Source organism: Spermophilus citellus (genome assembly GCF_964194105.1).
Source record: "Spermophilus citellus genome assembly, chromosome: 2".
Taxonomy (NCBI): Eukaryota; Metazoa; Chordata; class Mammalia; order Rodentia; family Sciuridae; genus Spermophilus; species Spermophilus citellus.
The window spans coordinates 164,868,089-164,940,177 of NC_138183.1; the positions used below are offsets into that span (position 1 = coordinate 164,868,089).

General features: G+C 36.0%; 1 protein-coding gene across 1 annotated transcript; it reads left to right on the top strand.

The window, feature by feature from the left end:
• Positions 1-32,090: 32,090 nt before the first annotated feature.
• Positions 32,091-56,963, top strand: LOC308641671 (caspase-1-like; the record flags this gene model as incomplete). The annotated part of the gene is made up of 7 exons (XM_081280303.1): positions 32,091-32,097; positions 32,749-33,015; positions 35,824-35,930; positions 36,889-37,062; positions 43,306-43,540; positions 48,454-48,608; positions 56,865-56,963. 7 exons carry the CDS (start codon positions 32,091-32,093, stop codon positions 56,961-56,963), a joined length of 1,044 nt encoding a protein of 347 aa, XP_081136429.1.
• Positions 56,964-72,089: the final 15,126 nt, after the last annotated feature.

The window sequence follows — 72,089 nt, forward strand, 5'->3', positions numbered from 1 at the left end:
ATTGATGGAACTATCAGGCTCATCTCAAAATGTAACCAGCCTCTTGGAAGTTGAACAACCATCTCTTCTACTCCTTTCACCTAAAACGAATCATTACAGATTATTTGGTCATATATTTAATGGTAAGAAAGAATGAGTTAAAGTTCCCATTCACATAAGGATTATAGATAGGCCCAAGAGTTCTTCTGAAGGCAGAAGGACTTCAGCACCCAGACCTCAGAATATAGCCCTATCCTCTGCTCCTTGCTTTAGTCTCAGCCCATGGTTTGCCAACCTTACAACACATTGAGAATCATGAGGAAAATACACCGCTATTCCATACATTCTTAACTTACACACAATTTTACAGGGTATTCAAATATAATTATGACTAGCAATATGTTTTTTGCCTTTTCAAGGAAAACTTAGCTTCTAATCTCCACAGAATTGTGACTCCTTTCTAATCGCTGCATGACATAGAAACATTTATTATACCATCTTCATGGTGGATTCCAGTTGCAGCTATTCAGTGCAATCTGTTCATGTAACTGAAAGTAATTAAAAAGTATTATATGTGATATCTACAGCCACTATAAGTCACTAAGTCCTCAAGAAAAATAAAGTTTATATCTCTGTTTAGGTTTTCAGCTTTAAGATTTAGTTTACCAAAATGATCTTTGCTCCTGTACAAATGAAACTTAGTTATTTAAAAGACAATATAAATGAGACTCTGCCAGGAAACTATTCCTCAAAAGAGACTAAGGCAAAAAAAAAAAATCATATCAAATTTCTAGAAATAATTCCCACAAACTACTTAATATAACAGTAAAAACTTGTCCAGATAGCTATGTCTGGTTGATATGGTAACTATTCCAATAAATATAGATAATAGATGTTGATTCAGTACAATAGTACTTAGTAGATTTTATCTTCTTAAAATGGAATCCCATTTTAAAATGAATTAAACCAACTGTGTGTCTTATTCTGTCAAATCCAGAACTACTCAAAGGACTTGAAGAAGAGGAGCTAAAGTTTTGTAGTTTCCTTATAATGGAATGTCAGCTTGCATAATAAGCTCCTACAAGACTTTTTTCTGCTAACATTCACGTTTTCTGAAGTAGTCACAAATTTATTTCTTTTTCAATGAGTATCATTATAAAGAGAAATATCTGCTTTCAAGCTTTCTTTCTCTATCTCTGTCTGTCTCTCTCTGTGTGTGTATACACACACACACACACACACACAAATACACACACACACACAAAAAAAAAAAAAAAAAAAAAAAAAAAACAGGCTGGGTTTGGGAGAAGATGGTAACCTGGAAACACCAATGGTCACACACAAAATCTCTCCAAAACTTGTTCTCTCTAACCAAAAATCAGAAAAAAGTAAAGCAGGACAAAACAGAAAACTTTAAACAACAGTCACTCTACTTCAGCCAAGCACTACAGAAAACATACTATGTCTCTCTCGAACATCAAATAGAGAGGGCTAGACTTTTTTCTCTCACCAGGCTGCCATAGAAATTGCCAGCCCATGCATGGGGTAATGTAGGGAAAGGGGGATGAAGGGCCAGAACTGTCACCCTGCTAGTCCCGAGATGGTGTCAGTAGAGGTCATGTGAGAAGTCTGGACTTTCTCCTCACCTGACTGTGACCAGGTGCCCCTGACACGCTTTTTGGGTTGATTTCTGAGAAAACTAAGTAGAAAGTTGAACCTTTCATCACCTATGAACAGTAAGACATCTGCCTTCCCAGTGCAGTGTCATTAAGGCCCTGTTCCCCTCCCAGCCAGGTTGGTATCCTGAGACCTATCCTTACTCCCACCCAGCGGCAATGTTAAGTACCTTCACCCCTACTGCTCACAAAAGCAGACTTGAGAACCTGGAATTCAACTACCATCTGGCAAAAACAGTGCTCCTTCTCAGTTGGGCAATATCAGAAGAAGCTTCCAAAATGCACAATATAAATAAGATCCATAATGTCACAATCTAGTTCTCTCAGATCTTCATGTTTTACTTAAAAACAAAACAAAACAAAACTCACTAATCATACCATGGACCAGAAACAGTTTTCTAAAATGTCAAAAGCCAACCAACAGATGCCAATGTGGAGGTCACACAAATGTTAGAATTACTTAAAAAGGATCTTAAGGCATCCATCATAAAAATGCTTCAATAAGCAACTAGGAACATGATTGAAGCAAGTGAAAAGATAAATATGAAATTTATAAAATGTGAAAAATAAAATTAAAAGTAAAATGCAATTTGAATTTACTCGGAAAAAATGAAATAGCTATAAATCTGTCAAAACATGCGCTGGATTTTGGATGCTAATACATAAATTACAACACACTGATGGAAGAAACAAAAGAAGGTCTAAATGAATGAAAATATAACACTTGATTATTGATTGGAAGATTCAAGTAAAAAGGTATTAAATCTCTCCAAATCTTTATATTTACATATAAGAATATGTACAAATACCTACATATTGATACAGATATAGTTTTATGCTATTCCAATGAAACCCCCAGAAATATTATGTGATAAATATTGACAAAAGTAATTCTTAAATTTATTGGGAAGATAAGTGAACTAAAATAGCTAAAACAATTTTGAAAATGAATGAAAATTGGGGTAGGAATAGCTACCAAGTTTCAAGGTTTATTACATAGTTGTAGTAATCAAAATTGTGTAATAATGACAAAGAGATAGAAACAAGAAGAAAACAAAAATGAAAAAAAAAAGCACTTGGTCTCATACAAGTAGAAGCATCAGATTTATTTAATGGAAGGACAGTGTTTTCATTAAAGGATACGAAATATTTGACATTCATAGACAAAATAAGTAAATAATAAACTTTTACCAAGCTTTAAGACTTATAAAAATTATTGTAATTGGATCCCATTATTAACTCTTAAGTATGAAATTATAAAACTTTTTGAAGATAATAGGAGAAAAATTGGGAAATATAGGTTTTTGTGAAGATTTATTAGTCATAAATTCAAAAGCATGATCCAAAAGAGAAAAAAAAATTGATCAAATAGATTCACAAAATTTAAGAAAGCAATTTACTATGCAAGACTCTAGTCAAGAACAAAAAAAAAAAAAAACAAGTTACAGACCATGTAAAAATATTTGCAAAACACACATTTGTCAAAGTACTTAGAATATAAAAATAACTCTCAAATTTATATGGTAAAACCAAACATTCCAATTTAAAAAATGAGCAACAATTATGAAAACATATTTCCACAAAGAGTCTATTTAAATAGAAAATAAGAACATAAAAAGATATTTCACATTAATGCTCATTACAGGATATGTAAATTAAGATCATCTTGAGATATAATTATGCACCTAGCAAAATAGCTGAAATAAAAAACATGGACAACACAATTATTGGCAAATATATGACATACCTGTATCTCTCATATGTTGCTGATGATAACATAGAATGGAACAACTAGCCTAGAAAATATTTGAGAGCTTCTTAAAAATTGAACTTAAACTTATCATAGAATTCAATAATAGCACTATTGGACTTTTATTCCAGAAAATTGAAAACTATGTCTATGCAGAAACATGTATATGAATGTTCACAGAAACTATTTGTAACAGCTCCAAACTAGAAATTAAAATGTCACTCAAAATATAAATGAACAAAACATTTCATTATATGATCTTAACATGGAATACAAAGGAATAAACTATTGATAAATATAACTTAGATTCATCTCAAGGGTATTGAACTGTGTGAACAAATTTTTCAAGAGTAGAAAAAGACAGAGGAGAGTGAAGGGAGGCCACGGGGTATGGGCATAAGAATGATAGCAGAATAAATTAGACATTATTACCTACTCTATGTGCATATGTGATTCCATGACCTGTGTAACTCTACATCATGTACAACCAGAAGACTGAGAATTATGTATGCTGGGTTAGAATGCATTCTACTGTCACGTATAACTAATAGGAACAAATAAAAAATTAAATAAAAATAAGAAAAATATAGAGCCTTTTTAAAATCCACATTAGTGATATTTAATTCTTCTTTTATAACTATAATTTATCTTCTAGAGCAGTTTTAAGTCATAGCAAAATGGAGCACCTGATGCACTACATGCCCAGCTTCCCCCTTTATCAGCAATCCCCACCAGAGTGATATATCTATGGAAACTGATGAACCTACATTGACACTTCATGGCCATCCAAAGTTACTAGTTTACATTAGAGTTTCCTCTTGGTATTGTTCATGCAATAGGTCTTGACAAGTGTATGAGGATATTTATCTATCCTTATATTATTATGTGGAATGGTTTCACAGCCATAAAAATCTGTATTGTATATATTTATTCCTTTTCCCTCTGCCCTGTCCCCAATCCCTGGAAATCACTGACTTAATTTTTCCTGTCTCCAAAGTTTTACTTTATCCAGAATGGCATAGAAGTGGAATCATATATTATTTATTCTTTTTAATGTGGCTTCTTCCACTTAGAAGTAGAGATTTATGTTTCCTCCATGTTTATTATGGCTTAATAGACCATTTCTTCTTACTGCTAAAGAGAATTTCATTAAACATACGACTGCTTATTATTAATGCTTAATTCACCTAATGATGGATGTCTTGGTTACTTCTGCATTTGGGAAATTATGATTAAAGCTGCTATAAATAACTGCACAGAACTTCATATTGACATAAATTTCTAACTCCTTTAACTGTACACCAAGGTATGTGATTGTGACACTGTATGGTAAGACTGTATTTAGTTCTGCAAGAAATCATCAAAATGTCTTCCCAAGTAGCTGCACTGTTTTGCATCCATACTGGTAATGAATGAATGCTCATGTCTTTATCAGCATTTAGTATTGCTAGAGTTTTAAATTTTAGACATTCTAAAATGTATGTAATAGTATTCTATTTTTTTTCAATTTGTAATTTCCAAATAACATATGATGTGAAGCATCTTTTCATATGCTTATTTGTAACATATTTGCCTTCTATGGTGAGCTGTTTCTAAGGTTTTTGCCTATTTTTTAGTTGTATTGCTCATTTTCTTATTCTTGAGCATGAATAGGTATTTTTGAGAACAGTCCTTTAGCAGATTTGCTTTTCACAAATAATTTCTGACAGTCTGTAGCTTCTGATTTTCTTGACCACTATTTTAGAAACATTTAGTGATAGAAATATTTTCTTCATATTTCTTTAAAAATTGGAATATTAATCATAACATCTGAAACTACTTAAAAAGCTCTTAAAATACCATGTTATAACATATAACATTTTAATACATGAGTTTTCTACAAAATTGTTCATTAAAAAAAAGGAAAATCCTTGGTGTTTTATTATGTCCAAAACATTCAATTTGCTCTTTCTTTTTCCATCCTTCCTTCCTTTCTTCCCTCCTTTCTTCCTTTTTTACTCTTATTCTAAAAAATGTACTTTAATTATTTCTGTTGTAATTTTCATAATTTGACTTTAAATCTTCAAAATATTAAGCCAATAATCTCAGAACTTTTCCCATAATTTTTATCAACCAGAGAAATTTACTTATAAGAAGTTATTTATTCTAATTTATTTGCCATTGATTTTTATGATAGTATGAAAACTTTTTATTCTTATAAGTGTGCTAACATTTTAATAGTTAATTTAAATATTCGCCATCCTTTTATTTTCAATTTTTAAATTATTTTTTTCTTCTTGATAAATTATAGTAATCACTTTTGATTACTCTAAACTTCTCCTGGTGTATTGTAAGAATTGCAGTAGTTCTGCACTTTAATTTGGGAAGAATTAACAGCCCTCTGTAATTACTTTTTAAATCTTTATAGATAAATATAGCCAATTAAAAAATAATGAATATTATGTAAACAAACTGGCCTTAAAATCTACAATAAATATTATTTAATACAATAAGACAAGAAAAAGAAGTAAAAGTTACAAAGATTGGACAGGAAGAATGAAATTGTGTCTGTTAAAAGATAATGATCTTCCATGTAGGAAATTCATATAAAACAATTAAAAAACATAAATAAATAAACAACAACCATGACAACAAAAACAAAAGAAACATTCTGAAACAAAAAAATCAAACAGAAAGTTTGCAAGATACAAATTAATAATATATAAAATTAATTTGATTTCCTGTATAAAAACAAAACCAACAATGAAGAGGAAATTTTTAATAAATGCAATACTACTATATCGGTACCACTCAAATGAAATTCTTTTCTTTAAATTTAATATAATATGTACAGCATGTTTACCTGTAGAAAAATTATAACACTCATATGAATGAAATCAAGGAATAACACAAATAGAGAGATATCTGTGCTCACTGATGAAGATTCAGTATTGTCAAGATGTCAATTATTTCCCAAGAGATATATAGATTCAATGAAATCCCTATAAAAAAATCCAGATAATTAGTTAATGAATTTTTTTTTTAAAAACTCTGTAAAGCATATTGAAGGACAAAGTTAAGGAACATAACTACTGACTTCAAGACTGACTACAGAACTACAGTAATCAAGACAGTGTGGTATTTGTAAGACATGGGACAGAAAAATGGAACAGAATAGAAAGCCCCAAAATAGACCACATTTACAGAGCCAACTTATCTTTGATGAAGTGATAAAAGCAATACAATGGAAAAAAAGGCAGTCTGTTCAACAATTGTTGCTGGAACAATTGGTTATGCACTGGCAAACAAAAGAATTTAGAACCAGACCCTAAGCCCTAAATAAAAATTAACTCATAATGGATATAGAACTAAACATAAAATGCAAAACCATAAAATTGCATAGGAAAATCCTACAAACACTTGAGTATTAAGATGACATTTTAGATATAACCAAAGGTACAATCAATGAAAGGAATAAAATTGTTTCACTAAAATTAAAACATCAGTGAAGATGTGGGAGAAAAGGTACTTTCATATATTGCCGGTGGCAATGCAAATGGTGCAACCACTACAGAAAGCAGTATGGAGATTCCTTAGAAAACTTGGAATGGAACCACCATTTGACCCAGTTATCCCACTCCTCAGTTTATACACAAAGGACTTAAAATCAGCATAATATAGTAACGCAATAACATTAATGTTCATAGCAGCTCAATTCACAAGAGTTAAACTGTGGCACCAACCTAGACGCCCTTCAATGGATGAGAGGACAAAGAAACTGTAGTATATATATACACAATGGAATATTACTCAGCAGTAAAAGAGAATAAAATTATGGCATTTTCAGGTAAATAGATGGATGTGGAGAATATCATGCTAAGTGAAGTAAGCCAATCTCCCCCCAAAAAAGGCCAAGTGTTCTCTCTGATAAGTGGATGCTGATCCATAATGAAGGGAGGGAGATAAAAGAATTTTGATTGGGCAAAGGGAGGGAGGGGAGAGGATGGGAGCAGGAAATATGGAGGAATGAGATGAACATCATTACTCTGGGTACATGTATGACTGCATTTGTGGTGCAACTCTACATCATATACAACCAGTGAAATGAAAAGTTGTGCTCCAACTGTGTACAATGAATTGAAATGCATTCTGCTGTCATGTATAAATAATAAAAACAAATTTTAAAAAATTAAAACTTCAGCTCTACCAAAGATAATGACAAAAGAATAAGAACACATGCAAAAGACTGGAACAAAATATGGGCAAAATACATCTGATCTCTGTTATGGTTTAGTTGTGAGGTGCCCCCCAAATGTTCATGTGTGAGACAAGGCAAGAAAGTTTGGAGTACAGGTGATTGGGTTATGAGAGCCTTAACCTAATCAGTGAATGAATCCACTGGTGGAATTAACAGAGTATTAGCTGAAAGGGGATAGGGTGTGGCCGGAGGAAGTAGGTAATTAGGGGCATGCCTTTGTGGTATATATTTGAAATCTGTAGAGTAGCCTCTCTCTTTGCTTCCTGATCATCATGTGAGCCACTTCTCTCTGCCACACTCTTCCACTCTGATATTCAGTCTCACCTTGAGCCTGGAGAGATGGAGCTAGCTATTTATGGACAGAGACCTCCAAAACCTTGAGCCCCCAAACAAACTTTTCCTCCTCTAAAATTGCTCTTGTCAGGTCTTTTAGTCTCAGAAGTGAAAACACTGACTAAAACAATCTTTTCAAACTCAATCTCTTCAAACAATAAAAAAAAAGACCTAACCATGCTGTTATATCTTAGAGTACCCTCTTATCAAAGAGGAACAAAACACAGCAGAGGCAATTTTTTTTAATGTTTCAACATATTTTTTATTTGTTTTAATTAGTTCCACATGACAGTACAATGACCTTGACATATCATACATTTGAATCAGATGGGATATAATTTCTCATTTTTCTGAGTGTACAGGTTGCAGAATCACATTGGTCATGCAGTCACATATATGCACACAGCAATAATAATGTCTGTTTCATTCTACTATCCTTCCTATCTCCCCATCCCCTCCCAGCAGAGGCAATTTTTAAAAAGGTTTAAATGAAATCTCAAGATGAATGTACTCTGTTTATAAAAATTATAAAAATATAGTAATACACCACTTCTGAAAATGTCTAATTATCTTTCTCCATATGCACCCGCACCCATAAGTAATGTTGAAGAAAGGACAGAGCTTTAAGAGAATGACCCTACATTCCCATAAGATGCTGATTACTTTCTCATAACAATGTTAAAAAATACAAAAGTCAGAAAGAAAATATCTTTTCTCTGTTTCATCACAAATTTAAATTCACAATGATATTCAGTACCACTGAGGGGCCCTGAACTATGAATTCCTTCCTGGAAACAACTTTTATATTAATAAGAACAAACAAGATCCACTCCCATCGGCCTCTGTGGGGCCCAAGCGCACAGCAGGCCTGGTCCACCCCTTTCCAGGTGGAGCAGACACTGCCAGAGCCTAGCCTTTGGAGCAGAACCACCCCTTCTTACTAGCAAACTACTGAGGAAGGTCAAGAACAGCAACCCATATCCACCCACACCAGCCCGCATGGGATCCAGGTTCTCAGTAGGCCCGGTTCACTCCTCTCCCCATGGGGCAGACACCACCAGAGCCTAGCCTTTGGTGCAGGACCACCCCCTTCCAACCAGCAGACTATCAGGGGATGTCAAGTTCAGCATCCCAGATCCACCCACTCCAACTCACACAGGACCCAGACCCAGGATGCAGTAGCATTCATTGAGGGATACCAGCAGGGACTAGAAGCCCAACATCAAGGTGAGGTACAGACAATATGCATGGATACTACAAGAATATAGGGAAGAAACTGTAATATCTCAGATCCACACTGCAAGAAAGGAAGATACATGGACAACATAAAAAAAACGAGGGAGGAAAGTGCCCCAAACAAACCAGGACACTGTAATAACAGAACCCATGGACAGCGAAGTTGATGAAATGTCAGAGAAGGAGTTCAGAAGGTTACCACTGAGGGGCCCTGACCTATGAATTCTTTCCCTGAAACAACTTTTATATTAATAAGAACAATACAAGATCCACCCACGGGTGAATTAAAATAATCTATGAATTAAAGAATGAACTAAATGAGCAAATACAGGCAAAAATTATCACTCCAACAATGAGATAAGAGAGCAAATACAGGTAGCAAAAGATTACTTCAAGAAAGAGATAGAGACCCTGAAAAAAAATAGTCAGAAATCCTTAAAATGAAGGATACAATAAATCAAATAAAAAATTCAATAGAAAGCATAACCAACAGACTAGATCACTTGGAAGAAAGAACGTCAGATATTGAAGACAAAGTATAAAATCTGGAAAATAAAGTTGATCACACAGTGAAGAAAGTTAGAAACCATGAACAGAACATCCAAGAATTATGAGACAGCATCAAAAGACCAAATGTAAGAGTCATTGGGATATAGGAAGGCACAGAGTTTTAAACCAAAGGAATGCACAATCTCTTCAATGAGATAATATCAGAAAAGTTCCCAAGCATGAAGAACAAATTAGAAAACCAAATACAAGAGGCTAACAGGACATCAAATGTACAAAAGTAAACCAGATCTACACCAAGGCACATTATAATGAAAATGCCTAGCATACAGAATAAGGATAGAATCTTAAAAGCCACAAGAGAGCAGATCACATGTAGGGGGAGACAAATTTGTATCTCAGCAGATTTTTCAACCAAGATCCTCAAAGCCAGGAGATCCTGGAACAACATATACCAAACTCTGAAAGAAAATGGATGCCAACCAAGAATTTTATATCCTGCAAATCTAAGCTTTAGATTTGATTATGAAATAAAAAACTTCCATGACAAACAAAAATTGAAAGAATTTACAACAAGAAAGTCTGCACTACAGAACATACTCAGCAAAATATTCCAAGAAGAGAAAATGAAAAACAATGATGAAAATCAGCAGTGGGAGGGATTACACTAAAATAAAATCTAATCAGAGGAGAAACCAAGTCAGATTAAATACCAAAAATAAACAAAAAATGGCTGGGAATACAAATCATGTCTTAATAATAACCCTGAATGTTAATGGCCTAAACTCACCAATCAAAAGACATAGAATAGCAGATTGGATCAAAAAAAAAAAAGAAAAGAAAAGAAAAGAAAAGAAAGAAAAGAAAAGAAAAAAGAAAGAAAGAAAAAGAAAAAAGACCCAACAACATACTGCCTCCAAGAGACTCAGCTCATAGAAAAAGACATTCACAGACTGAAGGTGAAGGGGTGGGAAAAATCATACCACTCACATGGACAGTGGAAGCAAGTAGAGGTTTCCATCCTTATATCAAATAAAGTAGACTTCAAAGTAAAGTCAATCAAAAAGGATAAAAAAGGACACTACATACTGCTCAAGGGAACCACATACCAACAAGACCTAACAATATATATGCACCCAACAATGGAGCAGCTATCTTTATCACACAAATTCTTCTCAAGTTCAAGAGTCAAATATACCACAACACAATAATTTTGGGTGACTTTAACACAACTCTTTCATATCTAGATAGATCTTCCAAGCAAAATCTGAACAATGAAACTATAGAACTCAATAACATGATCAATAACTTAGACTTAACTGACATATATTGAATATTCCATCCTTCAACAAGAGAAAATGCTTTTTTCTCAGCAGCACATGGATCCTTCTATAAAATAGACCATATAATATGCCACAAAGTATCTCTTAGCAAATATGAAAAGTAGAGATACTACCCTGCATTCTATCAGATCATAATGGTATGAAATTAGAAATCAATGGTAAAATAAGAAATAAAATCCACTTCACCTGGAGACTAAATTATATGCTACTGAATGAACAATGTGTTATAGAAGATATCAAGGAGGATATTAAAAAGTTTTTAGAGGTGAATGAGAACACAGATACAACTTATGAAAATCTCTGGGACTCTCTGAAAGCAATTCTAAGAGAAAAGTTTGTTGCATGGAGTTCATTCCTTAGAAGAAGAAAAAGTCAACAAATAAATGACTTAACACTACATCTCAAAGACCTAGAAAAAGAACAAATCAACACCAAAAGCAGCAGAATATAGGAAACAATTAAAATCAGAGCTGAAATCAATGAATTTGAAACAAAAGAAACAAAAGAATTGACAGAAAAAAAGTTTTCTTTGAAAAAATAAATAAAATTGACAAACCATTAGCCATGCTAATTAAGAGAAGGAGAGACAAAACTCAAATAACTTACATACATGATAAAAAAGGAAATATCACAACAGACACTACAGAAATTCAGAAGATAATTAGAAATTATTTTTAGAACTTGTACTCTAATAAAATAGAAAATATCAAAGGCATCAAAAAATTTCTAGAGTCATATAATTTGCACAAATTGAATCAGGATGATATACACAATTTAAACAGATCAATCTCAAGTGACAAAATAGCAGATGCCATCAAAAGTCTACCAACTAAGAAAAGCCCAGGACCAGACAGATACACATCCAAGTTCTACAAGACATTTAAAGAAGAACTAATACCAATACTCTTCAACTTATTTCAGAAAGTAGAAAAAGAGGCAGCACTTCCAAACTCATTCTATGAGGCCAATATCACTCTGATTCCAAAACTAGGCAAAGATACATCAAAAAAAGAATAGTTCAGACCGGTATCTCTAATGAACATAGATGCAAAAATTTTCAATAAAATTCTGGCAAATTGAATGTAAAAACATTTCAAAAAGATAGTGAACAAGGGTCAAGTGAGATTTATCCCAAGGATGCAAGGTTGGTTTAACATACAGAAATCAATAAATGTAATTCATCACATCAATAGACTTAAAGATAAAAATCTTTTGATCTCAATGATGCAGAAAAAGCATTTGCCAAAATACAGCACCCTTTTATGTTCAAAATTCTAGAAAAACTAGAGATAACAGGAACATATTTCAACATCGTAAAGGCTATCTATGCTAAGCCTTTCCATCTTCTAAGGTCTTCTTTGATTTCTTTCTTTAGGGTTCTGTAATTTTCATTATATAGATCTTTCACCTCTTTTGTTAAGTTGATTACCAAGTATTTTATTTTATTTGAGGCTATTGAAAATGGGGTAGTTTTCCTCATTTCCCTTTCTGAGAATTTGTCACTGATATACAGAAATGCCTTCGATTTATGGGTGTTGATTTTATATCCTGCTACTTTGCTGAATTTATTTACTAATGCTAGAAGTTTTCTGGTGGAACTTTTTGGGTCTTCTAGGTGTAGAATTGTGCCAATTTAAGTTCTCCTTTTCCTATGTGTATCCCTTTTATTTCTTTCCTCTAATTGCTCTGGCCAGTTTTTCAAGAACTATGTTAAATCGAAGTGATTAAAGAGGCTATCCCTGTCTTGTTCTACTTTTTAGAGTGAATGCCTTCAATTTTTCTCTATTTAGAATGATGTTGGCCTGGGGCTTAGCATAGGCAGAATTAATATTATCAAAATGACTAGGGCATATAAAGAACTCAAAAAGCAAAACACCAAAAAAATAAAAATAAAAATAACCCAATCAATAAATGGGCCAAGGACCCAAAGAGACTCTTCAGAAGATGATATACAATCAATTTAACAAATACATGAAAAAAAATGTTCATCATCTCTAGCAATTAGAGAAATGCAAATCAAAACTACTCTAAGATTTCATCTCAGTCCAATCAGAATGGCAGCTATTATGAAGACAAACAACAAGTGTTGGAGAGGATGTGAGGAAAAAGGTACACTCATACACTGCTGGTGGGACTGCAAATTGGTGCAGCCAATATGGAAAGCAGTATGGAGGATTATTGGAAATCTGGGAATGGAACCACCATTTGACCCAGCTACCCCACTCCTTGGTCTATACTCAAAATACTTAAAAACAGTATACTCCAGGTACACAGCCTCATCAATGTTTATAGCAGCACAATTCACAATAGCTAAACTGTGGAACCATCCTAGGTGCCCTTCAATAGATGAATGGATAAAAAATGTGCCATATATACACAATGGAATATTACTCAGCAATAAGAATAAAGTCAAGGCATTTGAAGGTAAATGGATGCATTGGAGAAGATAATGCTAAGTGAAGTTAGCCAATCCCCCAAAAGAAATGCCAAATGTTTTCTGTGGTATAAGGAGGCTGGTTCATAGTAGGATAGGGAGAGGGAGCATGGGAGGAATAGATGAACTATAGATAGGGCAGAGGGCTTGGAGGGGAAGGAAGGGGGCATGGGGTTATTAATGATGGTGGAATGTGATAATCATTATTATCCAAAGTACAGATACAAAGACACTAATTGATGTGAATATACTGTGTATACAACCAGAGATATGAAAAATTGTGCTTTATATGTGTAATAAGAACTGTAATGCATTCTGTTGTCATATATAAATAAAAAAATAAATTTAAAAAAAGAACAATACAGAAAGACATTTCAGGACAATAAGATATATATATATATATACATATATATATACACACACACACATATGCATATACACACATATATTTTATGATATAAAATTACATTCATGACAATATGTATATAATATATGTATCTCATCACAATTGAAATTGTTTAAACCATATTTATATCTAAAAATATCAAAGAGTTCTTTCTGATATTTTATTTTACTTTTAAGGAGAAGAGAAAAATAGGCTCCATATTCTTCTTTAAGTATAATTACAGTTACTTTAAGGAATTGTTTAAATTTTATATCTTTTTCAAAATATTGCCTCTGATCCAAGCTTCCTTTCTGCATCATTGAAGTGAACATTGAAACCTGGGGGCCATTAACTTTAGGCCCAAGACGGATTTTAATGATGGAAATTGCTGGTCATCTAGTCTGGCCAGCCACCTTTTGGGTCAATAACATGACTCCTTTACTTCCAGTAATAGTTAGCGTTCACTCACAGAGCTGCAGCTTGCATTTATTTTTATTTTTTTCCCATGAAAGAGAATCAGGAGAGGGAATGCATTAAGTGCTGCTCAAAACTGCCTACAGTCCGGCTGTCCTTTTCTGGCTAAGAAATATGAGTTACTTCGTCTGCTTCTTAGAGAAACCCAACAGGTTAAGATTAAATATCAAAAAAGTGTCCTTTTCAGTTTTCAAATTGGGAACTATCACTTATGTTTTAATTCTTTTAATGAGCATTACCTATTTATTAAAATTAATAACTTTAGAAAAGTGGTTGTTTATTATGGGGATGTGGATGCTCTATTACTGAGTGAAAGCAGAGTTGAAATTTTAACACAACTATAGGAATAAACAATGAGTCTGTTTAAAATGAGCTGGGAAGGCCAGCAGAAAAAAAAAATTTTCTCCCCCATATTAGTCAAATAATCAGGTAATGAGTTAATGTCATTCATTTGTTTAAAGAGTCATTTGTTCAACAAATATGCATGGGTGCTAATTATATGACAGCATCAAACTTTCTGTCAAGATTAAAATCTAGTGAATAGTCCATTGAACTGTGATATGTATTCTTTTTTTCTTTTTGTTTGTCTTTCTTTCTTAACCTTGATGGAAAAAGTGGACAGAGGTCAGAAAGGATGGGAATGGAAGGAGGATGTATCTGTGTTCTGTGGAGGGTATTCTCACCCACCTTCTATCTTATCCCCCTCCTTCCTCTATATACAGAATAGGATTGTGATCCTAAACAAATCTGGATGCACAGTAACCTTTCACTTACCTGGAGATTAGAATCCCAGCAACTTTACACATAGTCAGTAGTAATCAACAAAGAACAAGAATTCTTATAGTTCACTACTAATAATCCCCCCCACATCTCTGTTAAACCAAGATTGAGGGTAAAGTAATTTGAGCATCTGAAGTTTTTATTCAACTGAAAGGAAGGAAAAGAAATTGTTTTCACATCCACTCTAGTCTAGATGTTCATTTAGTGAGTTTGATTACATGATTAGAGGTATTCAATACTTCAGCAGGGCCAAGTATTGTCACTGTGTTTATATAGGAAATTTAAAGCCTCAGAGACGGTAAGGTGAAACTGAATTTGAACCCATGTGTGAGCTCAGAGCTCAGGAAACTACAACACCATGAAGATTATTTTTAGATGATTGCACTATGATATTTCTGTTCATATGTATGCAATTGATTACAGGAACCCAGTTCTATATAACTTGAATATAGAATCAAATTATGGAAAAAAGCAAACAATACTGAGGAGGAAATTAAAGATTTAAAAACATAATTTGAGAAAGATAAATAAAAGTGAGTTTAACAATTCAGCTGTTCAAATTTGCTTTCAAGACGCCACAATTTTTGTTTTAGTATGGAGCAAACTTTTTCAAAGAATATAGGGCTACTTACTTACCCAGAGCTTCTGTCTTGCACAGCCTTGTTCTTTTCACTTTATTTGTGATGTCTTTTGGATGCTGGAGTGAGTGCCTTGTTTCTGAAAAGGACTGGAAAGTGTCAGTTCTAAAGCTAATCCCTGTGTGTGGCCCACACATATTTCTTAGCCTCCAGAAATGGGAACCCAGAATGGTTTAGAGAACATCTTGGTATCTTTCCCTATTACTTAATTTTAACTACATGTTTTTCCTATTATAGCATTATCATTTTATGATATGCTTATAGAATTCTCATTTGTATAAAAACAATAATAGGAACAGGAAAATATAAATCATTGTGTTAATTTTTCTCTCACATGCCAAACTCTACTTGGGGTATTAACAACAAGAATATGCTCCTTGGGTCCTTGATAATTTTTTCTTCCTGCTCTCTGCAATTATGAGCTTCTCTTATATCTTTCTTCCTCTTCCTTAGTGGTAGTTTTACAATGTGCCTATTGATTTCTCTGTCTAGCAAGGTATGCTTTATCATATTAATTTGAAATCTCTTTTCATTTCTGTAGAGTTAATATTGTCTCTTTGATCTATTTCATTATTTTAGATTTTGCCCAAGGTCACACTGCAAATCTAGAGGCCACAGACATGTAAAATATTGTTTCCATATTATTGTTATGTCATGTAAATAAATATATTTTTCTTATGTGTTGTGAAGATAAAATTGAAATGACAAAGTGAGAGAGAGATGGCAATGTTCAACTTGGTCTGGATTACAGGAATGTCAACTTTGTTTTCCTTTTTGTTGGCTCATTCAACTTAAGTTATTCCTTCTGTTTGTTTCATTCATTCACTTAAAAAAGAAAATTAATTTTAGTATTTTCATAAAATAATAAAACACAATGCTCTAAACATATTAGAAACTAGGCAAAGGAGAAAAGAAAATCTAGCTCACTAATTTCAGCTCAAATCAAATTAACATGGCTATGAGGAATCAAATGTCATTTAATATTCTGTCTTTATCACGTCAAAAATCATTACAATTTCTAGGTGATTGTTGCATAAAATATCTGTGGTAGACAAATATTTAGTTCAACTTTATGGAAGGAAAGCAAAAAAAAAAGAAAAGAAAAGAAAAAAGAAAAGATCAGCCTGAAAAAAAACAAAAAACAAATGTGATTATATTTCTTTTATGTTTATTTATTTTTAATTCTGTAACATTGAATTTCTACCACATATCTTTTTTTCTGACTACTCTGTTCCTATGTTTTCACTTTTTCAACCTTGGAGAGGTGTCTACAGAGTATGAAGAGAAAGGATGGTATGAGTGTGTGGGTAAGTTTCTAATTTTGGAACTGCTGCATAACATGCTTAAAACTAATTTATCATTAGTATAACAGTCCTTACAATAAAAATTAAAAGCAGCTTTATTATGATGTGCAGAGAAAAATAAAAATACAACAAACATATATGTGCACATTTTGGAAATGCAGGTGGTCCTTCTTTTCTATTTAAAACTTCTCCTGCTTGGGGGTAATAAAAGTTATATAATCATAGTATCATGACTCTTGTTAAAATTCTTGCTAGATATTATCTATTATAATCAAAATAACTAATGATAAATAAATATATGGATCATATTAAATTTTTAAAAGAATTTTGTAACTATTTCTAAAATTTTAATTTGAAATTATATCCAAAATCTTTGTATCATTCACTATAAAAGGGTTTTTAATTTAAAAAAGCACAAAAGCACATAGTAAAAGGCTAAGGCACATTCTGCTGAGAAATTCAGGCAGCTAAAAGAACATTAAGAGTCAAGTCACTAGAGAAGACCAGGATGAGGTGTTTGTCACCCAAAGGGTTTAATTTCCTGACCTCTGAATATATCATTGAGAAACAAAAAGGAACAAAATTGTGCTGCCAGACATGCTGCTTAAGTTGCCATCCAGAGCCTTGAGACCCACAATCTCAATTGGTTTTTAAGGGAACATCCTGTTCAAATAATGATTATGTGCTTCACATCCATCCTCATTCAGGAAAAGGTTTATTATGACTCATTTATTTTCTTAGGAAAAAAAAGTGTATCAACATCTCAACTTATATTATACTTAAATGAATAATAATAATAATAATAATAATAATAATAATAATAAAAGTCTGTAACACAAAAGGACCTGCAGCAGTATAGTGTTTTCAATCAAACCAATTAACCAATTTTTCCTCAATTGGGTTTTCAGACCAATTCTGCTCCAACACCCATAGCATGAATCTTTATGCTTTCAATTAGTTAAAATTGAGTAAATATGTTGGCTGGGGCCACTGAAACACATGGACAACATTCAAATCTTTGCTTTCTAATTAGCGTTAAATTCTAAAACACCTTAGCCACCTGTGCAAAGATGGAATACTTACCTAATTCCTGGCCTTCTTAATCTATGTGGTATTCACACAATAACTGAAATGATTTTCAGATTTGCTACTTAAATTTTCTTTCTAGCTCTATACCTCCTGAGATAAATTCAACCTATAGGTCTACCATGATGTACTGATCAATCATCTTTTATCAAACACGATTTTCTTTATACGCATAAAAGCTGAAGTCAGGTGCTGTTTTCTTATCTCTTTTAATTCCCAATTCAGCTCTCTCTCATGTGTTGGGTTAATTAATTAGGTTCTAACCACAATCTCCTGGCCCTGTGCCTTCTCTCTCATTGGAACTCAGGGAGTGGTTTCCTTCTACCACTTATATTTATCAGGGAAAACGATTCTGAAAAACTGCATCTAAGACAGTTTCTGGTATGCAAGTTTGCAGAACCGGTTCGTCCTTTCCAAAGGACAATGTTATCCTACATAAGATTGAGCCTGGGGAAAGAGAAGGAGCATGCTGAATGTAATTAGAAAGTAGGTATGAATTTGCTTAATTTTCTATTCCACAGGAGGCCTAGAGTAAAAGGGCAAGAATATATAAACATCCTGATCAAAAAGAAAGGGAAAAAACTCTTTTCCTTAATTTCCTTTACTTTTTAAAGAGCTGTGAGCAGAGTCATGAATGTGAGTCTTTTCTTTCTAAAAGGGCTGGTATTCAAGAATATCTTTGAGAAAGTTAATGTCTAGTTTCAAAATCACTACTTCGGGTAAGCTGCTGAGAGCTAGGAAGAGGGAGTGAAGTTGAGAGTAACTAAGATATGGAGGTAGGAATGCCTTCACCAGAAGAAGCTTATCAGACCAGCTTTGCTTTTGCTCTTGAGGTTCTGTATACCCTGGCTACTGAAGGAAGCCTGGGTGATGAACCAAGTTTCCTACTGTGCTTTTGAAGAGCATGACAATGTCTGGAAGGATCTGGGTCTTTATTAATATATTTCACTTTCTCTGTAGTTCTTTGCGTTCTTGAATGGTTCATTGACTGAAGTCATTTCTTCCGCATGGAAAGAACACCATGGATGGCAAACCTCATATGGAAGTCCTTGGGGATTTATTCCTCTTCTGTAGGAGATCAGAAATATGTCTTATGAACCCAAGGGCTCTATGAGGTAGACAGTTGGTGTGGCATCCTTAAATATGAATCAGATGAGGAGGAGGACCAAGGAGTTAAACGCATTTGTGCACAGTTCTGACATTATTAAAATTCAAGGAATGAATCTGCAAGAAAAAAAATAAATGAGAAAGGAGAGAGTCCAATTGCAAGTGGATTATTCTTGTTTCCCCTGAAGTATGATTAGAAGGGACTAGACAATGTCTGTCATCATGTACATGACTTATGGCAATTTATTACTTTCAGCAATAGTTTCTTTTATTGTTAATAGGTAAGAATATAATCCATACCTGTTAGAGGTCACAGCACTAAATCAGCAGGAGATATAAAAAGGTGGAAATAAAATTACTGCAATGGACCTAATTGACCTTTACCTCTAATTGACACTATTTTGGAAAGGGTACCAGGTCAGCCAAATTTTTATCAACTAAGGTATTTCAGGAAATGTCAATGTCTTGCTAATAACCTGGAATTCTTTATATCACTATATTCTTCTAAAAGTGGGAGGAAGTAGTCACAGTTCCATAGAGCCCAATATCCAGTTACTAAATTATCTTGGTGAGCTTAGAGGCCACTCAGCTGCCTGGTTCACCCACTACCCCTTACTGCAGACTCCAGTTTCTACACCTAACACTGTGCTGTGCTCCTCTCTCTGGTCACATGCCTTCTAGGCCCCTTTCTTCTTCTTGAAGCTCAAGATCTATATTCAGTCTGGTATATCTTCATTTTTTGAATTTTAGAAATATTCCAAAAGGTTCATCTTGGAGTCCTCAATAGCCCAGGAAAAAAAGAAACATGACAACTGTTTTCATTGGTCACTTTAAGGGCAGAGTTGAGGACAGAGAGGCTGAATAGGCTTTGCCTTTTAATTCTTCATATATATATATATATATATATATATATATATATATATATAAAATTTATAAAATTTTAATGCTAACACATTATCACTGGAAGTTCAAAGAAAGACTGTGGTGGTAATGGAAAAATTATAGTGGGAGAAATAAACATCCAATAATAGAGGGTATTTAGAACCTTGGGATTCTTGTGTAATTGAAAGCATGTTACATCAAGTGGGTAACAGTTTCCAGGTTTAATATGGAATGTAGATGTGAAAAAGAAGTGAATCATACTTTAGTTATGTGACATGAATAAAGAGATACCACCAACAAACACTGAGGCAGGTGGGGACCTATTGGGGGCTACAGTGTACTTCTGCCAATCAGTCTGACTTAGGGAAAAACTTGGAGGACTCTGTATTTCATTACCTCTCACATTTGCTTAGCTACTGTGGGTCATGTTCATTTCTCTAGGTACTTACCTTTTTCTTAGGGTTCATACTTAGGGGTCTGAAATCTCAGTTAACTCTTCCTCAAAGTAATTACTTCCTCCAAAGAGTGGCTATGTAAATTCCATTGGTGTTCCAAGCACACACCTTTGAATTCCCTACTTGAAGGCCATTGCCTTCCATCTGAGTCCTGCTGTGTGCAAAGTGTTCATACAGAGTAAAAGGCATATTCTTGTCTGATCTGATACAATTAGCTTCCTCTGTGCTCATCTCACTGAAATATAGCTCTTCTTTCCACTTAATCTGTTTCTTATTCCCTTTAAAGATTTAAAGAATGAGCACTGCCCTCTCTATACTTCCAAGAACACAGAGTATTATTACAAAGCAGATATCCTTAAGATTCTATTTTCTCTCCGGCCTGAATTTGTTCAGTCACTTTTTATATATGTTACTTACACTCTTAAATTATGGTCTTTTATCCATTGTGTGGGGATAATAGAAGTATTTACATTATAGGAATGCTGTGAAGATTACATAAAATAATGCTTGTAAAATCTTAGTTTAGTGTATGGTGTATAATAGGTGCTTAAACATTATTAGCCTGCAATCCCCATAGAGAATAACTTTGAAGTGCTCTACCCTCCCTCACGCCTTTGTGGTAAATGGCTTGCTGTTTGGCCATGACTCTTTACAGTATGTTGTATATCCAGGTCCTGTTGAACTCAGGAGGATTCATGCTTCTACCAATAAAAAGTGATTATGAATGATAGGTGTCTCTGAAGAAGCTTCTGGGGTCAGAACACAGCTGGTCAAAGAATATTGTGTAAAAAAAAGATACTCCTTCAGTCTAGGTTTCAGAGTAAGGTTAAGATGAGGAGCTATAGCCATGTCAAACAACAATGGACACAGACGATGAGTGAAATGTAAACCATTGTGAGATTTGGAAAGTAATTGTTTGCTGCAGAGTTATCCAGCCCATCTTCACTTGGAGAAAATTCAACTTTCCAAATTCTCTCCTTTGACCTCTAATTTTTTTTCTGAAAGTTATTTCTGTATCATCTTATCCAATCCATCTCACTATATAAAAATATGCCTGCTGTCCCTGGTCCTATACTATACATCTTCAGATACGGCAAGTAGATCGCATGATAAGCTAACTTTAAGGTAAAAGAGTTGGAGGAAGCCTCATAATGTATACTTTCCCTCCAGGAAAAAAAAAAAAAAACTTTTTCCAGACAATAATAATTGCTTAATTGGTGGAAATTCCTTACCAAGACCCACCAGAATCCTGCTAATGGGATGCAGGGAATCTGATTTTGATTTTATGACAACACCGCCAAGGCTTGCATAAGTCCTTACACCCTGGTAGGCAAGTGATATTACCTTTCTAACATGTAATAATTTTACCTCCTGGTAAGAAGCCTTTCTGTGTGATAAAGAAGCACTAATGTGCAGATCAAATCTCAAAACTTCTGCTTTAAGGAAAATGGAAGGTAGGTTTTAGCTAGGGAAGCAATGCCAAAATACATAGTGTTCATTCTGTGACTTATGCATGCTTAATGATGATCAACATTTTATTAAAATAACTAAACTTTAATCTTTTTAAAACTCACTAATATTTATAACTGAAGGAAACATTAATTGTGGGAATCTTATGAGACCTACTACAGTGTACAGAAATTTTTATTCCTTCTGGCTGGAAGTTGAGTTAAACTGAAACAGTTGTTTTGAATGGTGACAAAATAGCATAAGTTTGATCCTTGACACCCTGATGAATTAGCCCTGGAACACTTAGGCTCAGATTGATAATTCAGAGAAAAGTGAAATGATATCTTGTTCTAGCTGCTGAAATGTGGCCTCGGTCTAACAGCTGAATGTGTACCCTAACCAAGTCAGGTTGCCTTTGCCTTGGTCCTCTCTCCAAAGAGAGCAAAAACTCTGCTCTAGCTCCTTATCTTTGGCACTTATTGGGCTGAAGTAGTCAACTAGACCCAGCTCATGGGACAGACAATGTGAAGCACACTTCTGTAGAGGCTGCTGTTTTCTGAATTGTACCTTAGGTTCTTAAAAACTAAACAAATAAATGAAAGGTCACTTCTGGTCATTCATAATTTAACTTCAATTTATTTAATTATTGACCATGGAATTTAATCTGTTTCTCAAAGTTGAGTTTGAGATGCACACTGAACACTATCATCAAGAATTGATATTCCACCACATGAGGGCCAATTTCTCCAGTATTTCCCTTATCTGCAAGATCCTAAGCAGGGAAGGAATCATAATGAACTAGTTCCAAATGTGATTATTCCCTTTGCAAATTATGGATACTCTAACAATAGAATCTTTAAACCTTACCCACTATATTAGATAAATAAATCCATGAGGTAAATGAGAATCAGAATGTTGTTAGGTTATTTCAGAGAAGCCACATGACCATGGAAAGAGCACTAGGTTAGGAGTCAGATGACCATTGTGTCTGCCTTGGTGACCCTGTCTTACATACCATGTGACCCTGAGCATACTAGGAAGGTTGAGGGAGGTTAAGGGAGAGGAAGTTGCTTAGCCCAGAGAATACCCAAGGATGATTTAGATTTCTGAAATATTTGAAGAGCTCTTGAATATAAAATACATTATGCTGTGAATTTGTATAGCAGAAGTTGTAAAACATGGAGGACAGTTTTGTATATTTATAAAGAGTCTTTCTCACAGTTAGTCTAGTTTAGCAATGGATTATTCTGCTTCTGAAGTTTGAAGTTTTCTGACACAGGAAGTGTCTAAAACAATGTGCTGTATCAGGATCACCCTGGTATTCTCTGCACTTACTTATCTGAAAAGAAGATTAATAATAAAGAATGCTTAGCTTATTTATGAAATGAACTTTTTGAATATCTAATATTCAGCAGGCATTGTAATGCACCTTGCCGCTCTAAGATGATAACATCAATAGACAAGGAAAAAAAAAAGCCAAATGTCTGAATGCTGCCAAAGACATTGACACGCCTTCTTCCTGTGAAGTTGCCAAAGGAGATGAACATGTAGCAAAGGCAAGAAAGGCACTTGCTGGTTCTTGAATTTAACTTGCATCTGGAGGAGAAAGCAGAGCCCAAAGCAGGTGGCCCTGAACAATAGCTCTGTCTCCAGTAAAGCTTGTCTCCCTCCTCAGGCAGGCATTATTCCCTGAAACAGAAGCATCTATTTATCATTTTAAAGTCTTCCTACTTGTGATGTAAACTTGAGTAGAAAAAGGCAGTGGTGTAACAAGATTTCAGTTTCCTTCTGATCTCTTGACAGGACACCTGGAGGAGACTATCCTGGGGCACTCCACAAGATAGGAGTCCAGGACCAAAGCTTCACATCAATGAACTAACTACCTCTGACCTTCCTCTGGGGAGTCTCCTTACTTCCATTGAGTTCTGACACAGTTTGTGTTCCTCTTTTATGTAATTTAGACACTGATGAGTTGGATGATGTGGATTTACTTGAAACTTTTAGTAAATTTTGAAAAGACTTGGATAATTCTTACTATTAGTTTGATTGTATATTACACCATTTGTAATTAGATTTTTTTAAATGAGGAATTATTACACTGCTAAAGTAATAAATATCGGCATTTACTCAATTAGTTAGAGTAGAATGAAATGTTCAGGTTAACTAGCTAAAAAGATAGTGCTGCCCATGCCTATGAAAATATTTAAAGGAATGTTTTCTACAAAATCTCAAAGGCTTTTATTTGATTATTTATTTAAGTTTGTTGCTTTGGCCTAACCGTGTGATATTTGATGGGATATTTCAAGTGGTTTCTGTTTGTGAATGATTTTTTTGTAAATCTTGAAGGGAGATTAAATTTTCCTTTTATTTTAAGCAGTTGAAATTTAAGTAATGACAAAGGGGAAACATCCTACACATTTGTAATTGGGGTCCATTTCTGAGATGCTTGAGTCATAAAACAACAAGTAGACAAGTAAATGAATAAGTACACAAATAAATAACCATTCCTCATCCTGAGGGATATAAATATAAATATATGGCTCGATATGATCATATAAACTTGATAAATCAAATACAGCAGAAAAAAAAAGACGAAATTTAAGAACAAGTCCTCATATTAGAACAAGGTCAAAAGAGATAGAATTAAGTTGGAGACATAAACTTAATCTTCTGGCCTTTTTGGAGGAAAAAAATAATTTGTCTTAGAAATAGATATTACACTCTACTTCACTGTATTTTCCCCTGAATACTCATAAAAAATTTATAACATACATCTGTACAGGAGTCTGAACAGACTTGTAACTCCAAATTTTCTGTCTCTAACATGTTTCCCCACTAAACATAATCAGAACTCATTGCAAAGTGACCACTCCTGTGTTTGGAACAAGAGAAAATTACAATAACTCATGGGTATTTTTTTCCTCAAAAAATAGAGGATATTTTTCAGAGATATTTAGCTAAACTATTTTTTAGAATATAAATATCAGATTCTTAATTGCTTGAGCATGTTACTAGCATATACATGTACATACAAAAAACATAAACAAACAATAACAATAATTATTATTATGCAAATTTAAATTCTCAAGGTATATAGAGGTCTGAAAGTCCATAGAAATTTTTCAAAGCAGATAGATGTAAAGCAAGCTAATAAATATCTCTGCCTCCCAGGGTGAAGAAGTGGATAGTTGTTTCTAATTCCATGGTCCATTTAGGGCAAGAAATGACAGGGAACAAATTTTAATTGTGTTTCTTTAACCAAACTTGGTCTGAGAACCTCCTAAATAAAAAGCTTTAAAGTGAAATTTGCTTAGAGAGAAGAGATTGTTGAAAGTGGCCAGTTCTCTGACACAATGAAAACTCTCCTTATTATTTCAAACACTCAGTAAGAAGCCTCTCACAAGGAAAAGGTAAAATAATATTGAATTTGGGTGATGGAATGTAAGACAAAGTTCTTATTCTGGGGTATGAGTACTTTAAAAGCTTATTTTTGATTCAAGAAACAGAAAAAGGTGATGTTCCTAAACGTGTCTAATGAACTTTATAGAGTTTTAGTGTAAATCTTTAAAATAGTAACCTAGGGCTGTGGTTGTGGCTCAGCAGTAAAGTGCTCGCCTAGCAAGTGTGAGACCCTGGGTTCGAACCTCAGCACCACATAAAAATAAATAAATAGAATAAAGGTATTGTGTCCAACTACAACTAAAAAATAAATATAAAAAAATAGTAACCTAAATCTACATTTTTAAGGGAGACATTGGCTGCTTCTTCAGATTTGGTAGGCCCCTACCTTTGAGGGGCAAGACAGAAGTACCACAGAGGTTCACGATGTCTCCTCTTTGTGTAGTAGTTGCCTGTGTGCATAACATTCAATATCCTTGTTCAAATAAACTTCTACCTTATAAAGAGTAGAGTTGTAAGTTTTTTTGGATGATTTATTTCTGCCCATCTCTATATCAGCTCATTTGTGATTCAGAGCTTTCATGTATAGTGAACTGAAATATAGGACTAAGACCTAAGGCAAACAAATATTTCACTTTTCCTAAGCCAACAACTGGCTCTAGAGGAAAAAGGAATGAGCATGCTCAGCACAGGGTGTCACAATGGAGAATTCATGAGCCGTTTTGGCTGCCTTCCAACAAATGATGAACACCCACTCCATTTCCCACTGCAGAAACATGGGAACAGAAAGTTAGAAACAGTTACACAAAGAGAAGCTAAGTTGGTTGTGTCCCTTGACCTGGCGTGCCTTCTTTTTCCCTCTAACCTCACTGAAGGAGAAGCCAAGAGGGAGCTCCACCCTCAGGACAAAATCACTTCCCCAAATCAATGTATACCTGTGGTCACACTGATATCCTGGAACCCTGCATCAGGTTAGTAGGAGAGGGGAAGGAAAAGGCGGAGGAGGAAGGAGAAAAGCAGAAGAGAGAGAGGGGAAGAAGGAGGAAGAGGAAGAAGAAGAAGGAGAGGAAAAGAAAAGGCCTAGGAAAGATTCATCTGAGCTAGAAATAAAGGGGAATCTCCAACTTCCTCTCTCACATACACATGCACCCAGATAACCATCTTAGTTGTGCATGTTTCTTCTTGGCCTTAGTAGCTTACAGGAGGCATCATGGACATAGGAGGTCAGCAGCATTGCCAAGCCCTCTGTCATTCCTGTAAGGTGACTTTCCTTGTCTGTGCTGTTTCTACCTACCACTTACAACTTTCAGTAAGATTCTGAAGTTACCAGGATTTTACAGTGTTGATGTTTAATTAAGTGGGGTTGAGTTTTCCCCCTAAACGAGTATTTGCCTTATCTATTTTACATCTTGGCACGTGTCTTACTCTAAAAGGCCAAATAAAAGGCATGATTGTATAATATCAGTCACAATAAAGTGTCTGAAATTTGGAGGATATTGACCACTAATGCCCATATTTCTTTGGATAAAGTTAACATATTAATATCCCCTTATCATTAGAAGAGTAAAATATAAAACATATATTTTAACATTCACAGCCTCTAGCTCTAGCCATGAAATCATCCCAAGCCAGTCTAAAATCACTGACCTAAGTCAGGGTCTTTCATTAGCAGCTTCATTCAGAGCCATTCTCCACTGCAATTTTTGTAGGTTTTTCATTAACTCCGTACTTGAGATCAAGCCAATCCTAAAATTCTCATGATATTCACTTACCTAAAATTATGAATAAATATTACAATAGTACTTTCTCTCTCCTCCCCAATTTAGAAAAAAATAATATCCAGCCAGTATAATAGATTGTGATTTAAGATTTGAGTCCTGAGTAGGAATAACCCTAAACTCCATTACATATTTTGCTATAGATCTGAAAGTATGGAAAGGAGAATGGCAATATCAGCAAGTACAACAGGAAATTAGGAAATCTTGGTTTCTAGTTCACAGGAATGCCAGGGGAGGTTTTGTGGTATATGTTATCTACAACCCATGAAATTAAATTCAAGGAGATGACAGTTCCATCAAAGAGTTCATTGCACTTGGACATCCTCCCTTCTCTCTCAGAGAGTGGCTGATTAATGAACAGTCTTTTCCATTGAATTGCAACTCTTTTAGTGAATACACAGCTTCACCTACTCAGTGCAACTTATCCATGTCTCAACCAGTTACGTGTTACCTTACATAACAAAAGGAGCTTTGTGGTTAAGTATATTGAAATGGGCAGTGACCCCACATTGTCCAGGGAGGGCAACTTAATCACAATATATTAGAAGACTTTAGACCAAAAAAGAAAAAAGACTTTAGAAGGAAAGAAGCAGAATAGTCAGAGAAGAAAATGGGAATAGGAGCAGAGGTCACAGTGACACAGAGCCATGTGCCAATGAAGTGGGCAGCCTCCAGAAGGGAAAAGGTGGGAAGAATGATTCTCCCCTAGAGCCTCCAGAAGTGGGGACCTGCCCACACCTTGATCATTAAGCTCCATGAAACCCACTTTAGACTATGACCTCCAGAAATGGAAGACATTAAATTTGCATGATGATCAGCAATTGAATTGTGGTAATTTGTTGGAAAAGCAATAGGAAATTAATCCATCTCCTACATGTGCTCCCTTCATGGTAGATACTCTAATTAACAATTATTTTATTTATTGGCCCATGGACTTACTGTCTCTTTCCTAATAGCAAATAAGCTTTATGAAGTCTGGACTCTATGTACTAATTAATTTATTTCATTCTCATTGAGCACAAAGTATGATATTTAATAGGGTCAAAAGAAATATTTTTGAGTGAGTTTAGATGAATACAGGCTAAGATTATATTTCATTGTCCTAATCCACGTTAAAATATGAGCCAACAAAATAGCCCTTTTATTTCCCATGAAAGCTATTGCCAAACCTGTTCATCTAGCAGTGGAACAATGAATTACAAGCATTACCTGCCTACACTGTGCAGATTTCAATTATGAAACCTCAATTGTGCTTCAATTATTAACTCACATGTCTGCATTCTTTAGTAGCCAGCAACAATCCTTAAGAACAAAACAATGCTGTATTTTTGTTTTGAATTCCTAGATTCTTATTCATGCCTGCTGTTTATTAGACATGCTATCAATATATATATATATATATATATATATAAAATGAATGAAAATAAATGAGGAAATGTATTATGATTAAATTAATTAATTCATATTTACCCTGATTACAATTGTGTGCATGTCTTAATTTTGAATTTTAAACTGATTACCCTAATTATAATATATTTGTCTAAATCATTTTTATTCACAAATTTGCTATGTTTGACATTTATTCTTCCTTTCTAACATTCACATTTTACAATGTATACTGGATTGTTCTCAACACAGCAATCATTACTGTGTGTGATATGGTGTATAAAAGCAAAGGAGATGGACAAGGACATTCTTGGGGACTCATTTTAAAGTAGAGAAATACAGAGAGGAAATAAGTAATTGAAAATATCAGTTAGTGATAAGTGCTTTGTAAAGGAACCAACTTACCTCAATAATCTTGTTTTTATTTTGCTGTATTACAGGCATTGTCTGCTTAAAAGAAACAGCTCTATTTCCTTGTCCTTGTTTTCATTTATGGCATTCTGATTTGCATGCTTCCGATTTTATGCTGTTCTGCAGGCATGGGATGCTCTTCCCTGCCTTGCATTTGCATGTGAAATAGCTTGGCTTTTGAATTGAAGGAGTGAGTTTAAATTTGATCTCTTCCTAGTATTAACTACTGACTTCCTGTGAGAAGTTTTAATGTGAGGGAGGCCAGTTTTCCATCTGTAAAATGGAAATCTAGCACTAACATCTTTTTCACGGGGATGCTGTGTGAACAATGCCCTGTTGTTTGTAAAGCATCCACCACAATGTCTGGTACATAGTAGGCTCTCTTTAATTATAGATGATCTCCCTCCTCCTCCTCCTCCTCCTCCTCCTCCTCCTTCTCCTCCTCCTCCTCCTCCTTTTTTCATTTGTACATTCAACAGTCATTGAAAGCCCAGAACACTTATAAATCCATCTTTTTCTGAAATCCCATTATAGCATTGTTTGTACTGCAATTTAGTAAATTTTCTAGTCTCTTTTATTGGCATATATTTTTCCTGTGCTTATACTTTTGTCTTTTAACTTATCATATACCTATGAAAGCAGACCCTCCCTCAATATTAACCGCCTTGCCTTCATAGGGCACAATGCTAGAAAAAGAGGTGGATGTGATACAAGAGACCTGGACTGGGAATGAGAAACTCTAAATTTCCCCTCAAATTCATCTCATCCTTTGGGCAATTATGCAGGTTCATTATTCACTAGAGGAAGCTGCAATTCTTCTCTCATGCCTTCTAACTCCCAAAGTACTTGTAAACAGAGTTTAAGAAGTTCAAAAGAACATACAGCCCAACTCCCACATTCAGAGCTTTATAAAATAATAACACTAATCTAACAATCAATACAACATACTTAATACTCAATACAACATACATAACCGAACCACCTGCCATCAATTCTGCCCCCAGTTTCTTAGGGAAAGGCTGGCATAATGATGAACCAGATTCAGTAGCCAGACCACCTGGGTTTGAATTCCAAGTCTGCCAGTTACTTGCTGTGTGATCTGGGGTACATGCTTAAGCTTTAGCCTGTGCTTCGTTTTTCTTGTTTTTGTTTTTTCATCTATACAATGGTCTTAATAATACTATCTACTTCATAGGAACACCATATATATTAAATGAGTAAAAAGTTGTAATGTGCATGTATATAGCATATATAAACGTTTGGGAAATAGTTTTGAAATTTAATCCACACAAGAACATATTATTGTTATGCCCATTTCATAGTTAAAGTGGCTGAGGCTAAGTAACTTTTTCCAAGGTGATAAAACATATAAGCAAAAGAGCAGAGACCTTAAACACTCATGTGTAGCTTAAAGTCAACAGAAGCTCATCATGAGGTGAGAGAGATTTGGCAAAGTCTGGAGACATTATTTTGTTGCCATTATCAGGAGAGTTTTACCAGCTTCTAGTAGGTAAAAGCTGACAATCCTGGAATGCAGAGGATGCCTCCTACCATAGAGACTGATCTGGCCCAAATGCCATAATGTTCCCTGAGAAGATACAGGACATCAATTAAACTTAAATTTCAGTTAAACAACAAATACATCTAGCATAAATATGCCTCAAATATTTAGATGAAAAAGGTCCCATACCATATTTGGGACATATTTAATTGTGAGTGAATTTTCTAGTCTCTGTATTTTTGTTTACTAAATCATTTAAAGTATAAAATATCTCACAAGTTCTTCAGAAGAATCACCTCCATTGGTTACACATGATTCCCTCTAAGTTTAGGGAGAAAAATGAGACTTAGAAAGAACGCTATTTGTCCATGATCATGGAGATTGAAAGTGGTAAAACTGGTACCAAATGCAGTAATTCTCTAATTCCTAGACTAATGGCATTTGAATGCAGTCAATCAGCCTGTAGTTTATCAACTTAGAAATTTGGTATATGACACATGGCAACAGAGAAACAAGTGGCTCAGAACAGAGAGAACATTGTTGTACTTAACCCCAAGTTACAAGTGGCCTTTGGAGGCATGGAATGATTCTGTCTATAGAGGAAACTGCAGTAGGCATCCCTAGTCATCTGAGGTGCCAGGTACCAGGATTGTGCAAAGACTCATCCTGCAGGTTTTTTTTTTTCAAATATTTTGACATATTTTCACTAAAATATAGACTAAAAACAAGAGAAAACAATTTGTTTGTTTGTTTATTTATACATACCAGGGATTGAACCGAGGGGCACTTAACCACTGAGCCACATCCTCAGCCCCTTTTTTATATTTTATTAGAGGCAGGATCTCACTGAGTTCCTCAGTGACTCGTTAAGTTGCTGGGGCTGGATTTGAACTCGTGATTCTCTGCCTCAGCCTCCCAAGTCTCTGGGATTACAGGTGCTTAGCTGAGAAAACATTATATTTTAAAAAGATTTGTATGCACCTTTTTATTAAAGTTGCTCATGGGATCAAATGACATCATAGAGTTCTTCTCAGGTGACAGAACATGCGTGATTGTAGTAAAGAAGAAGACCATTCCACAGGCTGCCATATGATAGCACAGCCTGTTGAATAACAACTGAAAAAAGTCAATTAAATATGATTCTTCTAATGTGGAAAGAAATAATGATTCTTCTAATGTGGGAGACAGGTTTTAGTTCTGTGAGTTGGCTGGGAGTAGTCAGCCCTTATGCAGGTGCTGCTGAGAGTCTCTCTGATAACCAGCTATCCAAGACTGAGATGAGGGGCTCATGGAGTTGGGGATTTATAGTAGATGAGTTGACTTAATTTATCTTAGCAGCTTTCCAGGTCAATGTTTAATTCTGCCTCTCTCTCTCTCTCTCTCTCTCACACACACACACACACACACACACACACACACAGGACATCCATATAAGCAATGCAGTAGCTCCACCCTAAATTATACTCACATTCTGCTCAACAGGAAAATCCTGTTTCTTTTTAGTATTTTTTTTCTCCTTTTGATTCCTCCTATTATCCTAAGAAGACTGCTACAGAGGACATGGCTGGTAAGACTTCTTTTGATCACTCTGGGGCATTAGGAAAGATATTTGATATTGACTCACTTCAACTTTTATTTACTAGAATCTGTATAGTTTGTGTGAACAATTTTTAGTTAGAGGAGAAAAGAAGGAGCCCTCCTTCTCTGAGCTATATTCTGTCAGGCTCTTATAAACGGCCTCATAGGAAATGAGCTATGGATCTTCCCTGAATGTTCATGTTCCAAACATGACTGAAGTTCAGAATCTGCATAGTGCAATCACCAAGGATGAGTCTTTCTAAATAAAAGAAGGGAAAATGACATAAATCTGACCATATTGACTCCGATTTCATGGATATATTTATATTCATCAAAGAAATACAACAGTTGGAGCTTCTTAGGCCTTTCCTGGCAACTCACTAAGGCAGAACCAGAAGAACCACCAGGTAAGTAGAGCCTTGTTTTTGAGGGTGCTGGGTTAGACTTCTATGAGTGGCTGCCCATGGGTTGAGAAGGAATAGCAGCGATTGTAAATACATGAATTAGACCATCCCTTGGGATAGCTGAACCACATAGAGGAAATATAGAAAAAAAGAAGAAGAAAGAATCCTAGTTATTGAGGTGGCAGTTGTATTTCTTGAGCTGGCTATCAATTTCAACACTGTTGTGCTTCCAACAGATAAGAGACTAAAGGAGAAAAGGAAAACATTTACTATCTTAGTGTCTGAGGATACGCTTTACACTTTGCTGGATGACCTACTAAGTGAAGAGGTAGTGAACGAAGAGGAGGCTGAAAATGTGAAAAAGAAAAATGCTACAACTAAAGACAAAGCCCGTGATTTGATTGATTCAGTCATTCCAAAAGGGTCCTGTGCCAGACAAAAACTTATTGACTATATCTGCAAGAGAGATTCCAGCCTTGCTTATAAATTAGGATTTTCTTCAGGTGAGATTCCAAGATTTTATTTAAAAATTATAAATGATTTAATGAACCAAACTATAGATATTTACAGTGTAGAATGTGATGTTCTGCTCTATTGGTCCATTGTGGGAAGATTAAATCAAGCTAATTGATGTATATGTCACATTGCAGGCTTGTCCCTTTTTTTGTGGTTAGAACACTTAAAATCCACTCTCTAAATAATTTTCTAAGATACATTATTATTAACTACAGTCACATTCTCAATTCTGTCCTTGTATCTTGGCATCTAATGCATGCTCTCTTATTTACCTGCCAGATAACAGATGACTCAGCAGCTCTTAACCTAATATATTATTACACTTGGTCTCCCATTCATACTGGCCTGCTCTTCCTGCTCTCCTTTGATTTGTTAAAATCAAATTCTCCTAGTCTCTTCTTCACATGTGGGCAGTACCTTACCCTTCACTTGAAGTGTCTTTTTATCTGTGGATAATCCTTTAGTCCTTCAGTAATAATTTTGAAGCCTTTTTTCTAATCTCTCCAAATGAATAAGAGACAAAAGTTTTTACTGTGGTCCTTGACATTAAGCCTTTATAATTCATGAAGTCTCCTGAGGACACATTAGAACCACATGCCCTTCCCTTATTTGTCATTTATTTGATGACACACATTTTTTCAATCCATTTCTCTTGACAACTTGTCCACCATCAGCTATATTACTTCAAGTTTTCCAATAGTGATAGTCCACTTCATCACTTCTGCGTAAATCAAGTGCAATTTATCATTCTTTTTCTTGCTTTATTACAATTAGAAATATTAGAAATGTGTTTTACAGTCTTTTCAGTGCTCAATCTAAGAGCTGTTTCTTCATGAAAGATGCTCAATACTAATGGCAATTAAAGGGTAATAAGGACCAACATACAGTAATTGATGAGATATTCCAATTGAAACACTGCCCATTTACTAAATCTACTAATATCCCAAGAATAAAACCCACTGTTCTTAATCTAACACACACTTTCCATATCTCCAGCCTCAGCTTCTGTTCCTCTTTAAATAAATGCCAATGCTCTGGTACATTATAGATATAGGAAATATTAAGGAAGGACTTGATTATGAGTTTGGACCCAGAAGAGCTGGAGACATAAAATTATGATATCCATTTGAAATCTTAGAACTGGATGAGATCACTATAAATAGACAGTAAAAGGAAGCCCTTGGAAAAGCACCAGGATAATTTCAGGAATCACAGGAATCAAAGGTAGCATTAGACTCTAGATGAGAATAACTCACCTTCATTGCAGAAGCAGTGGCAAACAGGCATATCAGTGCTTTGTGGTTTAATGTGAACCATACATGTGCACACAACACCAAATTCTGATTTCATCGTTTTCTAAGTCCACCTTATATTTGTAGTAGCAAGAGAAAAATAATGATGTTAACACTCACATAAAACTTAATATAGCCACACATTGCTTCAAGTACTTCTTGGGTGTTAAATCACTAAATATGCACAAAAATCTAATATGTAAACTGATTTATTTGTTCTCACTCAGAAGTGGGAAAATTGGAAACAGGGGATATTAAGTAATCTAAGTTCATATAGCTGTTATGCGGTAGAATCAGGAGTAAAGCCTGCTTCCAAATCCCATCCTGAGGACTGCCAAGCTGTATTGTGTTGTACAAACAGACCTTTCTATCCAATGATGCCAAATCAGAGATCCACAGGGACTCTGTTTCTTGTGTCTCTGTGTAAAACATGCCATTACTTCTAATCATTGCCTTACTCTTCTCTGAGTTCAGTCAACCAAACAAACCAAAATCCGCAACATCTATCCACACCTTTTTCTTTCTTTTGAGGCACATTTAGGAATAGAATGACTATTTCCCCAAGAAAGCATCAAAGACTACTCAGGGAGGAAATGAGTATCGATATTCTCCAGCCTGAGCCTGCTTGATGAGACTTTTGATGACCTTCACACACTTTGCCCAGTCGATGGACCTATATTCTGAGTTCTAGATCCTCAGCAAGGACAGCTGGTCACCACCACCACCCACCCCACTGATGCCCTGGCATCTTGGCTGCTCCATAACTTGAAAAGAAAGGATAAACAACTGGACAACCTGTCCTCCATTGTTCAGTAGAGCCAAGCACTCAGCTTTTAAAAATAGCCTTATAAAGAAATCAAGGAGAAATGAGAATCCAATGTTGATAACTACATGTAATGAGAGAGACTTGGGAGAGTTATCCATCCAAAACAAAGCACATTCTAGCGATTCCTAGGGACCAGCTATATAATCCTTATAAATCTGAGATTAGATTCAAAGGAGATTTTTAATGAAGTTTTCAGAACCAAGGCAGATCAATAGAGTCTTATTAGACCTATTGTTTCCTAGTCTTCACCAGAGTCACATGCATATATTGCTGCATCTGGAGTACCTCTCTTAATCAGTTAACTTTTCCCACAAAGGAGCAACAACTCTTGCCTGACCACAATTTCCCTAAATTAACAAGATGTTGGACACAACTAGTTTTTACCAGCTAACAGTTTTCCCACAAAGTTTTCTTTTATATTCCAAGAGAATTAGTACACTCTGACAATTACTGGGGTGACTTGGGTTCTGGGATGCACCAATAGAACCAGGATACAGGGGCTGGGGTTGTGGTTCAGAGGTAGAACACTTGCCTCAAATGTGTGAGGCACTGGGTTCAAGTCTCAGCACCACATAAAAATTTTTAAAAAATAGATATTGTGTACACCTATAATTAAAAAATAAATAGAACCAGGATACCATATATCACATTTGTCATGTCTTTTAAAATTTGTGCAGAAGCTATTGATGGCAGACCAGAGACAGTATCTGAAGAATCCAGAGGCTTACTCAAGCTTTGTCCTCATCAAAAATTCCTGGAACTATGCACAAAGGAGGCTGGAAGGGTGAGATGGAAAATTAATGGAATATGGAATCAAATGAAGTAGAAAGATTCCCTAGATGTAAATACACAGAGGACTTAAGAGTAATAGTATTTCTTTTTTTTTTCTTTTTTCTTTTTTTTTTTGTACCAGGGAGTTGAACCTAGATTTAACCTAGGGGTACTTAATCACTGAGCAACATCCTAACATCCCCAGCATTTTTTTTTTTAATTTTGAGAGAGGATCTCACTAAGTTGATTAAGGCTTTGCTAAATTGCTGAGGCTGGCTTTGAACTTGCAATCCTCCTGCCTCAGCCTCCCAAGCCACTGTACAGGCATGAGCCACCATAGCTGGCTGACAGTGTTTTTTTTTTTTTTTAAGATATATGAAAGTACCTCAAGGGTCAAAAAGTAACTGTATATGAGTATTTTATTGTAATGTGATCTTGACAGAAGGGATTTTATTCTATCAGGAAAATTAGATGTGCAATAATGAAACAATAATGTTTTGATGCATTATATATTGATGCTACTTTGTGTTTATATATAGATACTATAAAATAAAATTAAGGATTATTATGATCAATGTCAACTGAAGAAGGTGGGGAATGATCTAGTATTCAAGAATTTTGATATGGGTCTTTTATATCAGATAAAGTTTGGCTAAATATAAGGAAAGGGACAAGGAAGGACAAAAAGTATTCTAGTCTACTCCACGAGATCATTGAATAAATAGCCCACATCTGTTCTTATTCATTACTCTGGGAGTTTGCTTTTCTTGCAGTAGCTTTCCCTATTCCCCTTATTTTGTCTGATTTCTTTCTAAAACTCTTTCTACCATTAAAGAAGGAGAGAAAGAAATGGTTCCAGCAAAAGTTAGCAGATGAACAAACAGTTATTTCATGTCATTGAGAGTGTTGCCTGAGTATGCTGTGAATATATTGAGAACTTTAATTGCACATAACTTGGCATTATTCTGCAGATCTACCCAATCAAAGAGAAGGCGACCTGCACTCGCCTGGCCCTCATCATCTGTAACACAGAGTTTGACTTTCTCCCAAGGCGCAATGGGTCTGAATATGACATCCAAGGGATGCAGAGGCTGCTTGAAGACCTGGGCTACACGGTTGTTGTAGAAAGAAATCTCACAGCCAGGGTAAGGCCCCCTTCCCTATTTGGTACACATACTTATATATGTCCATGTACCTCTATTTGAGGGCCATTCATCTTATTTATCTGGGACTTGTTTTGCTTTATCAACTCTTTCTTTCATTCTTCTCCTTTTTTTTTTTTCTTGGTCCCAGAGGTGCTTTATCACTGAGTTAGGTCCCCAGCTTTTTTTATTTTTATTTTTTATTTGAGAAAAGTTCTCACAAACTTGTTGAGGGTCTGGCTAAATTTCTGAACCTGGCCTTGAACTTGCACTCCTATTGCCAATTACATTGAAATTATAGGCATTCACTACCTGATCAAGCTGCTATTTTTTTCAATTTGAAAATGGAAAAGTCAAAGCTGTCATTGATAGTTGCCAATGTTACCTTGGAGCAGTGAATATAAACACTGTGTGTATAAGCATACATATATGCACATGTGTTTGTGTGTATATATTTCAGCGATAGTATTTTCATTTTATTCTTATTTTTATTATTCTTAAACCCCAAATTGATCACTTAGGAAGCACACACACACTTTCTGCCAGCATGTGTGGAGAACTGGAGAAGTGTTCACACAGAAGGCATTGCAGCCAGAGAAGTCATGGTCCCCAGCAGAACTGTGGCAGCACTGGGGCATGTAGGCATGTGGAGGAGTAAAATATCTTGACTTTTTACTACTGCTGTTTTCCATTCTCCTCTAGTCTCCTGCCAGTGCCTTTTATTGGGCAAAAACAATATGAAGTTTGTTGACAATAGAAATCAACAGGTATTGTCTGTAGAGACACAAACAAGGAAGATAAGAGCAAAAAATTGATCTGGGGGGTTAAAATTTTTAAAAGTTAGCATCACAAGGTTGGGGCTACAGTTCAGCGTAGTCCTTGCCTACCAAGTGCAAGGCACTGTGTTTGATCCTCTCAGCACCACATAAAAATAAACAAATAAAGGCATTTTGTCCATTTACAACAACAACAACAACAACAACAATAATAGTAATAATAATAATAATAATAATAATTTAGCATCACAGGAGAAGGATATCAGGAAAGTTGGAGGAGTAAGAAGCACCTCTGTACCTTGAAAATTATACTGGCAGAAAGCAATGAAATTACTCTTTGGACTCTGGATTTTGTTTGAATACTTTCAAGCTTCTAGGGATCAGACTGAATGATAAATGGCAGTTAATATTGGTAGCTACCTATCCCTTATCCCACTCTTCAACCTGGGGCAGGTAGCCATGGGGATGGCAAGCTGCATTTATGGTACAACTTGCTGGAGAAAGAGTGGAAAAAAAGACCTTTCCTCTAAATATTGGAGATATGTGTTCTTACTGAGAACTGTGGGCATGGAAGCTGGATGCCATGTTTGAACCCTCACCAAATAAACAGTTTCCAGATATTTAAGTGACTGATAGTCTTTTTTAAATGTTTAAAAACAAGAGCATATATGAGGGAATTTAGGCCACCACATATGCCCAGGCTCAAAAAATACCTGAAAATATCTTAAACTTTCACCTCAGACAGATTTCTGACACAGAGATATATTAAAACAAACAATAAGTAAAAACATCAACTTCAAAGAAAGGGGAAATCCAAGGTAACACCATTGCTCTTGACCTTGGTATCCACAGGTTTCATATCAACACACTCAACCAACCAAAGTTTGAAAATATTCAATTAAGACGTGCATTGGTACTGAATATGTACCATTTTTTTTCTCTTTTAGTCTATAAGCAATAAAGTACAATAACTCTTTGCAGAGTATTTATATTATATTAGGTATTATAATCAATCTAGAGATGATTTGAAGTATTTGGAGATGTGGTGTAGGTTATATTCAAATCCCATGTTGTTTTATATAGAATTTGAAGGTCACAATTATATAATACTCAAATATCTAGCTAAAAATATTACAAGGCACAGACAAATTAGGAAAGAGGAAAACAAATCTAAAGGAGCCATCCATGAGGAAGCACAGATTGAATAATTATTAGACAGAGGCTTTACATAGCTCTCTTTTTTAAAAAATATTTTTTAGTTTTATGTAGACACAACACCTTTATTTTATCTATTTATATGTGGTGCTGAGGATCAAACCCAGGCCTCTCTTGTGTTAGGCAAGCGCTGTACCGCTGAGCCACAACCCCAGCCCAACATAGCTCTCTTGAAGATGCTCTGAGAGCTAACAAAAGACATAGGCAAAACCAGATATAAGATATCTAAACAAAATGAGAATATCAATACAGAGATAGAAAGTATAAAATGGAACAAAAAGAAATTCTGGAGCTGAGAGGTACAATAATTGAATGAAAACATAAAACTAATAGGAAAAGTAAATAAAATCTTAGTTCTTTAAAATAAACCACAGAATTGAGGAGGAGGAAGCAAATAATTAAAATTGGAAATGAAAAAGAGAACATTAGTTTCAAACTTACAGAGATTTAAAAAGATTATAACTATGAATAACTACATGCCAACAGATTAGATAACTGAAATGAAATGGGTAATTTCTTAGGAACACACAGCTTATCATAACTAAATTATGAAAATAAAGAAATTTGAAATAAATCTATACAAGTCAGGAGATTCAATCAGTAATCAAAAAATCACAACAAAGAATACTGGCTTAACCAATGAATTACACCAAACACTTAAAAAAAATTAACAGCAATTTTCTCCAATCTTTCAAGAAATTCAAGATGAGAAAATAATTTATAACCCATCCCATTCTATGAGGCTAGAATTACTATAATCCTAAAGCTGAATACAAGAATCATAAGAAAATAAAATCTCAGAACAATATATTTTGTAAATAAAGAGGATTCTTTACTTTAACCAAGTGGGATTTATCCCAGGAGTGTGGTGGTGTTTCAACATAAGAGAAACAATGGATAACAGATCACATGGACAGGATGACAGGAACAAAAACAACAAATTTGTGATGACTCAAATTAATGGATACAAAGAATTTGACAAAATCCACATTTGCACAAAGAAAGCTCTCAGAAAACTATGAATAGAGAGGGGCTGGGGATGTGGCTCGAGCGGTGGCGCGCTCGCCTGGCATGCGTGCGGCCCGGGTTCGATCCTCAGCACCACATACAAACAAAGATGTTGTGTCCGCCGAGAACTAAAATAAAAAATAAACAAATAAATTCTCTCTTTCTCTCTCTCTCTCTCTCTCCCCCTCTCCTCTCTCTTAAAAAAAAAAAAAAAAAAAAAAAAAAAAAAAAAAAAAAAACTATGAATAGAGAGAAAATTTCTCAATCTGCTAAATAGTATTCATGAGAAACTCAGATAAAGTTTTTCTCCTAGATCAGTCAGCAGGGTAAGAATGATCACTTTCATCAGTGCATTCAACATTGTACTTGAGATCTAGCCAGAGCTATTAGAAAGAAGAAGTAAGAGGCATAGAACTGATAATGAAGAGGGAATGCTATTTATTCACAGATTCTACCACTAGCTTTATAATAGAAGGCTATCAGAACTAATAAAAAAAAGTCATCATCATAGGAGTTGCAAAGTACAAGATTAACATAAAAATACGGTCTTGTGTTTCTATATGCTAGAATGCACATTGAAATGAAAATTAGAAAACCAATTCTATTTGTAACACCTAAAAGCATACAATATTTAGGAATAAGTCTAACAAAGGAACTGAGAGACATGTACACCAAAAATTACTAAATATTGTTGAAATAGAGAAAATCTGAACAAATAGAAAGATAATCCATGTTTATGCATTGGAAGGGAATACTATTAACATGCTAATGCTGTCATAAGTGATCTACATATATAATGAAACCTCTATCAAAATTCCAACAGACATTTTTTTCTTTTAGGGAGGGTGAGAATTTGAAAAGCCAATTCTCAAATTTATAGAGAATTGCAAAGAAGCTCAGATATCCAAAACAATCTTGAAAAAGAAAAAGAATGCTTTCAGCTTAAAGTAATTAAAACATATGATACCTATAAAGAAATAAAAGGAGGGGCTGGGGTTGTGGCTCAGTGGTAGAGTGCTCGACTTGCATGTGCAAGGCCCTGGGTTTGGTTCTCAGCACCACATAAAAATAAATAAATAAATAAACTTGAATACTTAAAAAAAAGAAATAAATAAAAGGAGACACAGAGACAAGATGCCAAGGCAGAAAAATGGCTGCTCATCTAAGTGGCCACCTTTATTTACACTAATAGGTTATATTAGGTCATTAGTGCCATAACTACATTATTGTTTATTGTATCACTAAGTTTTCTTATTCTGCAGTTACATTCTACAGTTCAATATACAATGTTAAGAGCTTTGTGTAACTCTCAAGAAAGTCCATTATCTGAAGTTACCATTAGGCATTAGGTGGGCAGGTCCTGGAACACTGGAGCTTGGTGAAACATTATAGTTATAGCACATTCCTTTATTACCAGGAGCTATATACCTGACATTAAGGTTGAGGCTGATAAGACTCTAGCATAGAGCCTCAGGGCATTGCCATAGCAGCTAGGCCTTGCACATGGATTAGTTATCTTTCCAGTTCCTGGGAAAAACTGCAGAATATTTCAACTGTGGAAGACAGGGTGCCTGGTATCCTTTGAGAATTGGCTCACTAGAGAAACACTGTCCTATATATTTCCACGGTCAGAACTCTTACAGATAGCATCATAAATACAGACATATAGAGCAATGGAATAGAACAGAAAGCCTCATATTTGTGTTTAATTGATTTCAACTAGGGTGCCAAAACTATTCAGTGAGGAAGGGAGAGACTTTTTCTTCTCAATAAATGATACTGGTAAAACTAGATATTCTCATGCAAGATCAAGTTGGAATCCTAACATAAATTATATATACTATCATTATTAAGTTTTAATCAATCAGAGATCTAGACTTAAGAGCTGAAATTATAAATCTCAAGGAAGAAAACATTGAATAAATTCTTCATGACATCAAACTTGGAAACAATTTCATGGATATGTCATCAAATGCACAGGCAATGAAAAATAATTGATAAATATAACTGTGTCTCAAAAGATATGAACAAGAGAGTGCAAATGTAAGCTGAAGAATGGTTTGCATATCAGATACCTGTTAAGGGACTAATATCCAGAATATACAAAATAACTCCTAAAACTCAATAACAATCTGATTCAAAAAAAATAAGCTAAGGACTTGATAGTTATTTCTCCAAAGAATACAAACAAATATCCAGTAAGCATATGCAAAGATGCTCAACATCATTATTCACCTGAAAAATGGAAATCAAAACCACAATGAGTCACCACTTCACATCTACTAGGTTGGCCATGATAAGAGGAGAAGAAGAAAGAAGAGGAAAAAACGGAGGAAAATAACAGGTATTGGCCAGAATGTGGAAAACTTAGAAACTTGTGTTTTGATGTTTGTTATGTAAAGTGATGTAGTCACTGTGGAAAACACTCTGGGGTGGTTCTTAAAAGATTACACTACTATATGGCCCGCTGATTACACTCCTAATTACATTTATATCTAAACATATCAAAAGCAGAGACTCTAGCAAATATACTTGTATGTTGTTATTTATATCATTATATTATTACTTACAAAAGTTTAGTGTGGGGAAAAAAAATCAAGTGTCCATCCACAAATGAATAGGTAGGTAAAATGAGGCATAAAGATAAAATAGAATATCATTTGGTCATAAAAAGAAGTGAGATTTTGGTATTTTCTACAACATGAATGTGTCTTAAAACTTTGTGTTTAATGAAAAGGATGGATAAATGTCCTATGTTTTGACTTTTTGTGATAAACTTAGTATAAGCAAATTCATAGGAAAACGAAAGTGGAATAGAGTTTACTAGGAGATAAGGAGGAGTTAAAACTAATGAATGCAGTTTTTGTTGGGGATGGTGAAAAAGTTTTTGTACAGAAAGTAGTGAGATTTTATCAAACAATATGAATGTATTTGAATTATAAGGTCAGAAATTATTAAAATGATAAATAATGGATTATATACATTTTGCCACAATAAAACATTTGCCAGTATATTAAAAATAAATTAAGGGAATGCATAGAATTACAGTATTGAAATATTTTCCTGAATTACTACAATAACATTAATAGCAACAAAAAATAACAATGGTTGTCATCCATGTGTACATTTTATAAATTAAGCTCTGAAATGTGCCAGCCACTTGATGTTTATTCTTTCTATTGCTCAAAGCTTTAACGTGGGAAAGTGTAGATATTGTGTTGTGATGATGAAATGTTTTCTCTCACAGGTCATGAAGAGAGTCCTAAGAGATTTTGCTGCCCGCCTAGAGCACAAGTCCTCAGACAGCACATTCTTGGTGCTCATGTTCCATGGCATCTTTGATGCGACCTGTGGGATCACACATGGTGATGAAACACAAGATGTGTTGCCTTATGATTCCATCTTCCAGATTTCCAACAACCAGAACTGTTCCCATTTGAAGGACAAACCCAAGGTCATCATCATCCAGGCCTGTAGAGGGGGTGAGTTGCAATGGGGCCCAGGGATAGGAGAGGAGTATGTCATGCAGGCTGAGGCTTATACTATGTGCTATCTAATCTGGTGAAAATGCCATGAGCCTTACCTTTGTGCCATTATATCAAACAGATTTCTTTGGAAAGAGCATTTAGGGGTGGCAATAGAGAAATGCTATCCAACTTAAAAGTAAATCGTCATTGAACCACAGTTAAGTGGCGATGATAATATGAATTCTAAATTATTTTTTACATAGAATTATTAAAACTGTGGCATGAAGAGGGTTTAATTTAAAAATATGTTATGAAAATTTTACGATCTCTGACTGTGAAGTATTTCACCTGAAAGTGAGGGGTCCAAATTAAAGCTGGGAACCTGTGCCTCTAGTCTTAGCTGTCGCGACCCCCTTGCCCGCAAGGAAGACGCAACAACAGGAATCTTCTTTCAGCCGTTTATTCAGGTCCTTGATATTTCTTCTTCTTCCTTCGGATGCCTCTCCCAGCCTTAATAAAGCATCTCAAGCCCCAATGCGAAGCTGCCACGTGGAGCTTTCTCATAGGGTGTTAAAAAACCATGCGCCAACTCTCCCAAATAAGGAGTTGTTTGTTACAGACCACAGCGGAGCCAGCGCCATCTTGTAATGGCGACCACAGTCCGCAGAAACGGCTCACCACAGTTCCCCCTTTTGTTTTCCAAAAACAATACAGGCGAGAGTAGAGGTCCTATCCCACTGTGCAGAAGTGGCTGCATAGTATGGCTCAGCCCCAAGGAGGGCCCTTCCCCAGATCTGAGGCCATATCAGCCGACGCCTTTTTTCGTGGGACGGGGCGTGGACACGTCTAACCCGCATGCAATAGGACATGCTCTCCTTGAGGTCCACTTCAAGGATCACTCAAGTGCAGTGCCTTGCCTCGCATCCTGTATCGTGATGATGGTGGACGAAGGGGGATGGCTGAGGCTGAACTGTGGCTGTATAGAAATACGACGACAAACAAGTTGGCAACACCCTAAAAGAAAGGCACGGGTCTTAAGGCGATAGAAAAGCACTAGTGTGGAAACCCATCTGCGTGCAATGGCAGTAAAGCCGGCAGAGTGCAAGGGCTTTCCAACACTAAGAGAATAACAAAGAAAGACATGTCGATCCCAGTGCAATGTTCATAAAACTTGGGGTGCAACGACCATGTCAAAGATTTACTGTTTAATCTGCGCAAGCCAGACTTGAGGTGAGATGCCATTTTCTAAAGCTGCAAGAGCTTGTATGATCATAGCTTTATCTGGACCAATTTCCGGCCAAATATTCGCCAATGATACGGGAGGCATTCCTGGAATCATTAAATCATGAACCGGCATCGGCATTGGCCAAGCCCGTGCCGCTGCCCACCACTGCATTGGTGTCGTCCATGTCATCGGCACCAGCACCAGAGCCAGAGCGCTCAGCAGAATGAAGATCCTCATCACGGGATTGCTGTGGTATTTCTTGTTGCTGAGTAGCTGGCGTCAAGACTCTTCTTGTCAGGCGTTCAGGGACCCACAATGGTTCCGTGCGATCCTGGGGAAAAACACATACAGATCCTCGTGCCCATGTCAGCACGGGGTCGGGGCCGTTCCATTGGCCCGTAAGAACATCTTTCCACTTAACATAGCCAATCACAGAGGGCTGAGGGGACACATGTCTATCGGCCGCAGAGCGACCGTGAATATCCAAATTCAAAAAATTAATGGTAAAGAGAGCTAAGGACAGGCGTTCTTTAGGAGTATGTTCAGCTCCTATTCCCCCCTTATGTTTTTGTAAAGTTTCCTTTAAGGTGCGATGAGCACGCTCAACAGTAGGCTGCCGCATAGTGGCAAGCACACATAATTGGAAAGGTTTATCACTTTGGAGCCTGCATAAAGTAGCATGTTGTATAGCTTCTTCTACTGTCATAAGGGCCGCTCTAGCCTCTTTAGTGAGGCTACGAGGGGAAGTAAGATCTGGATCACCCCTAAGAGTAGCATACAAAGGCTGTAGCATAACATTAGAAATATGTAAATATCCTCGTATCCAATTAATATCTCCCAGCAGTTTTTGATAATCATTTAGAGTTTGGAGATCCTGAGTTCGTATGGTGATTTTTTGTGGTCGTAATTTGCCATACCCAATTGTTGCTCCCAAATACTTAATAGAATCCCCTGTTTGAACCTTTTCAGGTGCAATATGCAGTCCATATTGAGCTAACAACTTCATTAGGTCTTTATAGGCCTCATGAATTGTCTGCTCTAATTTAGCAGCCAATAATACATCATCCATATAATGAATGATCTTGATGGAGGAATTCTTATAAGGAGCGATTGCTGCTTTACATTCCTTGGTGCATTGCTCAAAGACCAATTGCTTAACAAGGGGCATGGCTCTATCAGGATCCCCAAAAATCTTTCCAGCGGCGTCCACCATCCTTGCTACAAAATCTGAAAAGGGTTCTGTAGGGCCTTGTATAATCTTGGTCAAATTACCAGATACCTCTCCTCTGTTTGGAAGTGACTTCCATGCCCGAATGCAAATGTTATTAATTTGATCATATACCTCAAGAGGGAATCCTGTCTGTTGATTAGCAAATCTACCTTGCCCCAAAAGCATGTCCTTATCCCAATGAGGATGTCCCGCCGCATGGTTTTGGGCGGCCTGTTCTATTGCGCCCTCTAACACAAATGTTCTCCAGTCCAAATATTTACCTGGGGAAACACAAGCCCGAACAAGGCTAGCCCAATCAGAGGGAGTCATACAGTATCTAGACAGACTCTCCACCTGAGTTAGTGTGAAGGCGGCATCCACCCCATAAGTGCGCACAGACTCCGCCAGGGTCTTCACAATTTTAAAATCTAAAGGCTCATGGAATCTTCCCCTATTATCGTCCTGAAAAACTGGATAAGCAAGACCCATCTCAGCGTGAACAGCCTTCCATGTTTGAGCATGGAAAGCTCTCCCCGAAACACCCCCACCATACGGCGGTGGATCCGGAGGATCACATTTCTTGAACCCCTGCTTATCTTTGCTCCCTTCTCCTACAGCTAAACTCCCTAGCTGGCGAGACAGCCTCCCAAGCTCCTCCTCCTCATTCTCCTCTTCCTCTGACCCACTTTCACATGGAGGTGTGCGCAGCGCACTGAGATCTGGATACAATCGCCTCTTCCCCTGTTTCACGCTCCGCACACTTCCATCCTCCCGAGATACCTCACTTCCTGCCGTCTCTGATTTCTCCTCATGTAATTGTTCTAGAACTTCCTGTCCTTTAGTAAGTGCGTCATGACATCTGTCCTCTGTGAGGCAACTACGGACTATTCTCCAAAGGGGTATCACCCCGCCCTCTAATATGCCCTGCTCAGAAGCAAAGTCAAGATCTTTGCCTAATTTATCCCAACTGAGTATGGTAAGGCTGCCCGAAAATGCAAACCACGGTGCAGCAATATCTATCTTCTGTAAAAATCTCTGTAAAGTACGATGCTTCACTTCCAGGCCCTTGGAACGTAACAGGCCATCTAGGGCCAGGAGAAGCGGACTTGAAGATGCGGCACCCATGACACAACAACAAAAGAAACACAGAAAACAAAAGACACAGACGACAAAAGAAACACAGAAAACAAAAGTGAAAGTACACATTGCAGCTGCAATAAAATATGAGGCTCTCTCTTTCTTTGTAGAGGAGCTGACCCCGCTTTGGTCGCGGATCCCACTTACTGGGACTATCCCCGCTTTGGTCGCGGGTCCCACTTACCTGGGACTATCCGGTGCACCACCCCTGACGACTGAAAGTTCTGGTTCCCGGGTTTCGGCACCACTTGTCGCGACCCCCTTGCCCGCAAGGAAGACGCAACAACAGGAATCTTCTTTCAGCCGTTTATTCAGGTCCTTGATATTTCTTCTTCTTCCTTCGGATGCCTCTCCCAGCCTTAATAAAGCATCTCAAGCCCCAATGCGAAGCTGCCACGTGGAGCTTTCTCATAGGGTGTTAAAAAACCATGCGCCAACTCTCCCAAATAAGGAGTTGTTTGTTACAGACCACAGCGGAGCCAGCGCCATCTTGTAATGGCGACCACAGTCCGCAGAAACGGCTCACCACACTTAGCTATTAGCAAGCCTGAGGCAGGAGTTCAAGACCAACAGGAGCAACATAGCAAGACCCAGTCTCAAAATAATTAAACAATGCAAAGTGAGTGAAAGAAGCTAGACCTGAAAGATTGCATGCTATGTGATTCTATTTTACATGGCATTTGGAAAAAGCCAAAAATATAGGGATAACACAAGATAATAACTGTCAGAAGCTGAAGATGGGAGGGTTATTCTACATCTTGTTACAGAGATAGCAATATGACTGTACATATGTTAAAATTCACCAAAATGATGAATTTTACTGTATGTAAATTATACTGTAATAAGATAAAAAAATAAAAATATTATGGCATTTATTTTTCCTATAACTTTTTTTTAACTTTAATGTAATTACATCACTTGAGGAATGGTTTAGAAGGAAGAGGTAGCAATTAGGAAGGAAAGGAAGTGAAAAGACAGGTTTAGAATTTAATGTCTGTTTTTGCACAGAGTAGTTATTTCCTCCCTTGCTTTTGTGTTATTGTCACTTTAACTGTCATGAAACTAAAAATGGCTCTCTTTACTCAGGCATAGCCAATGTATGTTTATAGCAGCAACACTGCCTCTGCTCAGTTGGTACCTTCCAGGTCAAGAATGTGATTGCTATTCATTGACATCCTCTGTGGCTATGCTAGACCCATAGTGTGTGTGTGTGTGTGTGTGTGTGTGTGTGTGTGTGTGTGTGTGAAATTAATTGAAAATCTTTATAAAATCTATCCCATTTATTTATTTAGTTGTCAAAGAACTAACATGTATTCAACAGTGAGTAAGTAAATAACAGCATATCATTCTCCATAGGAAACACTGGAGAGGTTTGGGTCAGCGATTCTCCAGCAGGCTCAGTGGACAGCTCTTCACAGTTTTCTGAGAACCGGATGCATGATGGTGTCCACAAGGCCCATGTGGAGAAGGACTTTGTTGCTTTCTGCTCTTCAATACCACGTATGCATTTCGTTGGATGTATGTGTTGCATGGATGGGTTAGGATGTGTGAGAAGGAGGCCTGTCTGCCTACATGGCCAAAAGCCTTTACAAGGGAATGGGAAAGGAATGGAGATCCCATCCACGTTTCTGTAGCATTCTTTTACAGTTTAGTAGCAGTGGGGGCTTCTTCTGCTCTACATCCTTCCAGATGCCAGTCTTTTTTATCCACTTAGTAGGTGATGGGTCAGTAGGCTCACAGCAGTAATGGTTTGATGAGTCTACTGGCATGAATGCATTGCTTTTACCACTGACGATATTTTTAAATGAAAAAGGGAATGTGACCTCTTTTTCAAAAAGTTAAAATTTCTAGTTTAGAAAATCAAAAAACCTAAGTGTTAGATGTCATCAAAAGATCACCAAATAATAAGCAGCCCCTGACGAAATAAAATGGCAAACTAGGAGTTATAAAAAATTTTAGAGAACCAATTTTAAAAATCATCATATTTAAGGCAATTGCATTTGAAAAATAAGGTAGCATATTTCAGAGAAGATAATTGTCAGTGGACGGGGAAAAACAGGATTTATGAAATGTCCAAGCAAAAGCTTATTCTTAATATAAATTATTTATTTATTTTGTGTATGTATATTTATTTACTATTTAGCACATATCTGACAGGTAAGCTTTGTCATTCTTCTTTCATGAATTTCACAAAAATCATATAAATTGCCTGAATAAACACTAGCAGTATTTTCCAGGTATGAATTCAAGTTAGTTTGACTCTGAAGATCAGGCTATTGGAGGTATACCAATGAAAACAATACACAGCCTATCTAATTTGCAACTTTGGGCAATTCCAGTGTCAGAAACACAGACTTTTGTTCTAAGGAAAGAGCTACTAAGAAATAGAACAGAATAGCCTTAGCAGAAGACATCTCTGTCCATGACTAACATGGAATTTGAACCAACCAGTGTTAACAAGGACAGAGCACCCTCTGTCTCCCATTGGCTAGCTTGTTATCTATGAGTTCAACAACTGCTTGTCACTGAGCAGCTATTTTGCCTTGAGAAAAATTTGAAGATTAAGTAAAAAAAAAAATCTACTAGAAAATGTGACCAATGTAAACATAGCACTTATATTCTGAACCACAGAACTGCGGTTCCAGAGCCCTACTCCTGCACCTGTGATGCTACAAGCCTCAGATGATACCCTTTATGGTTTGATCAGAGCCCATCTAGTTACCCTTTGTGTTTAAAGTCAAACACAGTTATCTGAGTTTTTTTCTTCCTTCCTTAAATCTGTTCAAAGTTATTTATAATTGCTTCCTTTTTTGAAAGGATGAAGGCTACAGCTCAAGATTTATCCTTGTCTTTACTCACAGATAATCTTTCTTGGAGGAAAAAAAATGGTTCCATCTTCATCACAGAACTCATAAATAATATTCAAGAACATTCTTGGTATTGTCACCTAACAGAAATATTTATGATGGTAAGATCATATATTACTTCTTACATTCACTTATTGTAGAAGCCAGAACGATTGTGCATGATAACCTAGTTATGTATTTTGATAGTATGTTGTTCAGAGTGCAACACACTTTGCTTTCTACCTATTTTTAAATTACCTCATTCTGATAGGAAAAAAATAAATCTGTATCAAAATTTTAAAAATTTGGGAGATGAGTAAGAATAGGCTGTATTTATTTCTATAAGTGCATCTTTATACAAATATAATCTGTCATATGGAATGATATTTATTTAAATATTCAAATTATGGAATGCCTTTGGTGCAAATATTCTTTTCTTTTTTTACATTTGTTGAGTTCCCGTTCAATAAGAACTGTGGATTCCTGATGCAAACAATGCAATAAAAATGAGCAGACACAGTCACTACTTTCATAGCTAATATTCTAGTAGAATATAGAGAATTAAAAAGCACATCGCTCAAAAATAGGTCCTTCACATTTTTAGAGAAAAGAATAAGAGAGTTTTGTGAAAGGAAGGAATAAGTCCCATGTTAGCCTCGGTTGTCCATAAGCTTGATAGAATAGGAGTATTAGTATGGGTGTTGGTGTGGGTATGTTTTCATTGTTTTTGCTTGTTTGTTTTATGGTGTTTTTTTTTTTTTTTTTTTGTACCAGGAATTGAACCCAGGGACACTTAAACACTGAGCCACATCTCCAGTCCTTTTTTCATTTTTTATTTTGAGACAAAGTCTGATTAAGTTTCGAGGGCCTTGCTAAGCTGCTGAGACTGGCTTTGAAGTTGTGATCTTTCTGCCTCAACCTCCTGAGTTGTTGAGATTACAAGCAGGCACCACCACACCTGGCTAGTATGTGTTTATGACTGGCATAAAAACTGTTTTTACTGACCAATGAAAAAGGTATAGGAGGGAATGAAAACAAGCAAAAGAAGAATGTGAAATAAGATCTTAAGGGACAGAACACCAGGATTCCAATCTAAAAGGATTGAAAGGAGCAGGTCTGGAGAATTGAAGGAATCTCTAGGGGTTAAGACTCCAAGACATAAACCATGAGGGGAAATTTGATAGTTATAATTTAGAGATCAGAGACTCTTCTAGCTTAGTTGGGTTAACACACTCAATTTGTACCATTTCTGAGATACACACAAAAAATAGAAAACTTACATGAAGCAGTAATAGTCAGTGTACTGAACATTAGACAATGAAGGTCCCTATGCCCTGAGAGATGGGAAGCAAACAGGGTGAGTCCTACAATTATCTCATAATTTAATATTCTTGAGAATTTGCAGGGCACAACACTGGGAGGTAGAAGCCATGTAGAATCTGGTGGACTCAAATTTGAGAAGACAGAGCTGAGAGTCCAGGCAGAACAGGTAGTTAGAGTTCAAAGCACATGATAATAAAGGGCAGGGAGCTACACAGAACTGTGAAGATCTTCAGCAGAGTATGGTTTGGCATGTGCATTAGGAGACTACTTTAATTAGGGAAAAGAATCACACTAAAAGCTGGGCATAGTGGCACAAGACTGTAATCCCAGCAGCTTGGGAGGCTGAGGCAGGTGTAAAGATAGAATTTCTAAGCTGATTCTAAGCTGCAAAAGTCTGAGTTAAAGTGTAAAAGATTAGGGCATTGTAAAGCTTCTAGATTACAAGGCCTGGGCTAAAAGGTAAAAGTTTATTGTTACAATTCCCCTGCTATCCCCGGAACCTGCAATCTCTGTAAACTTGTTAGGACAATGTGGGACCTGCTCAGTAAATATCTCCATTGATTCCCTGGTTGTTTAATAGCTAAGGGCTCCAGGTAACATGGCATGTAGGCATCCAGGCCCCAGAACCAATCAGTTTGAATGTGTACCCCACTTGGAAGTGACCAATCACCCCTACGCAAACTGTTCCCTCCAATGAATGGACTAATCATGTATCAGAATTGTTGTTCAATTTCCCCGCGCCTCATGATGATTTGTTCTGATGTATGTAAAGCCCACCGCCCTCTCCAAAAAGTGTACTTAAGCTCTGCTTGACCTCTGCTCTGGGCTCTGGGCTGCTCTCCCTTCCTGAGTGAGCACGGGGCCCTAGCGCGCTGGAACGGATCCCTAATAAATCCCCCTTGCCATTGCATGAAGCTAGTCTCGTGGTCTCTTTCTCCGACGCTTCGCCGGACCCTTACACAGGTGGTTGGAAGTTCAAAGCCAGCCTTAGCATCTTAATGAAGTCCTAAGCAACTTAAAGAAACTTTGTTTTTAAATTTTATATATATATATATATATATATATATATATATATATATATATAGAGAGAGAGAGAGAGAGAGAGAGAGAGAGATATCTGGGGATGTGGCTCAGTGGTTAAGCTCACTTGTTATAATTATTAAATAAATAAATATCACACTGATGGGTTGGCAGAAAAAGCACTGTGATATTTATAAAGAAACAGGAAGAGTGCCTATTCCCAACAGCCAGTCTGGAAAAATCTCAATATATACCTGTTAAGGACTCAGATGTGTTGTTCCTAAATTTTAGAAAATAAAGAGCCTCACAATAAATAATTATCTGGTTCTACCTAATAAATTTTAAAAGCACAATCCAGAAGGATCCAATAAATCTCAACCAACAGTATGTAAAAACAAAGCATAATTATATGAATATGTATATGTGAGTTATATGTGTGTATAAATGTTATTTGACATCCATTTAATAAGATATCAGGCAAGTAAATAATCAGGAAATTAAAACTGAGTATTAAGAGATCAATCAATGAAAATTTACCCATACTGGCACAGATGTCAGGATTAGCAGAAAATGACAATATAACAGTTATTGTAAATATATTCCACATTTTTAATAGTCAAGTAGAATCATAGAAGATATAAAAAGGCTTGAATTGATTTTTTTTTAATTTTGGTACCCGGTATTAAATTAAGAAGCACTCAACTACTGAGCCACATCCCCAGATCAATTTTTTTGTATTTTATTTAGAGACAGGGTCTCACTGAGTTGCTTAGTGCCTGGCCATTGCTGAAGCTGTCTTTGAACTTCTGATCCTCCTGCCTCAGCCTTCAGAGCTGTTAGGATTATAGTCATGTGCCACTGCACCCAGCCTGAATTAAATTTTGAGGTGTGAAAACTAGGATGTGTAAGATAAAAATATACATATATATACTGGATAGAATTAGGAGCATATTAGATATTACAGAAGAAAAATTGATTTGAGTAAATTGTATAAGATAAGGCACAGAGAGCAAAAAAGGAATACAACCACCACCAGAAAATGGCCAAGGCATCAGTGAGTGGTGGTAAAAATTGAAGAGGCTAATACATGTGCAAGTGATGCTCTAAAGTTGGAGGAATAAAACTGATGAATAATGATTAAAAAAATGTCCAAAGGTTATTAAAGATATAAACCCATAGGTTAAAGAAAGACAATAAGGCTGAAATATTAAAATAGTGGAAAAAGATGGCAAGACTTACTTGAGTCCTATTCTTTTAAACTATTGATAAGAAAATCCTAAAAGCAAAGTGAGAAAAGAGGAATGCTTCATGAAGAAAAACTAAGAAAAGAATATAAACAAGCCTAGCACGGTGGTGCACACCTATCATCCCAGTGGCTCAGGAAGCTGAGATAGGAGGATCTTAAGTTCAAAGATAGCCTCAGCAATTTGGTGAGACGCTAAGCAACTCAGTGAGACCCTGTCTCTGATAAAATACAAAATAAGGTTAGGGATGTGGCTCAGTGATCAAGGACCCTTGAGTTCAACCCATGGTACCCCCCCCCAAAAAAAAAAGAATATAAACAAATTCATTGAAAGAATAATGCATGCTAGAAAACAGTTGTGAATAATAAGAACAATGAAGTCATTGTAAACCTAAAACTCTTTATTCAGAAAAATAAAAACAAATATTTCAAAAATAAAGGTAAAATAAACATTTTTTCCACCATAAAAAAGATTTTACTCCAAGAAGTGTTAAAGGAAGTCAATTAGGAAGGTGTAAGACAATACCAATTAGAAATGTAGATCTATAAAAGTGAATACAAACACTGGAAATATATACAAACACTGGAAATACAACAATATATATGTACATAGTTTATGTTAATGTGTATACAAACATGCACATATACTATCTCTTTAAAGAAAATCATCTGGTTAAACATATGCAATAAAAATATAGTATCAGTTCTACAACAGATGTGAAAGTAAAATATATGACAATAGAACAAATTCTGGAAGAAATAGATTTCTATAGTCATAATGTCTATACATTATAGGTAGGTGGCACAGTAACACTTGTGGTAAGATCAGGCTATGTCATCAGAAGTTAAAGTTATGTTAATATAAAGTTATTTACCATAAGCCCACAATTAATTACTAAAATAAAATCAGAATTATAATAAGTATAAATGAACATTTAAATAGCATAACAATTCAAGAAAATCAGGATAACTAGAAAGAAGGTGAAAGTCATCTGAACACACAGATTAAATATCAGATATTGTCAGATACAATCAAGTAAATATCAACTGTAACAGATCAACTTTAAATACAATGTGACAACTAGGTTAACAGTACAAGTACAGGAAAAGTGTATCAAACCTACACTAATCAACAACAAATTGAAATGGATTATTAGATTCAGACAAAATTGATTTCACAACAGAGAATACTTGAAGAAATAAAAATTTGTAATACCACAAAGATAAAGGGGTCTATTCAATAGAAGAACATCAAAATATTAAATATGTGTATGCCTAATAATAGTTTTAATATGCAAGGAGCAGAAATGGACAGAACTGCCTTAGAAATAGACAAATCTATAATTAGAATCAGAAATTTCATTACCCTTCTCTCAATAATTGATAGAACAAGTGCCCCAGAAGTCAAAGACAGACAAGATGTGAACAAGATAATCAATACAACTTGACCCAATTGGCATAGAGCATTTCAACCAAAGACAGCAGCAGAGACATTCTTCTCAAGGGTACATAAAATATTTACAAAGATAATGGCTATTTTGAGCCACAAAAAAGTCTCAATAAACTTCAAATGACTATTCATTAAAAATGTGTTCTTTAAATAGAATAGAATAAACTAGTAAGGTGTCTAGAATATTTTAAAATAAATAAAGCATTTCTAAGTAACACATGGGTCAATAGAGAAATTAAAATGTAAATGAAACATATCATCAACTCTGAGATATTACTAAAATATTATTTAGAAGACAATGTGAGCACTGCATGAAGAAATTAGAATTAAAAAAAAAAAAAAAAAAAAAAAAACGCCTTAAATCAATGGTCCAAATTCCACCTTAAGAAACTGGAAAAAATCTTGGTGGATTCAGTGGTGCATAGTTGTAATCCTAGGGACTCTGGAGGCTGAGGCAGGATGATCACAAGTCAAAGATCAGCATCAGCAACATAGTGAGAACTTGTCTCAAAATAACATAAAATAAAATAAAATGGCTGGGGATGTGGATCAGTGATAGAGCATCCCTGGGAAGAATCAGTGAAAAGAAAACTAAGCAAAAGAAAAATAAAAGAAAAACAGATAAAAAATGAGATTAATAATCCAGAAAACATTTAAAAATAAAGAAGAGATGGTGTTTTCAGTAAATAGCACTAGAGCAAATGAATAGCTATATGCTAAAAACAGAGAGACAACAAGAACTTTTATTCACTCTAGAACCACACGTGAAGACCAAATTCACATGTATCCTAAACCCAGATGTTAAACCTGTAGTTACAAATCTTCTAGAGGAAAAATGAGAAGAAAAATTTGGTGTCTTTCATTTTTACAAAGTTTTGATTAACCGTAATATGCAAAGCATAGTCTGTTAAAACATGTTAAATTTGACTTTATTAAGATAGACATGATGGTACATGCTCATAATCCCAGTGGCTCGGGAGGATGAGGCAGTAGGATCTTGAGTTCAAAGCCATCTTCAGCAATTTTGCAGGATAATGAGCAACTTGGGGAGAACACCTTTCAGAATAAAATATAAAATGGGCTGGGGACATGGCTCAGTGGCTGAGTGCCCCTGGGTTCAATCCGTAGTACCAAAAAAAAAAAAAAAAAAAAAAAAAAAAAAAAAAAAAAGGCAAGATTGTCTGCCCTTTTAAAGACATTTTTACTTAAAGATTGGAAGTAGAATTAATTGGGTGGGTATATTAGCTTTCCAAAACTACCACAACAAAGAACCCCAGACAGGGTGTCTTAATGAAAGAAATTTATTTCCTAATAGATCTGAAGACTAGAAATCCAAAACCAAAGTGTCAGCAGGTTATATTCCTACTAAAGAATCTCCTTTGCTTGCAGATGGCTGACTTCTCATTGCATCCTCACATGGCCTTTCCTTTGTGGGTACACATCCCATGTCTCTATGTGTGCCCAACATAACTCTCCTCCTAAGAAACACCATTTAGATTGGATTTGCACCCACACCAATAGCCTTGTTTTAACTTAATCACACATGTAGAACCTTATCTCTAAATTTAGTCGAATTCTAGGAAACTGAAGTTATGGCTTCAACAAGAATTTTGGAGAGACCCAATTAACACCATATCCCAGGAGGAGTATTGGAATTAATTACAATTTGAAGGTGACTTTTAGTATCTGACTTAGGGCATCAAGTTATGAGTACCAGTGAGGAACTGCTGGTGTAATTAAAGGCTTTTTCTCTTAAAGTTTTTATAACTCTTTGGCCTTCACATCTCTGCAAGAATCAATCCCAATCATGATCATGTTGTCTTATGGTGTAATAGGTTTTCTACTTCTCCATAAAGGGCAAAACTCAAAGTATTTTTATTTTTAGGTTCAACGATCATTTGAAATACCAGGTGTTAAAACTCAGATGCCCACAATTGAAAGACAAACCTTGACTAAACTTTTTTACCTCTTCCCAGGCAATTAAAATCCGTAAGTATCTTTATTTTTTTAATTGATTTTATTATTTTTTTAAATACATGACAACAGTGGAATGCATTACAATCCTTATTACACATATAGAGCACAATTTTTCATATCTCTGTATATAAAGTATGTTCATGTCAATTTATGCCATTATACATGTACATTTTTTTTGCATTACAATTCCTTTTTTTAAAAATGTTTATTTTTTAGCTTTAGGTAGACACAATATCTTTATTTTATTTTTATGTGGTGTTGAGGATCGAACCCAGTGCCTCACATATGCCAGGTGAGCGTGCTATCACTTGAACCATATCCCCAGCCCCAGCATTGCAATTCTTAATACACATATATACCACAATTTTTCATATCTCTGTTTGTATATAAGATGTGTTGACACCCAATTCAAGTCTTCATACATGTACTTTGTGTATCTTTAAATGATGTTAATAAATTCTGATGTGACTAGAGTAAAAGACAGAATGGTGACAGGTTGTGTCCAAATGGGCTATATTTGTATTTTTGTATTTCTTTTAATTCTTTTATTCTTACATTCTTCTAAAAATCTATAAAAAAAATATAATGTTTTTTTCTTTGGCCATGGACAAGCAGCTGATACTGTTCCTGTCTTGCAGTAGCAAATAATTAAAAAACTAGGGAAAAAATTGAAACGACTATTTTCAAATACTGAACAATGGGCAGTAGGATTGCTTTCATTGAGAGTAGAAAATTACAGAAGATGAAATTACACCTATACCATACATAGTTTTATGTCATGAAAAATTCTAGCATACAATTCAGGGCAAGGTAATTTAAGGAAAATAATGAGAGTTTCACTGAATTGAGAAGACAGAACAGAACTCAGGTATGCTGAGGCAAATATTAATTTCTAAGAGAAATTCATTCTCTTAGAATATCCAGAGATAGAGATAGGCAAAGAACTCCAGACAGCTAAACAGTGTGCCTTTGAATATCATTCTGCACACTCATGGGATGACCAAGAACCAAAGAAAAAGAAAAAGAAAAACACTGCTCTGCTAAGATCATCCACTGAATGTTCACACAGCATGGGAAAATGGTTGATTTCTAATGAGGCCATTAAGAATCAGAATATATCAGCAGAGATCTCAGTGAGGTCATGGCTTCACAGAGGAGAAAAAATAGTCCTGGAACAAAAGCTACTCTAAACCTTATCAACACTTAAAAGCAGGACTCTGTAAGAAAAAGCAGAATAGTTGGGCTCTATTAAAAACTTTTTCACAAGATGCTATTCAGGAAATTAAAAGAAAAGCCATAGTCTGGAAGAAAATATTCATAATGCTTTCTTTTTGACAAAGATCTTTCATCAAACATCTTTAAGGAACACTTTATAACTCAATAATAACAAAACAAACTATTTAGTAAAACTGGGCAAATAATTTGGACATTTTAACAAAGAAAATACATAAATTGCATGAAGTGATGTTTAGCATCTTTTAATTATCAGGAAAATGCGAATTGAAATGACAATAAAATATTAATAAGGTGGTCAAAATCTACATGTAACTCAAATATCTGTCACCATGCTACTGGGTAAGCTAATTATTATGTATCCATAGAGGGCAATGCTTCTCACTAATGAAGGGCATGAACTTTCCCTATACACATCAAAGTAGAAAACCCTCCAAAGTATTTTATTGATCCAAAGAATTCTTATACAAACAGTGCATAATACTGTATAACTCCATTAATATTAGTACTAGCAAAACTAACATGGTGACAGTAATCAGATCAGTGGTTTCCTTGAGCGAGGGGCTGGTATAATTGTTCACAATTATGCTTCTTAAGATAATGTAAGTGTTCTATGAGCAGACTTCAGTAGTGTGTACATTTAGCGAAACACACTGAACTTTACACCTAAAATGGGTATATATTATTATGTGTCAATTATTCCACAATAAAGTGAATTAAAGATGACAAAGAGAAGCAAATTAAAGAGTTTAAATATTGATGGTACACATAAATTTGAATAGGGATTATCGGGGATGTAGCTCAGTGGGTAGAGTGCTCGCCTTGCATGCACAAGGCCCTGGGTTCAATCGCCAGCACCAAAAAAAAAAAAAAAAAAAAAAAAGTTTTTTTTCAGATGTACTAACCCAACTAAAGTTGTGTTCATGTGTTACTGAAAGGAAAGTGAGGAACCAGGAGACAGGAGAGTGAGAAAGGTGAGACTAGGTAGAGATAAGCACGGGAATTTCCTTGTCAGAGCTGACAAATAAAGGCCATCTCTCCATAGACAAGAGAGCCAATACAGGCTTGAGGTTTAAGACTTTTATGGAGGAGGCTCAGAGATTACAGCCAGGTGGGTCCTCATGTGGGCAGTTCTGGGTGGAGTTGGTATGAGGGAGTGGTGAGCCTTTTTCAGAAAGGCGATTGGGTGGAAAAGCGAAATTTTTCTTAAATTTTTCTTAAGATGGCCATCCAGATGCTAAGCAAGGACCTTACAGTTATCAGTATGAATGACCTTAACTCAAGTGGTAGCGTGCTCGCCTGGCATGTAGGAGGCGCTTGGGGTGCTGGGTTCCATCCTCAATACCACATAAAAATAAAATAATAATAAAATCCCTTAGTATCAACTCTGGTGAAAGCAGTTGTTCAGTGGACTAATGCTCAGGTACTAATAGGTAGCATAAGGTATTTTTAGTTGTTGCTTATGTTGATAGTGCTCTCATGCCATAAGCAATCTCGTGATGCAACTCAGAGGTTATTAAGTTAAACTCTATGCAGAGAATTTTGTATGAGTCATTTTTACAATTACTTATATTAGTACATTGAATTTTCTCAAATCAAAACACTTCTAAATATGTATGAGTCAGAAATTTACTTATTTAGGCAAATAGTGCTTATTATATTGAGAAACAGAGATATTTCATTGTACTTAAATGTAAGAACATACTTCAGAGTTTTATTCTGAAATAAACTTCATTTATTACTTCCATTATCACCAAAATTCTTCCTCATCATATCTACTATACCTGTAACCTTTCTGGACTCATAGAGATATAGTTTGGTATGATGGATTTACCATGATTGTGTTGAAGCTGTTCATTATTTCAGGTATTATTCCTGAGAGATTACTATCATACATTATGTCCTCTCGTTTCTTTTTTTTCTGAAGAAAGTCACAGGAACCACTCCCTACCAATCTAGTAGGATATTTACAATTTTTTTCCCCAATAAGATGAAAAACAAATGAACTGGTATGTATTCACATTACCTTTTGTGGCAGTTGTCCATGAAGAAGAGGGTTGGGGTAGCCTGGGGAATAATAGTAAGGAGTAGAAGCTAAATTAATGTAACTGAACAAGCTTCATTTCTGATAATTTCACTGTAGTAACACCCACTCCTAAACACACACACACACACACCAAAAAAAAAAAAAAAAATCTTAATTGAACTTCTCCAGGGACTCTCACCATAATTGTTCTTAGACTCTCAACAAGAATTTCTGCAAAAGAATTTTCAGGCAGGGAGTGTGTTTGCAGAAGGTGAGAAAGGTACGAGATGCTAACTCAAGGCCTCCCAGCCTGGGTCCAGAGTCCTCACAGAGGCTTTTGCATTACAAAGTTCAGTAGTTTGATCCTGGGGAAGGTGAGAGGAGAACGCTCCCTTTCCTGGGCACTGATTTTCACAGAGAGTGTCCTTGGCCTGAATTAGTTGCCCAGAAGTATAGGAAAAAACCCTACTATTATGTAGACTTCTACATATTGTGAGCCTTTGGGTATAGAGTTCTAAAACTTCCTGAACTTGGGGTTCAGAAGGATTAAGTGATAGTAGGGAAAGTATTTCTCCCTCTGGACCTGGCTGCAGCCAATAAACCTGCTTCCTGCTAATTCCTCCATGTCCAGCCTTGTCTGTCCTACTTCACACCATGATTCCTGTGGTCCACAGTTCCTGACTCTGGATTTCCTTTAAGAAGTGATGTCAACATAGAAGTCACTGCTTTCATTCTTAAAAGTCTGAGGTTCTGTCAATTACTTTCTAGTTTTGGAATTTTGTAGTATCTCAGAGAGAGGTTGCATCATACTAATCTACTGGGTATTTCCAATTGTATCATATTAACAATATTAAATACCTAGAATAGCTCCAGGTGTTAAGGATAAACTCAAGATTATCATTATCCAGGGCAGCTTGTGGAATGAAAAGTTGTATGGCATCTTCATGTAGGAAGAAAATAAAAATTATTGGCAAGTTCATCTTTATAGAATATTTTCTAATTACCTGATCTGTGCTGAGGGTATATCACTTGGGACCTGCCCTTTTGTGTGCTATAACCTTTTTCTTCCAGTAAATTTTCATGTAGAGAGTGTATTTATTCCTCTTTTTACTGCTATGAAAGTACATATTTCTGAGAGTAGAAACTCTTTGTGGACAGTTAGTCTAAATTCTGCTCCTTATTCTAAACGTTTTTGTGTCTGTAAGCCTACTGTGATATTTATGAATTATTTATTGTCATGTAACATGTTGTCCTGAATTTTAGTGGCTTCAACACAACAATGAATTGTTACCTCACCCTTTCTGTGACAGAAATCTAGGCAATAGGAAATCAATTTGATGATGGTCATGATCTTTTAAATGTGTTGTTTAAGTAAATTTGCAAGTATTATATTAAGGAGATTTTCATCAACATTAATGACAATACCAGCCTAGGCTTTTCTCTTGTGTGTTTTTGTCTTTATCAGATTTTTGGTATCAGGGAAATACTGGTTTCACAGAATGAGTTTGGTGAGTTCCTTCCCTTTTTAACTTATGTAATGGTTCAAGGAACATTAGTGATAATTCTTTAAAAGTATGGTAAAATTCAGTTGTGACTCCATCCAGTCCTAGACTTTTCTTTATGGAAGACTTTTTATTACTGTTTCAATCTCATTTCTTATAATTAATCTGTTTTGATTTTTATACACTTTTAGTTCAATTTTGTTAAGTTATATGTCCACAGAAATTTCTCTAATTTTTCTATATTTTCCAATTCATTGGCGTATGATCTTTCATAACATTTTCTAGTGATCCTATGATTTTCAGTGATATCTGTTATAATATCTTTTTAATCTCTTCTTTTTGTTTTGTTTTCATTCCAGGGATGCAAGGATGGTTCAACATATACAAATCAGTAAATGTATTATAGCAAGTAAATAGGATCAAGTGTAAAAATCTCATACTCATCTCAATTGAAGTAGAAAAAGCCTTTGATAAGATTCAAAATCATTTCATGATAAACCACTAAATAAGCTAGGTCATTCATCAATACAATAAAGGCTACATATGACAAACCATAGCCAACATCATACTGAATGGGGAAAAACTTAAAAAACATTTCCTCAAAAATCAGGAATAAGACAATGGTGTACACTTCATCATTCTTATTCAACATAATGCTAGAAATTTTAGCCAGAACAATCAATCAGGAGAAAGAAATAAAAGGGATACAGGTAGAAAAAGGAGAAAGTAAAATTACCTTGTTATGCTCGAATTCGGGACCCGTAAAAGACCACCAGAGACCAAGATCAATGTAAGCAGCAAAGAGGTGTTTATTGTGAGCTAGCTCGGTCCTCAGTGCACACACACAGCAACTGGTGACGCTGAGAGGCCCCGAGCCCAGGGTTTGCAGCAGTTTTATACACTCTTTGGGAAAGGCAGGGACCTCCAGATACATCATAGCATCTCTTAGCAGATCATTACACACCACAGGAAAATCATAAAATAACTCTAAAACATGATTAGCACATTCACTGGTGGGAACAAGTTGAGTAAGGATGATTGGCAAGAGGGGGATTCGTTTGAACTGATTGGTTTAAGCCATGAGGGGAGTAGATGCTGAACTACATGGTTTCCCAACATGTTATCAACCACCATAAACTACTGGGAGGGTCATCTGGCATCCCAGGTATTTCCCTGTCTCATGCTGATTGGTGGCTGCTAGGGGGTTGCTATGGGTCCCCACCTAGCCTGACTGAGTCAGGGATACCTGGCACAGCAGATCTCTCCTGTTATTTGTGGATAAACAACTCAGCAGGGTGGGTCTGTGCCTAGTAGTGCTTTGTGGGTCTTTCCAAGGACAAGGGTCACGCCCCCTTCCTTGGAAAGGCTTTGCTCTGAGGTAGAGGCTGGTTTTTCAACCTATTTGCATATTATCTGATTCTATAATTGGAAACCCTAAAGACTCTACCAAAAGACTATTAGAACCAATAAACATGTTCAACAAAGTAATAGCATACAAAATTAACATACAAAAATCAGAAATATTCCTGTGCACAAATAAAAAACTTGCTGAAAAAGAAATCAGGAAAGCAATCTCATTCGCAATAACCACAAAAGAAATAAAATACCTTGGTTAGATTAATCAACCTAAGGAAGGAGGTAAAGTACATGTACAAGGAAAATTACAAACACTGAAGAAATAAATTTTAAAAAAATACTAGAACATAGAAAGATTTCTTATGTGCATGATTTGGGAGGATTAATATTGTTAAAATGGCTATAAAACCCAAAGTGATCTAAAGATTCAATGAAATCCCCATCAAAATACCAATGATATTTAACATAACTAGAAAAATAAATCCTAAAATTTAAAAGACCCCACAAAAGACCCCAGAAAAACCAAAGCAAACCTGAGCAAAAAGAGCAGGGCTAGAGGCATCACTGTACAATAGGACTATGGTTTAAAAAAAAATAGACACAATATTAGCAAAAATATAGACACTTTGAATGATGGTACAGAACAGAAGATCCAGAAATGAATCTACACATCTACAACCATCTGATTCTTGATGAATTTGTCAAATATCATAAATTGGAGAAAAGGCAGCTTGCTCAAAAAATGGTATTTGGAAAAAATGAATATCCACATTTAGAAGACTGAAGTAGATTCCTATCTTCTTACCCTGTGCAAAAGTCAACTCAAAAGGGATCAGACTGAAATGCAAGGCCCAAAACTTTGAACAACCACAAAAAATAAATAAATAAATAAATAAATAAGGGAAATATGTTAAATTATTGGCATAAGCAACAATTTCCTGAACAGAACTCAAATAGCTTAAGAAATAAAAATGAAGATTAGAACTGGGTTTACATCAAATTTAAAAAGTTTCTGTGCAGCAAAGAAGCCATCAACTAAGTGAAGAGAGCCTGCTCTAAATTTCAGTGGGAAAGTGGGAAGGGAAAGGAAAAACTATTTCAAGGCAACCATAGATTAAAACTTCCAGAATTTTCTACTACTACTGCCAAGATAGAGAGTTTTATCTTCCTCTTCTCAACTCCAAATGCATTTTTTTTGCCAAGAACACAGAAGAGTAGAATGTTGGGCAAACTGAACTACAGATAAATTTAATCTGCATAGTGTTTTAAAAAACAGATTAGTGTTTTTTAATGTAATTAGTGTACTAATCACATTAGTTCAGCAAGGTCTCCCACTACCATGTATTTTACTTACTTGGGATATTCCTGGATTCACAGGCATTGGAACTGGAACACCTAACCCAATGTAAAAAATTAAAAATGGTCTTACCCTCTTGATCCAATTACCTCCCCCTGCCCAACTCCATGCCCAAACATTGCTTCTTTGGGGACCAAGTCTTCAATGCATAAGTCTTTGATGGAAATGTCAGATCAAAACCATAACAATGGTATCTTTTCTGCTATAATTTAAATTGTATTATGGCAGGGATTTTTGTCTGTTTTGGTCATTACCATATTTGTAGCATTTACACTAATGTCTGGCATATAGAATTGGTCTTTGGTAAATAGTATGTGGAATATTTATGTTGAATGAATTGGTGAATAGAGTTGTTAGTTCGACATAAACAATTATTATTGAGAACATTCTCCATGACAGGTACTATTTTAATGACTTGTATTTATTCATTAAATACTCATAAAGTCACATACAGGGTAGTAATTACTGTCAAATGAAGTTGGCAGATGGAGAAACTGAGGAAGTTAAGTTTCTTGCCTCAGATTAACTGATAAAATATTATCTGAAACATTCTAGTTTCAGTCTGCTCATTTAATCTCTGTGATACTGTGTCTCTTTAAGTGGAGCCAAATGAAGACAAAAATATTTGGGTAGGAAAACATTTTTATTATAAAAGCAAATCTACGCCATAGGTATTCATGCCATTCTTGTGTTTAAAGACAGCCCAGAGTAAGGATGAAGCACAATTGAAAGGAATTAATAAGTCTCAGTCCATCTTACATCCATTAGGATGGTATTATCAAAAGAATAGAAAATAAGATGTCATAGTAATAGGAAATAACTTGTCAACAAGTATGTAGATGTATATAAAATGACAGAGCTTCTTTGAAAAATAATATGGTGTTTTTGTAAAAAATTAAAAATGGACTTACCCTATGCTCCAATAATTCCATTTCTAGGTACATATACAAAATAATTGGAAGCAGTCTCAAAGATATATTTATAAGTATGTTCATAGTGACATTATTCTTAATAGCCAAAATGCAGAGGCAACCGATGTCCATTGATGGATGAATGGTTAAGAAACTTTGGGACAGGCTTAAAGAGGAATATTATTCAGTTTTATAAAGGAAGCAAGTTGTGATCCATGCCATAACATTGGTGAACCTTGAGAACATTCTACTAAGTGAAATAAATCACTGGCTAATGGACACAGACTGACTCCATTTACATAAGGTACCTCAAGCAGTCAAATTCATAAAGACAGAGAGTGGATTATTATGATAGAAGGGGAAATGGTGAGTTATTGTTTTATGAGTACAGTTTCAGTGTTCCAGGATAAAAAGAGCTGTAGAGAGAGATGATACTGATGATTGCACAACCAAGTGAATGTGCTTAATGCCACTGAACTGAACACTGAAAAAATAAAATTTTGCATTTTTATATTTCATCACAATCATTTTAAAAAGTCTTTATATATAACTTAGGTGGCAAAACTATCTTATAATCTGGTTTGACTTTCCATTTAAACCTCAATGAATTGAAGTTTCTTTTTTGCATGAATTTAACTCTGTATAGGCTTTCTCCTTTCTTTTTTATTCTCACCTCGTACCCTCAAGGAACCGCAAAACAAATTTCTTATGGGCAGAGTTCCTGCTATAATCTAAGATTCCGTGACCTGAAAGTGTCTTGGGAACTGAAAATAACTAGAAACTGCTTAGGAAATAATACTAGTAAACACAAATAAGTAGGTGTAATCATTATTCCTCCGCCTGTGCACATGCCCTGCCTATAAAATAGCACCACTGTGCATGTCATTCCAACTGTACACCCAGAGCTAGTGTGAGATGCCTTGGCTGGTGATGCACAGCCTCAGAGGAAAGGTCATGGGGAAGAACTAACCTGAGAAAGTGTGCCGCAGTCTTGGCTGGGCACAGAATCACGAGCCACCACACAGCTTTGTAGATTCAAACAGCAATCTTTATTCCCGAACTCACACCGGCCTCCACACATGTTCTGGGGCAATCCCAGTTCTGCTGCCACCCAATTCACCTCCTCCACGAGGCTTTTTTTCCCCAAAATCCTCTCTGAATCTCACGAGAGCTCAACGGGAGCTCAGGCAGCAGGAATGCCCTAATTCCAGCAGCAATAATCCTCAACAACGAACTTCCCTAAAACCCAAGGTCTTAAACTGGGAACGCCCTAAACCCAAGGTCCAGGATACTATACTTCCTCAAACTGCAGGATACACCCTAATCCTGGATCCACCCTGGTCATTGAGCAGGGTCACCTACTCAAACACACATGCAAGGTCACAGCAAATTTAACATGGGGTACGCTGGCAAGGAAATCGATGCATCATTCCTACTTGGTAATGGCCCTCAGCAAAAGTGTATGTGTTCCTAAGTCCATTCGTGGCCCATGGTCACTTGGCTACCTTGTTGCAGGAGGTAGAGACGCAGAATCAGCACACAGACTCCGGGAGCTGGTGAGAGAACTGGCTGGAGACACATCTCAGGTCATCGTCCAGTAGCTCAGTTTATTTTTGGAATGCACACAACTGTTATAGGGTTAGAGCGGGGCGTTCCTGTCAATCATACATAAGCAAGACAATATCCATAAGCCAATCATCTTCTGCCTGATGTAACCACATTGTGAGGAAACTCTAAATATTGCTGTCATGGTGGAAAGCAATCTGGAAGGATCTTTGGCCCTTACTGAGTCAGGGGTTTCATGCCCTGAAGCCCCTGGCTCTGGGTTTCCTGGCCCAGTAGTTTGGCAATGCTAACCATAAGTGCTGAGGATGTGGTTTCACCCCATCCTGCAGGCGCTCTTGTCAGGCCTGAAGGAAGATGGCTATTTCAAGCACTTCCAAGCTGCTTGTAGCTGCTAGCTGCGACTGGACTGAAAGTTATTCCAACAAGAAAGACCTGCCTTATTTACTAGGTTTGGTGAAGATTTGTGAAAGTAGTCTTGTGATGGAAGAAAGAAATGGGAGAAGGGAGGGAGGAGGGGAGAAGATCAGCCAGGGTTTTACAGAGATTCTGAAGGAAAAGATAAAGCTGAGAAGAGTCTGAGACTCTATTGGTTGTTTTGCTTCTCTTATCTGAATTTGAAGAGTCAAGAGTCAAGAATTAGCTGAGTATAAGAATGGACACAAGATAGGTATCAACAACTACCGTTCCCAAGGAAACTGCTGGTCAACCCACCTAAGAGTTCAAAACATCGAGGAGTATCAGACCAGAATGACTTCTGATATTTAGGAGGTTAACAAACAAAAAACCTGAAGTCAATCTCCCATGTCAATTAGCAAACATACGTAGATAATGTTAGGATCATAAAAAATTTGTGGAGTAGTAGCCTCAAACTTCAAAGGTATTAGATTCTTCCTTGAGATTACTGTTCCCTGTGGAAAGGAAATTTTACTAGGAAAGACAAAAGTAATTGCTTTGCTGTTGGTGAATTAAGAGTGAAATTGTCAAATAAGGATTCTTTTCACACCAGGTAGATAAACCGGCTGTTGACTGGTTTGGTGAGCAAGGTGCAGTCAATGCTGGCTGCATGACCTGTTAGAGCATGGAGTGATTTGCCAGGAGACAGACAAAAGTGAGAAATGATGCTGCCACAGTCACAGAAAAAGGCTCCATTCTTTATTGGTCATGAGATTAGAAAAGGAGGTCAGGCTTGCCACAACAAGCACCACTGTGAAGAAGAGCCTGGACTTGCATGAAAGATGGACCTTCCCCCAGGGAAAGTCCAGGGATTCAACCTCACACCTAAGTAGTTCCTGTATCCTGAGCCCAATTACTGTTATCCTCATTAGTCTTTTCAGTGTAGAAGAGGTTTCCTAGATCTCAACCTCATCCCCTATTCCTGGGTGTTTGTGGCCCTAAGGCATTTATTCCTGCCCTTCCTCCTCTGTGGAATTTCTTCTTTATCTCTCTATTTCCTCTGCTTATTACAGTGCATCATCTCTGGTTCTGGGTAGGCAGTTGCTTTTGATAGTGGTAGTTCATGCTGGGTCAGAATGTCTTCATTGGAGTCCTTTTGATGTCCCTAGGAACTAATGCATAATGTCTTCCTGAGCCTAAGAAGCCCATTAATTTATTGGATGAGAAGACACGAGCTCTTTTTCTACCTACCACACTGTTCCTAACCCATAACCCTATCAGGAGCTTTTTAAAATATATAGTGATGGTGGGTTTGTCAGAGAATAAAGAAAATATGTGCACAAAATTAACTGTGCATTAAATAATCATACTTGCATTACAAATCACATATGGGTTCTGTTTGATGGTCAACTCTCCCACTTTATATATGTGTATGTGTGTGGATGATCTCTGGCATGGTGCCACCCTGTGGGCCATTCTCTGAAGCCTGCCCTTTCTGATTATTATTATGGGAGTAGATAACAAGACTGGAGATAGGAGGCAGAAAAGTCAGCTCAGCTTTTGAGATTATATGGTCAGCAGAGAGAAACTGGAGCCAGACAAAGCAAAATCACCAAGACAAGGCCACTGAGACAGGATAATAGTCTGCCCCACTCTGAAAATAATATCAGAGACTTACCCAGATAATGAAGGGCAAATTCCAGGCAAAGAGGGGCAAACACATACATAGCATTGTCTTTGAAGTAAAGCATAGTTAACCTTTACTTACTGGCATAGTAAAACACACCCCTCTATGTGGAAACTTACAGATAGTAAGACTTGCCATGTGCAATCATGAAGAAGAGAAATTTCACCTCCACATGGGACCACATCAAGAAACCAAGGAACTCTTCCTACCCCAAGAACACCATAAAAGCTGCATACCTTGTCTTTTGTGAGAGCTGGCCTGAAACACTGGGTCCACACTGTCTCACTTCTGACTTGAACAGAAGTCCCCAGTAAAGCCTTAACTGTATTAAATTCTTTCTGGGTTCAGTTTTCAATTATTAACTCTCAATCCAAGGACCTGAGTTCAGTAACAAGTCCACAGAGTAAAGATGGGATTGCTGGTGGACTTCTGACACTTTCCAAGCTGCTTCAGGAGGAGAAATGTTCTTATAAGAGGAAAAAAATAATAATTTGCATCAGACGAAGCTGATTAGTGTCAACAGTGACCATCTATTTCTAATAAATCTCTTACATTGCTTCTTTGGTGTTTTTCCCCTCCCCATTCCAAACAAGATCAGTCCATCCGTAGCAATGAAAGTCATGGATGATTGTAATGTAAGTGAGTCAGTCTCTTCCATTCCCTTTGGTTTTTGCTCATGATCCCCCTACAGTCCAGTAGATACACAAACAGCCCACTTTGATGCTTTTAGCACCAGACATCTGCTCTGAGGGGAACCAAATGAAGCCTTACTCAAAGTTTTCAATAGCATTGAATCTTTGTAATGCTTTTATCTGTTCTACTGTAATGCTCTCATCTGCTTTTACAGAGCCAGAACTACAATTACTCAATGTAATAAACAAACCTTTCTTGCTGGGAAAACAATAGAGAAGACCCACGGATAGATATTTCATTGCCAGAAACAAAGCTTCCTCAAATAAATGTTCATGAAAACACTGATAGTAAATGTGGCCTCTCTAGTCCAAATGGGCAGCTTGCAACAAGATGTGGCTTGCTGCCTGAGGAATGGGGATTCGTGGAGTCAGCACAGCATGAGGACACCCTGTGGCTCTGGACCCTTCATGGCAGGAAATGGCCATTAATTCTGCTTAGGCTGTCTTTCCCTTGCATATATAGTAATAAATAATGAAGTATTAACTTCCTAAAGGCTCAGGAGGGCTCCTAATTTGTTAGCTCAGGCCAACTCCAAAAATTTCTGGCAAAGACTACAGCAAGGGTTTGAGTGCTCAGAATGAAGAAAAAGTATTGACTGGATTTTTCAGGTTGGTTCACTTTTGATGTGCTTTTTTAAAAGCTAAAATGAAATCTAATGTGGTTTTTTTTTTTCTTTCTTTCTTTCTTTTTTATTTGCCAGTCATAAATTGGGGCAAAAATCATTGTGGGTTGACATCAAATTCAGGAAGAGAGGGTTTTCAATATTTTCTTCTGCAGCAACACATACGCCACTGCAGGAAGTTTCTATGTGCCTGTGAGGTATCAGAGATTGGCTCAGGGCTCTTTGTATAGCAATCAGAGGATTGCTTTGGATTGCTTTGAGGAAACACACTTTGAGGATGGTTTGTCAGTATGTTCAGTGATAAGAGCACAGGTTAAGGTCAAGGCAGGTCTGTCATAAACTCTATGATCATTTAAAAAGTTTCCTGATCTCTCTCAGGCACAGTGTGTTTATGTGTAAAACTGAATTGACATAATCCACATGGAATCCTTGAAAAAACCAAGTAAGCTTGCAAAAGCTAAGCCTAGAGCTTGCCAACAAGTGAAGAAGCAATGCATTTTGTTTTAAGTAGAATCACTTTATTGAAACTTTTATTCGTAGAGATACAAAATCATAACCAAGTAAAATAGAGAAATTCCAAATTGTAACCCAAATTGTAGAGTTCACAGTTTTTCTTTAACTTTATTAAGAGTATGAAACTTACAAATGATCAAGTCAAGATGATGAAAATTTATTCAGTCCATTTGATTTATGTGAGGATTAAAGGTAAAGTTAAAGCAAATTAAAGGCTCCAGGAACAGCAGCTCTGAAGTCTGAGATGGTCCCTGAAATGACTAATTTAAAGGAGTAGCACACTCTAAGTTGCCCCTTTCTTATCTACTGACTTGATCCCTGCAGCTCAGAAACCCTCAATCACCCTAGTTAACATATATCTTAATCAAATAGTATAAGCTAAAAACACACACACACACTTTTTTTTTTCTATTTCCCTGTATCCTGGTCAGCTCTGAGCTGGAGAGTTTCATGCTGGAAATATTTACCATGCAATGCTGGCCAGTCTGGGATCCCTAAGAGCATGCCCATTTCGAGAGATGAGTTTCACTTTAAGACATCAATCAGCAAGTGCCTTTGTTTCCAGGTAATCACATCTCAAAGTGGATCAACAGCCAGCCTATGAAAGGAATTGTTACTGACAAATACCCAGAGTATTTGTGAAAATAATCCTTAGGACTGATAAGTGACTGTTTTAATAACTTTAATCCTCTTAATCTAGAAATGATCCTCCTTTGTCAGTAATAAATGTTGTTTCCAAAGCAAGCACATCCTTTGGAGTCTATGTCCTTATGTATTAAACACTCATCCATGAAGTTGATCCACAGTAAGAGAATAATGGAGATTTTTCAGAAATCGATTCTTAGACACACTCAGATGCTCTTTGGGCTGTCTTTTCCACTTCCACGGCTTAGGTTTTATCTACAGCATGATTTTTCTTGCATCAAATTCTCAAATCTAGATAACTCTCCCGAGTTCCCAGCTTCTGCCCTAACTGCCTACTGAAATCATCAGTCACTTTAAACTCAACGTCCAAAGCTAAAATCATCTTTCCACAAGATTCCTATTCTACTTTGTCCCGTTTGCAAATGGCAACAAAGCCACTCAGCCTTTTATATGAGTGATTTCAGTTAACTCCCCACTCCTCTTTTCCTGCCACTGGACCCCAGCATTCAAACAATGGCAAAATTTTTGGTTCTTTCATCAAGTGAACGTTTTCTATCCCTCGTGCCACCAACCCATTTTACACCACTGATCCTCCAGTATTGTGCATTGTCTCTGCAATTGTAATTTTC